The 71857-nt window shown below is 44.9% G+C and overlaps 2 protein-coding genes and 1 long non-coding RNA gene across 3 annotated transcripts; 1 reads left to right on the top strand and 2 right to left on the bottom strand.

Annotated features, from left to right (window-relative positions):
• Positions 1-12743: 12743 nt before the first annotated feature.
• CH25H (cholesterol 25-hydroxylase) lies at positions 12744-16758 on the bottom strand. The gene is made up of 2 exons (XM_008270165.4): positions 16332-16758; positions 12744-15949 (listed from the first exon to the last, which is right to left on the bottom strand). The coding sequence occupies exon 2, from the start codon at positions 15863-15865 to the stop codon at positions 14936-14938; it is 930 nt and encodes a 309-aa protein (XP_008268387.2). The 5' UTR covers positions 15866-15949; positions 16332-16758; the 3' UTR covers positions 12744-14935.
• A 7294-nt stretch (positions 16759-24052) lies between these two features.
• LIPA (lipase A, lysosomal acid type) lies at positions 24053-64682 on the bottom strand. Its single transcript, XM_002718498.5, has 11 exons — positions 64527-64682; positions 61548-61701; positions 61113-61224; positions 58967-59084; positions 41720-41918; positions 40190-40299; positions 38641-38777; positions 32289-32435; positions 31403-31474; positions 26324-26395; positions 24053-25570 (listed from the first exon to the last, which is right to left on the bottom strand). Exons 2-11 carry the CDS (start codon positions 61574-61576, stop codon positions 25337-25339), a joined length of 1230 nt encoding a protein of 409 aa, XP_002718544.3. The 5' UTR covers positions 61577-61701; positions 64527-64682; the 3' UTR covers positions 24053-25336.
• On the top strand, positions 63757-66512 carry LOC127484218 (uncharacterized). The gene is made up of 2 exons (XR_007911043.2): positions 63757-64056; positions 66245-66512. It is a non-coding gene; the product is annotated as an uncharacterized lncRNA (long non-coding RNA).
• The last annotated feature ends 5345 nt before the right edge of the window (positions 66513-71857 follow it).

The following is a 71857-nucleotide window of genomic DNA, read 5'->3' as shown; positions in this document are numbered from 1 at the left end:
TAAAAAGGCCAAGCCCCTGGGGGCCTGGGCCTTCTGCCAAGTGTTCCATCAATGTGCACACAGGCAGTTGGTCACCCACCTCTAAGAATTTATTTTCTCTGAATAAATTCGGTCTGGCTGTAAATTTGTACACTGCCTCCTCTCTATTCTGCAACTCTTTTCCTAACATTTTGGTGCCCTGTGTGAGGCACCAATCTGCAAATTCTCCTAACAGTGGGCATTTGCAAGGTTGTTAAGATGCCACTGAGATGCCTGTAGTCCTTATCAGAGTGTCCAGGTGAGAGTACCCAGCTCAGCTTCCAATGGCAGCTTCCTGCTAATGTGCAGCCTGAGAAGCAACAGGTGATGTCTCAAGTAGTTGAGTCCTGTCAGCCACATGGGAGGACCTGGATTGAGTTCCATGCCCCTGACTTTAGCCTGGCCCAGTCTCAGCTATTGTGAGCATTTGGGGAGTAAACCAGCAGATGAAAGATCTCTCTGTCTTTTTGTGTCCATCTATCTCTCTCTGCTTTTCAAATAAAGTGAAAATAAATAAATAAAACATATATGGGGAGAAAGTCTTCCAGCAAGAACACTCAGGTCCTCATGGCTTCACTTAATGTTTAACAAAGATGTCGTACTAGTTCTACACAAACTCTTCCATAGCATGGAACAGCTGGGACGAATTCATAATAAATCTTTATGAAGCCAGCATTACAATGATATATTATTAGAAAGATACATTACTAGAAAGAGACATTAAAGAAAATTGAAGAATAATATACATCATAACCATATATACAAATCTTAAAAATTCCGTCAATGTAAAACAATGTAATAAAAGGATAATACATTATAGCCAAGTAAGATTTATCCTACTATGCAAAATTGGTTTAACATTTGAAAATCAATTCATTTAATTTACCATAACAGTCAAAAAATTTATATAAACATCTAATAAATGAAAATGCTTTCCAACATTCATTTCTTATTTTTTAAAATATCTCAGAAAACTAGGAATAAAAAGGAATTGTTAAACCTGATGAAGGGCATGTAGCAACAATTCAGAGATATTAAATAATTAATTAATCATACTTAAAGGTGAAAGAATGAATGTTTTTCCAAGATCAGTAACAAAGAAAGGGTATCTGCTGTTATTATTTCTATTTTGTTTTATCCTGGAGGTCAAAGCAAGAATGCAAGACAAAGGAATACAAAGTGTCTAGATTGGAAAGAGGGAAGTAAAATGTTTTGATTTGCATAACACTTTATTTGCATGTCTCTACTCCATTCTAGATCCAAGACTGTCAGAGTCTGACATTATTGTCTTTGTTCTGCTGGCTGGAATCTGGAACAGAATAGAAGCTCTTAAACTCCAGGGGCATGCTGCAAGCAAACTGCAGTGACAAGGCATGTATCACCTTAGAGGATGATCATGTACACCTGGCTAATGACTTTGAACTGGGAAAACCAGAGGTCAGAGAGAAACAGGTAATGGGAAAGAGACCAGAAGTGCAAGAACCAGAAGCAAGAGGGAACTCTTAGCTAAAGCAGTGATACCTAGAGTGGGCCATAACAGGGCATGACTGTCGCTCCCCCATTCGCCGAGGAACAACACCAGACCCCGCGCTGTTCTTTTTGCCCGGCCCTTCCCGGGTTTGCTGCCGGTCCCTCACTCGCGGAGGAACGACGCCGTCCCGGGTTAGCTGCCGTCACCCCCCCCTCCCCCGCCTCTGCGGAGGGGCGGCACCCCCGCCGTTTTCCTTGCTTCCACGGAGGAGCAGCACCCCGTCGGCCGACTCTCTCAGGGGTTGCTCAGATGTTCCTCAGATGTTGCCCAGATGTTGCTAGCGCATGCTGTCTCTCTCCTCCTTTATAGTCCTCTTCCACCAATCCATGCTCTGCTGCCCACACGCTGAGCACGTTGCTCTCCTCCAATCAGGAGCAGGATCACCTCCTGCAGCTTATCAGTCAAATTGGTGAGGCAGCTGTGTAGAAGTTGTTTGCTGTCTCTCAGTGTCATATTGTGGGAGATCAGATGCATAGTGTTAGTCTTAGTTCCAGTAATTTAGTCTAGTCTCGGTTGCTCCCCACACATGACAGGCTGAGCGGACAAATGAGAAGGACATGAGCAACGAGATGAGATAAGTGTGGGTCCCAGCTCTGACTCTGAGAATAGAGCTAGTGGATCTTGAGTTTTTTACTTAAGCTTTCCTTCTAGTCTGTGAAATAGGAAGAAGCCCTGATACACATCACCCAGCTGTCTCCCTCTTATCATATAGGTTTCCTTCCCACATCCCTTATCCACAGGAACCCACCTCCCATCACCTAGGTCACCTTTATCACAATCTAGCTCATTCTTCATAGCACTAACATAATCTAAAATTAATTTGTTCATTTATTTGTTTATTTTCTGGGATCTTTGAGATCAGTTTAAGAAGCTATTATTTAAATAAGTAGACTGTTAGCTATGAGAGATTGTTTCAAGAATAAAAAAGCAATCATGAATGCAAAACATTTACCATAGTGCCTGGGCCAGAGTAAGTAATCATTACATAGTAGCAATTATTATTAATATTATCACCTCCTCCTAAATGCCCATCAACGGTAGACTGGATAAAGAAATTATGGGATATGTATTCTTTAGAGTACTATACCGCAGTAAGAAACAATGAAATCCAGTCATTTGCAACAAAATGGAGGAATCTGGAACACATCATGCTGAGTGAAGTAAGCCAGTCCCAAAGGGACAAATACCATATGTTCTCCCTGATCGGTGACAACTGACTGAACACCAAAGGGGAAACCTCCTGAAGTGAAGTGGACACTATGAGAAATGGTGACTTGATCAGCATAGCCCTGACTGCTGATGGACAACTTAATACATTATCCCTCATAGTATTTTTTTTTTTGTCTGTTCTACTTGATATGACTGGTTTAATTCTGTAATTATCACACAGTTATTCTTGAGTGTTGAAAATTAACTGAAATGTGATCCCTGTTGAACGTAAGAGTGGGAATAAGAGAGGGAAGAGATGTGTAATTTGGGGCATGCTCGGGCTGACTTGCCCCAATTGGTAGAGTTGGAAACATACCAGGGGATTCCAATTCAATCCCATCAAGGTGGCATGTGCCAATGCCATCTCGCTATTCCAGGTGATCAATTTCAGTTCACAATTGATCATAATGAAAGGACTGAGAGTCAAGGGGAGCACATGGGCAAGTCTAGTATCTGCTGACACCAACCGATAGAATGGATAAAGGGGAGAGTGGTCCAGCATGGGAAGTGAGATGCTCAGCAGACTCATAGAATGGCGGATGTCCTAAATAGCACTCTGGCCTCAGAATCAGCCCTGAAGGCACTCGGATCTGGCTGAAAAGCCCATGAGAGTATTTCAGGCATGGAAAGCCAAGACACTCTGGCAAAAAGATCTCTGTGAGTGAGATCCCAGTGGAAAGAACAGGTCTTCAAAGAGGGAGGTGCCTTTCTCTGAAGGGAGGAGAGAACCTCCACTTTGACTATGACCGTGTCTAAACAAGATAAGAGTCGGAGAACTCAGGGGGCTTCCATAGCCTTGGAAACTCATAACTGGTGCATAGGGAGATTACTGATGCCATAAACAGGAGTGTCAATTTGTGAAGTCAACGGCAGGAGTCACTGTGCACTTACTCCTCATGTAGGATTTCTGTCCTTAACGTGCTGTACACTGAGGCTTAATGCTATAACGAGTACTCAAACAGTATATTTCACTTTGTGTTTCTATGGGGGTGCAAACGATTGAAATCTTTACTTAATGTACACTAAACTGATCTTCTGTAAAAAAAAAAAAAAATTATCAATTCCCAACTTGACTCTCACTGGGATTAAACATGACAATAGGTCTGATCTGATTTCATCATCATTTAAAAAAAATCATCTATTATTTTTCACTTTATGTTTCTGTGTGGGAGCAAACTGTTGAAATACTTACTTAAGGTATGCTAGGCTGATCTTCTGTATATTAAGATAATCGAAAATGAATCTTGACGTGAATGGAGGGGGAGAGGGAGTGGGAAGGGGGGGGTTGTGGGTGGGAGGGACGGTACGGGGGGGGGGAAGCCATTGTAACACATGAGTCGTACTTTGGAAATTTATATTCATTAAATAAAAGATTAAAAAAAAATATTATCACTTCCTCATCACTGCTATCATGGTTACTTATCACACTGCACAAGCTCATTCAGGTACCGGCTGAACTGAAGGGCTGGGCATTAGGCTGGGGAGGGGAAACAGAGTAGTCCTAAGTGGTCTGATGTGCTTGGCTGTGTGCTTATAATCCGAGCAGAAAAGCCCCAAACCAGATCCTGCCATTTGGGAGGGTCAACCAGAAAGAAGCCACGACCCTGGGCAAGCAGCAGTCTTACAAGCTAAGCGATGGGGGGCAAGTTCCTGAGCCTCTCAGTGCCATTCAGGGGGTTACTGTGAGGGATCCAATGAATTACTACTTGGAAAATGAGTGGGAGATTCCAGTATATAGTAAGCACTTGATAAACGGCAGCCAAATAGCAAACGAAAAAATCAACAAAAGAGAAATGAACAGCCAGCCAGAGACAGGAGAAGTACCAAGAGGCATCAAGATGTACCAAAGGGCAATCAGCCCCACAGATGCAGTCAGGCTGTGTGGTGGAAAGCTACTAGCATCTGCAAACCCATGGAGAACCTAAGGGAAGAACAGAATTCAGGCAAGGTTTGAGTCTCCACATCAGCTTTGATCCAAAGTCTCTTTGATTGGACATGATAGGTCTTATCAAAAGTATAACAGAAACTCTGCCTCAAATTGTTATAAAACAGCAGCATTTGCCAAGCTTGGGGACTAGAGGGTCAAGATGAAATTTAGTGCCATTAAATAACGTCAGAGTATGCACTTGATGCTTCCCATTGGCCCCTAACAACACACGTGGTCAGTCTGCACCCCACCCCGGCCCCATGGGGCACCACAGCCTATAGCCTGCACTTAAGCTGTAGCTCTTCATTGTCCACTCATGATAGCCAACCATCTCCTCCCAAGCTGGTTGGCACCAAAGGGTTTCCTCCTTCAACACTAACACAATGGATGCTGTAGAGCCTTCGTGTTTTAACCAATGTTTTCTTTGAGTACAAGAACTAGAAAGGCTTGTACCCAGCACAGAACAGGAAGTGGTGGAACCTCAAAGTCGGAAGTGCAGTGGTACAGTGGTCCCTGGGCTTAGCGTCTGGGCCTACTGCACCTCCAGAAACCAAGGCACTGCCTGATCTACTCTTTCCAGAGTTGTGTGTCTGTCAGTTCTCCTCCCTGATAATCTGCTCTTCCTTCTTTTGTTCTGTGGATGATCTTTCCTTGTACAATCATACCTATGGCATGAATGGAGGCCCCCAAACGGCCACCTTTGGTGGGCAATGAATACATTAATTTCCAATCCACGTTCTTGTCTCCAGCAGAGGTGAAAACACCTCGTATCATGTGCACTGGTATTATGCGCAAACAGGAAGAGACTGTTTAACAGCGAGAGAATTCACATACGTACACACACGAGTATGGGCTACGCCACACTGAGAAATATCAGCATGCATGAGCCAGTTTCCTGTAAATGAGAGTGAGGGAAAAAAAAAAAAAAAACAGAAAAGGGTACCTCTAAGAGAGAGGGGGAGACATCTGTCCATGAACCGGGGATGTCCATCGCAGACAGTTCCAAAAGCGCCTTGGAAAGAAAACTTTCTTCCGCTTTCCCCTACTTTTTATTAAGGAAAGGGGTGGTACCTCATAGGATCGAAGGCTGAAAGGGCGTCTGAGCTTGCGCTCTGGTCCTCGATGCCACAGGTGCATCCTGGGAAGGTGGATGTAGCATACCAACAGTTGACGAGACAGTACCACTTTGCCGGGATAAACAGTTTCAGTTCACCTAACATTCAACCAAGTAGCTACACCATATCAACCTTAACCCCGTCATTTACATAGTCTACATTCCAATTTACATATCCTACATTCTTGGGAGATAGTCTAACAGTTCCTAGGTGGATATCATTCTGGACCATGGTACAGAAACCTGTGGCCGCGACAGAGATGGTACAATATACTATGGCACAGGGTCCAAACTAGTATGTATATGTGTGTATGTGTGTGTGCATGTGATGCACAAGCATGCATATGTGTGATATTAGTAAGCTCTGTCATTTTTTTTTTTTGACAGGCAGAGTTAGAGAGAGAGAGACAGAGAGAAAGGTCTTCCCTCCGTTGGTTCACCCCCAAAATGGCCGCTATGGCTGGCTCAATGCGGCCGGTGCAATACGCCGATCTGAAGCCAGGAGCCAGGTGCTTCCCCCTGGTCTCCCATGCAGGTGCAGGGCCCAAGCACTTGGGCCATCCTCCACTGCCTTCCCGGACCACAGCAGAGAGCTGGATTGGAAGAGGAGCAACCGGGACTAGAACTGGCGCCCATATGGGATGCTGGCGCCGCAGGCAGAGGATCAGCCCAGTGAGCCATGGCGCCGGCCTCTGTCATATTTTTTTAAAGATTTATTTTGTTTATTTGAAAGACAGAGTTAACAGAGAGAGGTGGAAACAGAGAGAGAGGCCTTCTATCGACTGGTTCACTCCCCAGATGGCTGCAATGGCCAGAACTGTGCCAATCCAAAGCCAGGAGCCAGGAGCTTCTTCTGGGTCTCCCACGTGGGTGCAGGGGCCCAAGGATTTGGGCCATCTTTTACTGCTTTCCCAGGCCATTGCAGAGAGCTGAATTGGAAGAGGAGCAGCTGGGACTAGAACCGGCGCCCATATGGAATGCCGGTGCTTCAGGCCAGGGCGTTAACCCACTGCGCCACAGCGCTGGCCCCTAAGCTCTGTCATATTTTTAGTTTCAAAGCTAAAACAGTGGCCGGCGCCATGGCTAATTAGGGTAATCCTCCACCTTGCGGCGCCGGCACACCGGGTTCTAGTCCCGGTCGGGGCGCCGGTTCTGTCCCGGTTGCCCCTCTTCCAGGCCAGCCCTCTGCTGTGGCCAGGGAGTGCAGTGGAGGATGGCCCAAGTCCTTGGGCCCTGCACCCCATGGGAGACCAGGGGAAGCACCTGGCTCCTGCCATCGGATAAGCGCGGTGCGCCGGTCGCAGCGCGCTGGCTGCAGCGGCCATTGGAGGGTGAACCAATGGCAAAAGGAAGACCTTTCTCTCTGTCTCTCTCTCTCACTGTCCACTCTGCCTGTCAAAAAAAAAAAAAAAAAAAAAAAAAAAAAAAAAAAAAAAAACAACAGTAAACTACATATACTTAATGTGTACAATTTGATAAATTTTTATATATATATATATATATACACCGATGAAACCATCACCAAAATCAAAACATCATCCCTAAAAGTTTTTTCATGCCCCTTGGAAGTGCATATTTTCTGTACCCTTCCCCTACCTCACACAGTTACTGATCTGCTTTCTGTCACAATGGATTTGTTTGTGTTTCTCAGAGTTTTACTTAAGTGGGAATATATAGTGTATGCTCCTTGTTGTCTGGCTTCTTTTATTCAGCAGAACTATTCTAATTTTCATCCTTATTGCACGTATGAATAGTTCATTCCTCTATTGCTGAGTTGTATCCCATTGTATGAATACTATCTCAAACATTTTTCAAACAGAGTTTTTCAGAGTTCACAAATAAAAAATAACTTAAATTTCTAAAGTTCATTTGAAAGGCAGAAAAACAGGGTGGGGAGTTCAGAGAGACAGAGAGAGATAGCTTCCATCCTCTGATTTATTCTCCAACGGCCTACAACAACTGGGCTGAGCCAGGCCAAAGAAAGGAGCCTGAAACTCAGTCCAGGTCTCCCACATAGGTGGCAAGGACCTAGTTACTTGAACCATTATCTGATGCCTCCTGGGGTTTGCATTAGCAGGAGGCTGATGTGGAGAGTGGATAAGACTCCAATCCAAGCACATAGAATGCAGGGATCCGAGCAGCAGCTTAACCACTGTACCAATCTTCTCCCCTCCCCTTAGTTCACATCAGTTGCTCACATGGTAGGACAGACCTTAAAAAAAATTAGAAGAAACATTTCACTCAGATTCCTGCAAGTCAGCAAAGTTGTTCATATTTTCCTTATGCAAAGGTTAGCAAAAAGTACAGATTACACAATTTATTTTCTTTTTAAGAATATCACCCCACCAATGGATTTTGAAAAGTAATTAATTTGAGAAACACACACATAGAAAGGGAGAGAGAGAGAGAGAGAGAGAGAGAGATCGAGTTCTCTTATCTACAGGTTCATTACTCCAGTGCCCTCAATGGCCAGGTCTGGGCCAAGCTGCAGCCAGGAGCTAGGGACTCAATCCAGGTCACCTGTGTAGATGGCAGGAACCCACTTAACCTGAGTCCCCACTGGTGTCTCTCAGGGTCGGCTGTAGCAAGAAGCTGGAGTCAAGAGCCAGAGCCAGAGTCCAGAATCAAACCCAGACACTCCAATAAAGAATGTGGGCATGTTAGCTGGTAGTATCTTAACCACTAGGCTGAATGCCAACCTCTACAACAGTATCTGCTGGTGACCCATAACAGTACATCTGATACTCACCTAGAGCCAGCCCCCAAAGGCTCTGAGACCCCGAAAGGATGGGGGTGGGCAGCAGAGAGGGTCAGGAAGAGCACAGGTCTTTGGGTTCTGGCACAACTGTGTGATGCAGGCCACATCATGTTCTGTGCCTGAGCCTCAGTTTCCTTATGTATACTCTGGGGAAACCGCAAAGGGGTGCTTCGGCCTTAGCTCTCACAGGCTCTCCGTACTGCAGGATGTCAGCATGGGCGCTGTCTCCTCAGCAGTGCTGGGGCTGAGGCTCATTAAACCCAACACTGGGGGAACTCATGCTGCGAGTGGGATGTGACTTCCAATTAGTGATCATCTCCAGGAGGCTTCTTTCAAAAGCCCTGAGTTGCCAAATTCTGCTTAGGAGTAGGTGGCAGCTCCTGGCATGGAGCCACGCTACGCACAGAGAAGGAACCCTCCCCAGGCAAGCACAGGCAGGTGCCACCCTCCCTTCCGTCCTCCAGCTCTGCCCTTGGGGGTGCCCCACTCCTGACCCTGGCAGGAAGTCCACCCCTAGCTGCTCCTGAGAGATGGCTGGCCGAGGAGAGGAAGCTAAGATGGGGCCGAGAGACGCCAGTAGAGGGAGGAAGGTGGGGCACTGTCATGGCACAGATGGAGGGGCGCTGAGCCCCTTCCTTCCTCCCTTCCGGACGCCTGAGGTCTACCTCGTCACGCTGGGCACGCAGAGCCTGTGCTCATCCACTCAGCACCCTCTGCTCTGTCACACGCCATCTTCCCAGCTGCCTAGGAAGCAGGCAAGGCCAGTTATTGTGACCTCACACTGCACTCATTTCACAGAGGAGAAAAGTGATGTTCAGAGCCAGTCAATGATTTCCTCCCAAAACAGAGGGCATGGGGCCTCAGTCTGAGGTTCATCAGGTGCCAAGGGTAGTGGCTGCACCTCCGAGACATTTATATGTAAGATCCTTGAAAGAATCCCCATCAGGGAAGCTCCCCAGGGAGCTTTGCAGGAAAGGGAAACTTGGCATCTATTCCTGTTTTGCACAGTGATCAGGAAGAATCAAAAGAGAAAAAGAAGAAAAAAGCCACAAATATTTAAAAGGAGAGAATGCCCTGGGGCCTTTATCTAAAGAACTTCTATTCACACTAATTTGCTTAGCTTTTTTCATTTTTTACTTTTAGAAACTGTTTATTTAATGTACACCAGCTAAAGAGGAAGGAGGGAGGAAGGGGTGAGGGAGAGGCTTTTGGTTTGGTATCATAATGGGTGGAGTGATGATATCTGTATTGGAAATCAGTTAATTAAATGTGACTGGAAGTTATTTATTTTTTTTTTACTTTCTCCTGTTCTCTAAGTTTGGAATCTTCCCATGAGCATGCATTACTTTTGTAACAGCAAAATCTATTCCTCTCTATCCCCTCTCTACTTGTCTTGGGACAGTCTCTTTGTCCTTCATCTGTCATCAGCACACTTTTGTCAGAACTGGTAACAGAAGTGTTACTGTTTAGAGGGTGCTTGCTCTATGTGAAACCAAGCTCCCTAACGTTGTCTTATTCCTCAGCACAATTCTAAGGGTCGTTCCTACCAGCCTCTTTGTACAGATGAGGAAATTGAGCCTAGAGAGATGCAATTATTTGCTCAAGGTCACAAAGTTAAGTGGTGGAGCTAGGGTTGGAATTCAAGCAGAATTGGTTCTGGTCTGTTAGCTGCAATCACTATCGCTATTTTCTGCTGCTAGTTTTTTTTCTTAGACCAGATCCAATTACAACACTCCTTCGCTTAAAATTTGCAAAGCACTCTCTTTGCTCTCACCATTGTCAAGTCTGGTTTTTATTTAAAAGACCATCCATCTATTCATTATAAACCAACAAATAATAACAAGTCCTAACATTGGCTTCATAGCAATGTTACATACAGTCTCAAAAATCCTGTTACACAGGCAAGTGAGCAAACAGTTCTATGCAGGCTTAGTGGCTTTTCAAGAGACAAGACGAGAATGCTTATAGCAGGGACCCAAACCAAAGTCTCAGTTCTCTCATTAGGCTTATGCCTTGTGTTTCCTTCTTTGCTCATTTGGTGCTCTGAACTTCCTGCTATGTTTCAAGCATGTCAAACTCTTCCATCCCTGTCTGATTTTGTCAGTGCTATTCGTTCTGCCAAGTATGCTCTAAACCCTGTCTAGTGAATCCCATGCAAATCCCTTATGATGTGACTCAAATGATTCATCTTTCTCTGGACTCCTTAAAAAACCTTTTAATAGCTATGATACGGACCACATTACATTAGCTGCATTTGCTTTCCTGACTCTCTCTCCCAGGAGACTGCACTGTTCTCTAAAACAGAGACCCAGAGACCACAAGCTGTGAGTATGGCCATGGTGGGAAGCTGAGATGGAGAGAGAAGGAGGTTGTAGAGGAAGAAGAGGGAATGGGCAGAGAGAGACACGATGAATGGCAAAGATGTGTTTCTGGTACTTCCAGGACTCATGCAACATTGAACTAATATTTATCAAGAACTGAGCACAGTACTAGAGGCTCAGATAAATAGTAAATGGGACAAAAATGCTACTGTGCATGTGTGTTATATGTCAAGAGAGAGAAAATGAGGGGGATATATAGTGTGTACATTGTAGTGTGCATATAGGTAGCATGTTTGTACTCATATGCATTGTGTTTATACATAAATATGTGTATATGTAGCATGTTGTGTGAATATAGAATGTGTATGTGCAAGGTGCACATACATGTGTGTGCATATATATGTATCACATATACATACACATTATTGTATACACGTACATATCTGTGGTGTGCATACATATTCATATATGTGTGTACTAGAAAGCAATGCAATAGGAGATTTACAGAGTATGTTAGGAGATGGTAAGAGAGCTATTTATTATATACCCTCTATAATTTTTAATTGAAAAGAGAAGCACTTTGAGCTTGCCTTCCTGTTGTGGTGAAAGAGGAGCCACTGAAGAGAGAAACAACAGCTGGAAAATTAGGAAGGAAAAGAAAACTTCACTAAAATCAACAAGAACCACATTCCAACATGAGGCGGTTAACAAAAACAAACACCAAAAGAAAAAAAAAGAAAAACCAAAGAGATGGAAAACCAAGAGGGAAAAATTCTCTGGATTTGATCATGAGGAAGGTAGAAGAGTGGTGAACCCAGAGCAGAAGTTTCAGGAAGAAGTGGGGGTGGGATGACTCAGAGGCAAAGGAAGTAGAAGGAGACAAACACAGACTTCCGTGTCTTTCCACAACATTTGCCTTGAAAGGATGATGAGGCCAGCAGCCTATAATGGAAGGCCTTTTGAGGTTCCCTGTAAGAGGGAAGAGCTGAGGCCTGCGTGTGGACAGACAGCTGTCATCCTGGATGGCAGTCTTGGTCCCCATGTCACACAGCACCAGTCTTAGCACACAAGACTGCAGCCAAGTCTTCCAGCCCATCTAGCCCTTGACACACAGCGACTCTGTTAAAGAGCTGCTGTCATCACCCTCACTTTGTAGATGAGGAAGCTGAGGAACACAGAAGTTAAGTAACTTGTCCAAAGTCACCCAGCTATTCGGTTCCAGAACCCAGGTTCCCAGGTCACCTGACTTTGGCTTTCAGGCCAGGGCAATGAGGGATGCAGAAAATGCATTGGCTGGCCTGCCGGTCACCTTCCCAGGTCCTGCTTACACTGCCCTAGGTCTACCTCCCCTGCTCCCTACCCCACAGAGGCCTAGACTCCAGGCACACCTAAATCTAAGAACTCATCGTGGGCCAGGGATCCTTGTTTGTTAGGGGCAGTGGCCAAAGAGAAACAGTAGGGTGAGCCTATCTGTGTTGCAGGGTTTGTATCTCTGGCAGTTGTGCAAATTACCATAAGCACTATCATAAGAGACGTATAGTACACACTGTGAAACCTAATTTTGGGGTCTAGAATTTTATTACCCAGAAAAGGACACATCACCTGTGCAGCACCAATCTTCCATCCATAACAGGGAAGGAGGATAATAATAATAATTGTTATTATTAGTATTATGCATCCCTTAGGACTATTGCCAAGAGTGAGTGAAACCATGTGTGAATAGTTCATTCCCATAGGAGCAATTTCTTTATTATTATTATTATTATTATTATTATTATTAGGCTCTTATACATCTGAAAAATTGCGTTTGCTCTCTTTTCCTCCGATCCCATTTACCAAGCCATAAAGAACTGCAAGACATCTGATTTTGATACAATTACCTTTAAAAAAGATTTATTTATTTATTTGAAGGCAAAGTTACAGAAAGAAAGAGGGAGAGACAGAGAGATCTTTCATCTACTGACTCATTCCTCAAATGTTCACAGAGCCAGAGCTGGGCCAGGCTGAAGCCAGGAGCTAGGAACTCCATCTGGGTCTCCTACATGGGTGGCAGGGTCCCAAGCACTTGCACCATCACCTGCTGTCTCCCAGGATGCATTACCAAGAAGCTGGATCAGAAGCATAAAGTTAGTGAGACTAGAAACAGCACTCCAATATGGAATGCAGATGTCCCAAGCTGCTGTTTAATCTGCTGGGTCACAACACCCACCCTGAGACAGTGTTTCTATTTCTAAGTCCAGATACTTTCCATGTGTAAAACTTGCCCCAAATCTAACATTCCCTTGGATGGTGGGGCAACATGACACTTTTACAAATTTTACATTCATCATGATAGTAATATAAGAGGGCTTCAAAAAGTTCATGGAGAGTGGAATAAAAGTTGAGTGAAACAATTTTTAAGTCCATGCATACACGATGTCTTCAAAAAATTCATGGAAAATGTCTATTACCAAAAAAAGAACTATGCATGACTTAGAAAAACCTTTTTGCATCAGAACAAAGTTACCTTTTAATTCTGTTTTTCTATGATACTTTGAAGTACCTTCTTATACCACCTCCAGCAGTATTTTCCCCTCACATCTCACTTCCTCTTTCTGTGGATTTCACTTTTTAGGCATCTTTAGTTCCCAGCCTTGTCCTGCTGTGGACAGTAGAGGAGGTAAATTCAGTCTAGCAGCCAAGGAAATGCACATGTTGGGGGGAACATGAAAAAATCTTCCCAGCAGCCACATTCTGGCTACCTCCTGACAATCATGTGGAAGACTTAAGCCCATGTCTCAGAAGTCTCCGAAGCTGGCAGACCATGGAGACCAGGTTTTCCAATGGATTTTTTTCACCTTCCGAAAAAGATTGTTTGGTTCATATATAATGAGCCTAGAATTACAGGCAAAGTTTCTGTTTTTGAAGTGTTTGTATAAATTATCTTGCTTTTTAACTCAGCAAAATATGAATTACATTCCAGAGTTAATACTATAACAGTCGGGCAGCAGCAGATGGGGTGCTTGAAGGGTGACAGGTATGTGGGACACTTACTGTCACAAGTAATCTACAAGAACATCTGGGACACCATCTCCTTTTACAGATGAGAAGCCAGAGATTCAGGGCCAAATTTTGCTTTATCTTTCTTTAAGAAAGGGCTGTGCACTCTTCATGTGTGTTTTAATTAAGGCAACAGAATATACAAAACCTTCAGCTTTTAAAAGCATGGTCATTGTGGTCGTTTGCACTAGCTGAGGATGATTTCATGAAAACGGGGGCTTACTCAAAATCCTTTTCTGTTTCTCTCAGCTACTCTGTGCAAATACTTGACTTCCCAGTTTAGCAAAGCAAGGCACTCCTCCGATTCTATAAATCCCCCAACCACCCCAAACCAAATAATCAAATATTTCCCAGCATTATAGCATTGACCTGTTAAGCAGCAATTGGCAGAAAAGCATTGAGAATAACTGAGTTTGTTCCTCTGTAAAATCTCTAGACTAAACAAACAGACTATTTCTCCTGCTTCCCCTCCTACAAGCAACCCCACACAAAGCAAAACAGCCCACCCCAGACTCCTTTCTGTCCCTGGCCAGGCTGAGGAAACTGCAAAACACCTGCCCTCCAAGTCTCCCCTCCTTTTTCAGTTTCATCAAAATGCCAGTGCATCAGGAGTCACAACTTTTTTTTAAGTACAAATTATATTTCTTTCAACATAAATATACAATTCTATGAACAAATAGAAAAGGTGCTATCATCTTGGTCACTGTCCAGCAGGAATATGAAGTCAGAAGTCGCATCCTTCATAAAAATACACTCAACCAAGTTCTAGGGCACTTTCAACATAGGAAATTCCTCATACTGCAAACAAATCCCCTTAGAGGTGGCTTGAATGGGCCAGGATGGGTGTTCACTTTAGGAATCCACACTATTGAAGTGAGCTAGAATTTGATACAAAGAAAACAACTGTCTTAATATACAAACAGTATATAAATTACTTTGTCAGATAGCAAAAATACATCAGATTTTATCTGTAACAGTTTTTATCAGCTAATAAGTTACTTGCTTTAAAAAAAATAACTCAGGTGTGTTTCTTCCGATTCAAGTGTGGAATGCACAGCTGTCCTGTATCTGAGGGGCACCCACTGCCCTCAGACCATTGCCCTCGGGGGGCTGCAAGACGCAGGGTCCCCAGGATTTTGTCCCAGTGTGTGAAGTAGGGAGCGAAGTTGCAATTAAACTGTGAGTGATGCAGGTCGTGGTGCGCCACGCCACCGTACCAGCCAAAAGGCACCAGTCTGTGGGTCGACCAAGGGAAGTCATAGCCGGAGTGGTCCTCCACCGACAGCCAGATGTTGACCACGTGAAAGATCAACACGGTGAGCGGGTGGCACCCGAGCAGCGTGACATTCGCTATGTCAAAGAAGCCCAAGGAAAACAGCTCCCAGACGCTCATGTACTGCGTGGCCAGCGCGAAGGGGGACGAGTTGCTGTGGTGCACCTTGTGGAAGGTGCGGTACAGCCAGGGCACCTTGTGGTGCAGCACGTGCCACGCGAAAAACTCGGTGTCGAAGAGCAGCAAGCAGAGCACGACGTGACGCACCAGCTGGAGCAGCTCGGGGGGCTCGGGGGGTAGGTGCGCCGGGCTGCGCGCCCAGTGCAGCAGCGACACCGGGAACACGAACACCAAGTGCTGGTAGAGCGTCTGCCCCAGGCAGGGCAGCAGCTGTCGCGGGGACGGCGAGAAGTCGGGGTGGATCTTGTAGCGACGCAGAGCCGGCAGCCAGGGGCACAGGAAGTCCAGCACCACGAAGGGCAGGCAGAAGCCCACGTAGGTGAAGATGGAGAAGATGACTGGGAAGAAGGGCGATTGCAGGACGGCCTCCCAGGTCTTCAGGCGGTCCCAGAGAGGCTGCAGGAACAGCTGCCCGGGGCTGCAGACCACCTGGAGCTCGGAGCTGTTGTAGCCGCTCATGGCGAGGATGTTCCCGCGGCGGCTGATGCGGATCATGTCCCACTCGCTTTTCTGAGGACTTGTGGCCCCGCCCCGAGTGATGTCAGCTGCCTTTTCGCCCACTCTCCCGACTGCGTGGAACTGAAACCAATAACCTGCAGTTGGCACTGAGATGCTACCAACAGGCTTATCTGCAGCCGCATCTACTGGAGGCTGTCCGATATGTGGGTATGCAGTAGCACGTTGTAACGTGCACGATTACTCGCTTTTATTTTTTTAAATCCTCACCCAAAGTACACAAAATGCAATAGGCTACAGGGTAGAGCCGCTATGAGTTTTGACAACTCATTTCGCGTCTCCCAACTAAATGATGTTCGCATCATCACCAGAAAGCACTCCCTTGCCATCAGCGCAAAATAGCTTGTATTTTTACATGCATACATAGAACTGCATCATTGTGTTTTCAGAAACACGCCAGCAGAGCTGCATTTTTTAACAAGAGAAACTCCGTAAAGCGACATACCTTGGGTAGTTCAGGTCTTTGCTGTCTGCGCACCCCACAGAGATCTGAACCGCAGCGGAGGCAAAAAGACCCTTTCCCAGAGGGAACCGCGAGTCCCCGCCGACCGACTTCTTCCGCTGCGGTCGGGGCGCAGGGAATCAGACGCCACGGGTGGCGGGCTGGGAAAACTCCGCGACCTGCCGCGTCCTGGGAAAGAGCGCTCTTGCGTGGCTCGCAGCGAGCTTGGGGACCCAGCGCGCGCAGACTTGTCCCAAGGAGCCTGTGGCCGGCCCCGGGGAGCACCCGCGTCCAGGACAGCGACAGAACCCAAAGGCGGAGCAGTGAAGAGTCTGCCGCCGCCAAGAGGCTTCGCTAGACGCGGGGAGGTGCAGAGTTGACTCTAAAAATTTGCGCAGATCTGGTCTAAAAGCCACGGACTGTTCTGTGTGGGGTGGAAGCCGTGGAATCGAAAAACCGCCTACTCTGTTCCTCAGGGGCATAATCTGCGCGCCCCCTAAGTCTCCCGGGAGCTGTAGGGGCTGGTAGGGGTTTCCCTAGACCAGCCCTACTGAGCAGAACCCTCACCCCCACCCTACTTGCTTCCCACAAACACTCCTGGATCCAGCCAGTCTCCATCCCCTGCATTTCTCTGCCCCCAAACTGGGGTCCAAGGACAGAGCACAGGGAGGACAGAGCTCTGGGGGAGATCGTGGGACCAGCATGAAAACCACATCTGCATTGAACCCAGGAGCACTGCCAAGAGATCTCCAGAGGGTAGAACTCTGGATAATAGCTGGGAAGCCAGGGAACACTGCAGCTTCAGCTGTTGAGTCTCCTATTAGGGTGAGCCCTGAACTCCTTGGCTTCCTACCCCCTCAAAGGGAAATTATAATAGGAGTCAACCTGTGTGAGCCTTAAATAGAGGAACTCCAACTCCAGATAGTGCAAAGTCTGCCTTCCAGGTGTCTGGCATCAGTGAGTGCCTTACTGGAAGTGATGTTATCCAGTCTTTAAAAGAACAGAGGTCCCCTCCTTGCCTGGAAACAGACGTCATGACTGCTGCGGGCTGACAGCACTAGCATCACTGTGCCCAGCAGGCAGTAACCACCCAGATGTAAGAGACATGTGTTTTATATCTGTACTCCACGGCTTCTCCCAAGGAACACCAAATGCAACAGGGCCCGGAGGCCCTGGAATGAGAGGCCCTGGTGGCTTCCTGGAAGGCTTTCGAAGCAGCAACCAGCGATCACCGCTGAGGCCGAGGCCACGGAGCTCTAGGTGGCAAAGACAAGGGCCAGGAGGGGCTCCCTGTCACCGAGCTGGGCCTCCTGGTCAAGGACATGAAGATCAAGTCCCTGGAGATCTGAGTCTTCTCCCCGCCCACCATGGAGGCTGAGATCACTGACTTTTTCCTGGGGGCATCCCTCAAGGATGAGGTCTTGGAAGATTGTGCAGGTGCAAAGTCTTGTGTGGGCCAGCCAGCTGACCAGGTGCAAGGCATTTGTGGCCACATCATCCTGGGTGTGAAGTGCTCCAAGGAGGTAGCCACCACCATCTGAGTGGCCACTATCCTGGTCAAGCTCTCCATTGAGCCAGTGTGAAAAGGCTACTGGGAGAACAAGATTGGGCAAACCTCACAAGGAGACCCCTGAGGCTCTATGCTGGTGCACCTCATCCCCACCCACAGAGGCACTGGTATTGCCTTGGTACCTGAGCCCAAAAATTTGCTGCTGATGGCTGGTTTTGATGATGGCTCCACCGCAACCAGGGGCTGCCCTGCCACCCTGGGTAATTTTACCAAGGCTACTTTTGATGCCATCTCCAAGACCTACAACTAGCTCTCTGACTCCCAATTGCTAGGAAGAGGCTGTGTTCTTCAGGTCTGCCTATCAGGGATTCACTGACCATCTTGTAAAGACCCACACCAGAGTGTTTGTGCAGCAAACCCTGGCCCCAGCTGTGGCTGTGACATATGATTTTTACAAAAGAAAAATAGAGTGAATTAAGCCTTTTAAAAAAGAATCCATGCTTTACATTTTACTAAAGAACAACTGAGACATTTACATTTAAAATATGACTATGTGAAGAGAAATGAAAGATATCAAGGAAGCCATGTTATGAGGAAAGAATACTACAAAAATATGGACCAATATGAGACTTAAGATATGATAATATACATGGCATTTAATAGGCACTTTCTTAATTTGGAACCTCCCAAGATGGACATTCCTTGAATGCCTATCTCTCAGCCAGTTGCCTCTGGTCCTACAGTGGCCTTTTTTGTAAAATCCCAGTCTGCCATAAGAATATCATTGCATTATGTGAGGCTGGTGTTGTGGTGCCTGCATCCCACATAGGAGCACTGGTTGGAGTCCTGTTTGCCCCACGTGGGATCCAGCTCCTTGCTAATGTACTTGGGAAGGCAATAGACAATGGCCCAAGTACATGGGCCATGCTCCCCATGTAAGAGACTAGATTGGAGTTGCTGGCTCCTGGCTTCAGCCTGGCCCAGATCTGGCTGTTGAGGCCATTTGGGGGATGAACCAGTGAATAGAAAATCTCTCTCTCTTTCACTCTCTCAAATACATAAAATAAATATTAAAAATATTATCATATTGTGCTTGCATATTTTCCACTCATGAGATAAATGTTCAGCTTTAAACTTCTCACCAACCAGTGCAAAAAAGGGAAAGATGATAGATTTTAAAATGCTGCTGTGATGTCTACATGGTAGCATAAACAGATGCAATGCAGTCCCCTGGCCTCCCTGCCAGAGGGTTTTCTCCATCCAGACAGCCTCCTCTCTAGGCTCCTTTCCATTCACCTCATTCCTCAGCATTCTTCACACGTCACTTTGGGGAAACCCAGGAACTTTCTTCTTTCTCCCTCCTGGTGGACGTGGCCTTGCCCTTAACACAGTATCTCAGACAGCAGGGTCATTTTTCTGCTTCAGTCTTAGGCCCCTCAGTGCTCCAAAGGCACCATCAGAGCTCATGTTATCAAATAATAAATTATGCTCATAAATATCACTCAAGGTCACCCTTATCAAGTTGCATCAACTTTCAAATTTTTTTTTCAACACACACTGTCCTTCCCTTGGGGCCATTCGCTATGCTTGGATGCTTGCATGTTCTTGTAGAGCTTTCAAGGGAGTGACAAGGGCAGATTGCTTAATTTGGACTTAGTTGTTAGATTTGCTATTGGGCCTGCCTCCTTCAAGGCCCAGCCCACCCACTCTTCCCCTGCTCCACGGCTTCCATCTCCATCACTCCATGAGCTCTTTGTGTCCAGTCCTTGCAGCAAGACCTGGAAGTTGGGGCTTCAGCTTGCTTTGTCCAGGCTAGTCCCATCTCCTTCCCAGTAGAACTAGCTCCTCTACCAGTTCTGCACTTGCATTCTGTTCCCCAGCACAGAGGTTTGCATTTGGTACACAAAAGTTTACGCCTGGTACACATCTCAGGGCTGTCAGTCAGTTACAATCTCAGCTGTCCACTCTATGCCATGGAGGACACTGAAAAAGTAGGCACAGTCTATGTCAGGTCACCCAAGACAGCAAGCCCTCAATGGAGAAAAATAAAAATCCAACCTTCTATAGTGTTGACTGAAGTGCTATCATTGCTTGAATTTGCTTGAATCTGTGTGAGTTTCTATTTGCAGTAATAGCTCACTAGGTAAACAGTTCTTTTAAAGAGTGCAGGATGTATCTTCTAGGACTTTTCTCCACAGTGCAGAGCATTACAGCTTGTAATAATGAGTGTTCCAAATACATGTGTGGACTCAGTGCACATTTTAAGAAGGACTGGCTCTAAATCAAATCTAAAAGATAGAACCGCTTCTTCTGGAGTGCCAGGCGATGTAGTTTGGGTCAACCTACCTCCAGAGATGGTTTTCCAGAGGGATGTTTTCAGATTTTTGACTGTCTGGGGGCTTTGGCCACACCATTCCTGGTTCTTCTTCAGTTGGTTGTGGCTTCCTGTAAGTCATTCTGATCTTGGCATGGTCTCCCTCACAGGGTTTGAGGACAGGAGCCCTTCTTCTCTGGTTATCGCAGGGGGTCAAATCATCTCTCTCAGAGTATGATAATCCAGTGTGTGCATATGCAACACAATCTTTAAACTATTTGGTACCAACTCAGCAAGAGACTTTTTGGATAATGACTCCTCTTAAAAATAGAACATGTGGTTGGCAAAACCTGTTATCAATATCATGATCTCTTTTACTGTTTATTTCTTTATAAAGTTGCATGAGACTGTTTTGGCATCCATCTTACTGAAACAACTATTCCTGGATATCAGAGATGTGCAATGTTGTGTAACAAGTTTGACTCTTACAAGGGGACCTATCTCAAATATCAGAATCGAATCCCACATTTTAGAGGAAAGATTCGGTCTCAGACAATTCAAGACAGCTTGGGTTTGATAGAAGTCACTGTCGCCGGCGCCGCGGCCCAATAGGCTAATCCTCCGCCTAGTGGCGCCGGCACACTGGGTTCTAGCCCCAGTCAGGGCGCTGGATTCTGTCCCGGTTGCCCCTCTTCCAGGCCAGCTCTCTGCTTGGCCCAGGAGTGCAGTGGAGGATGGCCCAAGTGCTTGGGCCCTGCACCCCATGGGAGACAAGGAGAAGCACCTGGCTCCTGGCTTCGGATCAGCACGGTGCGCTGGCCACAGCGCGCAGGCTGCGACGGCCATTGGAGGGTGAACCAACAGCAAAGGAAGACCTTTCTCTCTGTCTCTCTCTCTCTCTCTCACTGTCCACTCTGCCTGTAAAAAAGGAAAAAAAAAAAAAAAAGAAGAAGTCACTGTCAAACCCAAGGCACCACCAGTTAGTGTCCATTCCAACAAAAGTTTCCCTGTAGGAGTTTGGTTTTGGAAGAGGGTATCCCAGATCCTTTTATCTGACACTTTGAAAAAGACTCAGAAAACATTAATAACCAAAACCAATAGGAGATGCTGGCAAAGCTTACCGGGATGTTAACTCCCTGCAGATACTTTCCTGATGCTACTATTAACCCAGATACTGATGCACATTTGGTTTGAAATATTTTGTACTTTGGGGCTGGCGCTGTGGCACAGCGAGTTAATGCCCTGGCCTGAAGCACCAGCATCCCATATGGGCGCTGGTTCAAGGCTCGGCTGCTCCACTTCTGGTCCAGCTCTCTGCTATGGCCTGGGAAAGCAGTAGAAGATGGCCCAAGTCCTTGGGCCCCTGCACCCACATGGGAGACCTGGAAGAAGCTCCTGCCTCTCTCTCTCTCTGCCTCTCCTCTCTCTGTGTATCTCTGACTTTCAAATAAATAAATAAATCTTTAAAAAATATTTTGTACTTTTAATCCATCCATATCACATGTGAGTATCCCTACTGATATTGCTAGAACACTCATCAACTCATCTCAAACACTTAACACATATACAATCATCCCCAAGAAAAGGTATACCATACCGCCTGTTAAGCGGAGAAAACAACACTCACCTCGCCTGACAAAGGAGCTGGCTGTCAACATCAAAGCCTTTTTTTTTTTTTAATTTTTTTTTATTTTTGATAGGCAGAGTGGACAGTGAGAGAGAGAGACAGAGAGAGAAAGGTCTTCCTTTGCCGTTGGTTCACCCTCCAATGGCCGCCGCTGCAGCCGGCGCACCGCGCTGATCCGATGGCAGGAGCCAGGATCCAGGTGCTTTTCCTGGTCTCCCATGGGGTGCAGGGCCCAAGCACCTGGGCCATCCTCCACTGCACTCCCTGGCCACAGCAGAGAGCTGGCCTGGAAGAGGGGCAACCGGGACAGAATCCGGCGCCCCGACCAGGACTAGAACCCGGTGTGCCGGCGCCGCAAGGTGGAGGATTAGCCTATTGAGCCACGGCGCCGGCTAACATCAAAGCCTTTTAAAACCCCAGAAGACATACTGTGAAGCACAAAGTATTATTTTTAGTGATATTAAGACAATGTGACAGAGAACGGGTGCTACTTGCTCAGTGTGGAATCCAGCATTACATCTGCAGCTAGCACAATAAACACTCTTAAAGGAATGACAATTTTTATCAGAAGAATTACTGCCTGATGCTGCCTTTTAGAGGCCACCCAGAGATCAGCGTCTGTTCTGTTTTGAAAATCTATTTGCTAAGAAACAATGGAGCTCAAATTGCAATATATTTTAAATGTTTCACTTAACAAATTAGCACTTTTAATAATCACATAATCTTCACTATTTAGAGATATGTCACAAGTCTAAACTTTGATCTATAGCAAGTCTGAGGCCTGGGTCAAAGCTTTGTCCACTCCCCATCCATGCCCCAGGTGCTGACCACTTGTTTACCTATTAGATAAGTTTTTACTTTCAGGTCACATTTCCCAGACAACTTTTCCTTGAGAACATTTTTCAGATATTTATCCATTAGGCCAGACTAAATCAGAGTTCTGGAGAAGAATGATCCCAGCCATGGCTTGCCTGACTCATCATCCAATTACCAACTGGCTCAGAAAGCAATGAAGTTCTCTACTTTTCCCAGAGGAAGGCACCACCAACACTTGGTGGGGGTGGGGTGGGGGTGGGGGCTGTGGAAATCTGCATCAGAGCCAAGAGTGTCCTCTTGTGGCGAATGAAAGAAATGACTCGTCATTCTCAGTTATGATTCATTTCTCTGCTGTGACAACAGGATCTTAGAGAAGACTAAGACAGTCTGGCAGAACATTACTTTTATTTGCTTAGATGCAGTGCCTGAGTTCAACACTTGATGCCTGCTCCTGACTCCAGCTTCCTGTTAATGCAGACCCTGGGACGCAGTGGCAAAGGCTCAAGTAACTGGGTTCCTGCCATCCATGGGGGAGACCTGGATTGTGTCACAGCTCCTGGCATTCATTGGTCCAGCTCAAGAGTGACCCAGCAAGGTGCTCTCTCTCAATTATTTTTAAAGGCAAATGAACAGTGTAACCCAACTGCAGCAGGAATGACTGAGTCATATCTCCACTTTTAGACTTGTACACCTACTTTTCTTTAGAAAAGCCCCCAGGGAAAAGTTTGGAAAGATGAAAATGGGCAAGGCAAAGTAGACTCCAGGATGTAACCCCTGCTCACTCTTCAGTCTCCTGTCTGATGTGTAAGAATCAGACTGACCACAGTTCTCAAGGGCATCTTTGGAACACCTACACCTCAGCAGTAACCAAAGCTAGAGAAGCTAAGTCATCTATGGTGCTGAAGTCATCCTCTGGGACAAAAATAAGACACTCACCAGGCCTTTCTTTTCATCCTGGCTCAGGTAGTGTTTCTGTACCTGGTTGGCCAAACCACTTTGCTTGGTCACAGGAGAAAGAATGGATCTTTGGGGTCATGAGGCCAGTGAGGAGGGTGACATGCTCCTGGAGATGCACCCTGTGCATCTAGTGCAATGTAACTATTTTTTACGAGAGTCATGAAAAAAACATCACACTGATTCTCCATCAGTACTTAGATGCTCCCAGATGTCAAATGACATTTGTTGAAGCAACAGGCTAGACAGCCCTTGAATCTGTGGGACTACTCAGAGCCTTGTTAACACAGATCCCACAGGATAATCTCCAAAGCCAGTATTTCCAAACCACTGGCTTCCTTAAGCTGGGGACTGTTTTCTCTTCCCTGTGGCAGAGGAACAAATCCATGGACTGAATCAGTGAGGCATTATGGGGAGGAAGGAGAGATGAGAAAGAAAAGCTTACACCTTACCTAAAGAACAAGATAACTATTAAAGCGAAGGAAAATACATCCATAAGACCCTTCAAGCTTATGAGTCTGTGTTTTATTGAAAAGATTAAATAAGATGCTTTAATAATGTTACAAAGTACTAGTATTCTTCTTGCATATGTTAGCTAATACCAAATATTGTTATTGCAGCTTAAGACACTGTTATCAGGAAAATACATCAAACATCGTTTTGTCCACCTGAAGGTTTTCTAAGGAAACAATGCCACAAGCCAAGCATGTGAATGACCTCCATACACACGGATGCAACATAGTTGTGCTAAAAATACAGGCATATGCGCACACAGAACTGAACAGGCAAAATGAATTCCTGAGCTCAGCTTTAACCTGAAAACACGTCCACATCTCACTGGCATGAAAGTGAACTAGGACACTTCTCTTGGGCAGCCACAGAGCTCTGGGCTCATACAGACATTATCTATAGCATCTGGTTCCCATTAATTTCCAGGAAAACAGTGGTACAGTCTCTCCACAGGGCTCCTCTTTCAGACATGTAGAACCAGGACATGTCACCCAATTTAGAGTTCATGTAAACAACTCAGTGTCAATCTTCAAGCTATTTAAAACACTGTTTTTTTTTTATTAAACTGGTACAATTCATTTTGGAGGACACCCACAAACTATTTCATTTTGCCTCAGCAGTTTAAACATTTTTTTAAAATTTAGGTTTGATAAAATTCATGATAGCATCATTTATTGTTGGCACAGCTGTATTATTATGGAGCTTGACTGTGCATCTATTGCATGAAAACATGAGAAAGTGTCACTTGGATCTCTCATACAAGACCATGCGATGGCAGAGTCTGTTAATGGCAGGCGATGAGAACTGGGAATGTTCTACACTGAGCTCAACCCAGTGCCAGATGATTTTACCGACAAACATCACAGGGTAACAATTCCAACATGTGTGTTCCTGTGTGGGAGTCAAAAGGCAACATGATGGACTCTGGTCATAAAGATAAACAGAATGGTTACCACCACCTTCACACAAGTTGGTGATACTGTGACACTCACCATGCCTTTAAAGAGACAAACACAATGGCTGAAACACTAGCTTCACATTCAGACACAGCTAAACAAATAATATCTGGGTTGGGGGGGGAGGTGGTGGTGGTCTCTAATTCTAATGAGAAAATTAGGCATCTTCATAGTCATAAATTTCTTGTATATAAAAATACAGTCTATATTCATGATCACCCTGAGAAAGCAAGACGTATTTTACAGAAATCACACATTTTCACCAACTGGATGGTACAGTTTCACACACCATCGCTGACTAGATCGTAACACTTCTGGCTTTCACTGGTACTTCCTCATTAGATTGACAATTTCATTATACATCCGCCATGGGGCATCCAAGCCCCAGATAAAGTCAAGATGTTCCCATTCAGGTAAGTGCTTGTGATACACCAGATTGGTGATCTGAGTCAGTAAGATGCTAACGTCCTTGACGTCTGCCAGCCAGTCCCGACCTCCACTCCAGACTGCGGTGGGCACGTGCATGTCTTTCACGATGTACGCGGGAGGGTGACTCTGCAACACAAAAGAGCCAAGGAAAGCTGTGCGGATGTTGACCTGATTTCCAAAATCTCAGTAAACACAGTCCCCATTAGACACTCTGAGAATAGGTGTTGAAACCTAGTGAGGAGGGTGATGTTCTCCCCAGCTGTAGATGTGAAAATCAAGAGGAAAAAACAAAACAAAAAAAAGCTGGGAAGGGGCTTCTTCGGAGTCACCCCTCCTACTTTCTCCTTAGGTGTTCAAGTTCAAGTCACAGGAATTCTCTAAGCCTTAGTTTCTCCATCTTTGAAACAGAGACAGCCATGTCTATGTCACAGGGATATTGTCAGAAATTAAGAGAAACATGGGCAAAGTGTCTCTCTTTAGTGGACTCAGTGCACAAAGCACGGTGATTTTATTTGTGCAGGAAGGCTGAGGCTGAAGCAATGCCATCTGGTCAAAGCCCCATCACAGCTGGTGTGTCACTGACCCAGGACTCTCTGTCTCTGAAGTCTGTGCTCAAGATCAGGCTGAAAAAAGTGCATGATAGTGATGGTTCATTCTCCACACCAGGGAAACACCAAGAGAGGAGGTTCAGTCTACAACACCGGCTCAAGGCGTGGTCATTCTAAACTCTAGCGAGAACCAAGGGAAAAGCAACTCAGCCTCAGTCAGCTCTCCCAAGCACTTCCCACAGCACCAAGCCTAGCCCGACCCCTACAACCCACGGGGGTTTCCCTGGTGAGTTTTCAGGGCCCATCAACACAGAAGGAGTAGGAACTATACCTGGTTGTAATGAAGATAGTTCTCGGCACTGCTTCCCCAGTCAAAGGCCTGAAACTTTTGTAATTTAACAGCCTAAAAAAGAAGGTAATTTGGAAGAAAAAGTTACCTGAGACTGAAGTTTTGAGAGAAAATCACAGATTGCTGGAGTTCACCACGTACTCAGAAATCAATTTGATACCAATATCCAGATTTACCTGCCATTTCCAAACCATTATTTCAAATAAAATACAACTGGGGCCGGTGTCGTGGTGCAGTGGGTAAAGCCGCCACCTGCAATGCTGGCATCCTAGCTGTTCTGCTTCCAATCCTTGCTAATGGCCTGGGAAAGCAGTAGAAGATGGCTCAAGTGTTTGGGCCCCTGCCACCCATGTGGGAGACACGGAGGAAGCTCCTGGCTCCTGGCTTTGGCCTGGCCCGGCAGTGTCCATTGTGGCCATCTGGGATGTGAACCAGCTAGAAGATCTTTCTCTGTAGCTTTTCAAAATAAATAAATCTTTAAAATAAAACAAAATTGTTTTGTTTTCCTTTACTAAATGAGTCAATTTCCCAGCGTTTGATTAAAAAGCACATACTATACGAGAAAACAGCTATACACATGTGATTTGAATTATACTAGACCAACAGACGCCCCCATTAAATGAACTTATGGTGATGCCTTCCATTGGAATTTGCACCTTGACTTTCTCAAAGAGTTAACACTTTTACTGTGCATTGCATAGCAACATTTCAGTCAGTGATGGATCCCATACGCAACACTAGGCCCTTAGGATCCTACAGCCTAGTGACACTGTGACTGTCTTAGTTTGTGTCCAACAGTTACATTCTATGAGATTCAAACAAAGAGAAACTTGCCTAATGATGTGTTTCTCATACCATATTGCAGTCATTAGGTGATACATGACCACACAGAAAATGCACAAACTTAAACTGTACATTTTCTATATACCACTCTACCTGTCCAGTTCTGTCAGTTGTTCATATTTTAATGGTTTCATTAGTTAGTTTAACAGGTTTTTTTTTGAGAAGTCTTAGCAGTGTAGCCACCAAATTGTACTTCATGCCATCACAATTTTAACTAGCTGGGGATACTACAGATAACACAATAATGTACATCAAATTTAAATTTATGCATATTTAAAGGCATATGACATAAAACATTAAAAAAATTCAACTATTTATGAAATCTGAACTAATATAAATCCACATCTCTTCTATATCCTCAAATCAAAAACGTGTCAAGAATTAAAACCAAAGAAAATCGATTGGAAACTGCAAGCTTTGGCCACATGGTGGCGTCTGACGAAAAGAAACACTTCAAGATAATTGTCAGATCTGCTTTTGGTTCTTTTGGTTTACGTGAAGTTGCATTTCTTACCAAGTACATACAATTCTACTGTTTGATGTAGAAGAATATAGTGTGATAATAGACTGCCATAGGAGAAATGTTTAGGATCCACTTTTTGCCAATTGCAATGAGAGATACCTGTAGCATATTTAACAAACTAAAATACACATTTATAGCAACTGTTAGTGATCTGGTCCCTATCACCAACTGCCAGCAATGAAAACTGCTCTGCCACTACACACAGACACAAGTTTATCACTTGGTCAAATTGGATTTTTAGCATTCATATAAAGCAATAGGAGTTTCTAATACAAATAAAAGCTTCCTATAACTCAGGAAAAAATTTAATTTTAGTTAATTTTATTTATTTGAAAGGCAGGGAAATGCACACACAGTTCTCCCATCCACTAATTCACTCCCCAAATGCCCAATACTGAGGGCTAGGCCAGGTAAAGTTGGGAACTAGGACATCGATCCAGGTCTCCCACATGGGTGGCAGAGTCTCAAGTACTTGAGCCATCACCTGTTGCCTCCAAGGGTGTACATCAGAAGGAAGCTGGAATGGAAAGTGGAGCCAGGATCTGAACCCAGGCACTCTGACACAGGGATGTGGGCATCCAAATCCGCAGCCTAACTGCTGTGCCAAACCCCTGCCCCTCAGACTGAACCTTTAAGTGTTGGACATGGGCAGGAGGGAGGATGGAGGGAAGTGTCGCTATGTTCCTAAATCTGTATCTATAAAATAGATGAAACTTGGATAACTTTAATAAAATTTTTAAAAAACTTCACTTTTATGCTTAGGGTCACACAGAACTTTGAGTTATCCATTTGAAAGGACATCTCAAAAGGAAAGAAGTGTACAGATTACTTAAGGCAACAAAGCACTGGAAATAAACTAAAATACAATAATAGCTATTTGGTTAAATCTATTATGTTACATCATTATACACAGTATGCCACTGTCATAAGTATAATAAAAAGAAAATAACTTACAAACAATTTTCATAAATAATATTAAGTAAAAAAAGACAAAGTAAAATTGAATGATATTATGGTAATGCTTTTGTGATACCCATATATGGGTAAGATAAGAAGGAGATGCTCAAAGTACTAAGACAGATAGTTTTAAAGTGATATTTTAGAAATTCCTTTTAGAGTGGGGTCATTTAGCCTAGTGGTGAAGACACTTGCCTATCCTCATGCCACTAATGTACCATCTTCAAAAAAAATCTTCCCAATGTATTAGGACAGATCTAGAAAATTACTTATCCCAGGGTAGTTTTCTATTCCAAAAACTATTATAACAAGACAATAAAATTCAAGTACAGGAAAATATGCATTGTCACAGTTATTTACTAAGATTTACTTACAGATCTGCAAAGGTATTACTTACAGATTTATTTTTATATTTATTTATTTATTTGAGAGACAGCACTCTTATATATTAGTTCAGTCTGCAAACACCCAGAACAGCCAAGGGGGCTGAAACTGGAACTGAAAATCAACCCAAGTCTCTCACGTGGATGGCAGGAACACAACTACCTGAGCCATTACCTTGCCTGCGAGGGAACTTAGTAAAAAGGCAGAATCAGGAGTGTGAGCTAGGTTTCTTTTTAATTTTAAAAATAAATTTGGGGCCGGCGCCACGGCTCAATAGGCTACTACTCTGCCTAGCAGCGCCGGCACACTGGGTTCTAGTCCCGGTCGGGGGCTGGATTCTGTCCCGGTTGCCCCTCTTCCAGGCCAGCTCTCTGCTGTGGCCAGGGAGTGCAGTGGAGGATGGCCCAAGTGCTTGGGCCCTGCACCCCATGGGAGACTAGGAGAAGCACCTGGCTCCTGCCTTCGGATCAGCGCGGTGCACCGGCCGCGGCGGCCATTGGAGGGTGAACCAACGGCAAAGGAAGACCTTTCTCTCTGTCTCTCTCTCTCACTGTCTACTCTGCCTGTAAAAAAATAAAAATAAAAAAAAATTTTGGGAAAGAGAGAGAAAAGAGAGGGAACTGTAATCAGCTGGTTCATTTCACACATGTCAGCAAGGTAGGGACGGGAGCTGGGGGCTCAATGCAGGTTTCCCAGGTGAGTGGGAGAACCCAATTATGTGAGCCACCACTGCCTCTCTAGAGTCTGCACTAACATGAGCTGGGAATCAAATGTGGGCACCTTTTGTTGTTGTTGTTAGGAGAGAGAGAGAGAGAGAGAGAGAGAGAGAGAGAGAGAGATCTTCTATCCAGTTGTTCACTCCCCAAATGGTCTTAACAGCCAGGGGCTGGACCAGGCCAAAACCAGGAGCCAGGAGCCTCATCTGGTTCTCCTACATGGGTGCAGGGGCCCAAGGACTTGAGCATCCTCCACAGCTTTTCCAGGTGCACTAGCAGGGAGCTGGATTGGAAGTGGAGCAGCCAGGACTTAAACCAGTGCCCATGTGGGATGCCGGTACTCTTAGAAAAAAAAAAAAAAAAGCTTAAAAGACCCTACCAAATGTATATCTGGGTACAATGGAGGACATCAGAATCATCTGAGGTCCTTATTAAAATGCACATCCCAGGGCCACAGCCTAGGAATCCAGATTCTTCACAGGCTGTGGTTAGGCCCAAATGCTTGTATTTCAAACAGAATTTTAAGTAACTGACCAACTCTTACCCTCAAGAGGGTAAAATAAAGTCTTGGCTCTGGAATCTCTGAAATTCACAGGTGCACAAGGTGTGTATAAGGAAACAGGAAGACAAGCGAGCTAGATTTAACAGTCCAGTGAATAACTGGGTCTTGGAATGGTTAACAAGTGTGTGCTAATTATTTAAATAAAAAGCAAACTTCTAAAGGTACTATGAATACAATGGCCTTTAAGGGCACCCCAAACTCACACCATAGGGATCTTCATACTCCACACCTGAACTGCAGCCCTTGCCTGCCAGCATGGGGCCCTCCCCACCCCCAGCAGAAGCCTCTCCCAGCAGGCACTGGGGCTGCCTCTTTTAGCTGAGCAGTCCAGACCAGAGAGCAGCAGTCCCTGGCCAACTGCACAGAGGGAGAACCAAGGACGAGCCCTACTGAAACAGCTGCATGAAGCAACGATTTTATTGACAGAGGGACAGCAGACAGAGTGAGCAGGTCAAAGGGCAAGGTGGCTTTCTGCAGTAAGCCTGGAGTTTGGAAACATTTGTGGGCATGTTTCAGTGTTGTTGGAACCTACAGCCGCAAGGTCACAGCTGGGCCAGAGAGCAGTCTGCAGCCTTTGATCCTGACCAAGAGCTCAATAACAGGGGCTGAAACAAGAGTGCAAGCGTGGCTTGTGACTAGTCCAACAGCTCTCCTGCAAACCCAATGCTCAGCACGGGCCTGAGCCACCGAGAGGTGAGGAAATACTGCTCAGCAACATCAAGTAGAGCAGTCTTAGGCCACCCTTGATTTCAACACTCCCAAGGGGCTCCCGGAAGCCCAGGTCTGGTGGCCATTGGTACTTGGCTGAGGCGTGCAGAGGAGGGAGAGGAGCTCAGAGCAGTAGTGTATTCAATCACCCTCCCAACACACAGGAATCCCAGGGCAACTGGAAACTGGTGGACCAAGGAAGGCCTCATGTTCCCCTCGGAGGAGGACAAGAGCAGCCACAGCAAGGACTCTGGGGAAGAAAGGCAGATCAGTTCCTGAACAGAGTTTGCAGAGAGGAGCTGCCTAGAATACACAGTCCCTTCGAACGCTGACTCTGTGTGAACCCAGCTGCAACCCTGGGTGCGTACCTGGCTCCAGTGCAACACGTTTTGCACAGAGGTTCCGGCAGGAGAGTGTGATCCATAGACATCAACTCTGGACTGCAAAAGAAATGAGAACAGTGCTACAGTGGCAATGATAACAAACATAACATTTCATACTTCAAACCAGGAAACATTACAGAGCCATAAGCCCCAACACATATGACCAGGGATGGAAAAAATTATCTGACCACAAACACATCCTATAAAAGTCTGTGCCACCTGTGCTCAGAGTCGCTGTGGGGGAGATGCGACCACATAGCAAGTGTGAGACTGTATGGGCTAAGATTACACCTCACTTTTGTTTTCTTCTTCATGCTTTCCTGAATCTTCAAAAATTTTATATAACCATTACACACACCTTGCCTTAATTGTCGGAGAAAAAAAGAAAAATTGCTATCACTTAAAAATGTCCCCCAGAGCCTTCACTGTAGGAATCTGTGAAAATTACAGATAATTCAGGAACACCAGCTTATTGGTGGCTAAGAGTTTATATTTAAATAAATAAATAAACGTGTATGTATGTGTATTATACGTGTGTATGCAAAAATGGCTATTCTAAATTTAAACACACTGATAGTAATTTTTCAAAAGAAACAAATCATTAGAGTAAATATTTATAGATATAATGACTTGAATTATGACAGCCCTCCTCATGCAATAGTCTCCATATGGGTTGGATGTAGGAAGCCAACAACAGTAGGTCTGAGGATATTTTGCTGAAGTGGATTCTTGCTCCATGTAAATCAAAGACCCTTTACTGCTCTGCTAAGGTAGCTCTTGCATCTCCCGCATCACCCAATACAAACAAGCCTGTTCACAGAGAAACGAAGACCAGGGAGTTGAAACCAAGCCTTATGATCAATACACATACCATATTCAAATTTCTCTCATTAAATCCACACAGAATAAAGAAGGTATTTGCACAGAGCTCCTTCAAAATGACGTGGGTGCAAATGTGGACACTCAGCCACTTCAGAATTTCACTCTCGGGAAGAAAGTCTTTGTTTCCAAATAAGTCCTACAAAATGAAAAAGAAGCCATTACACCTCAGCCTTTCCCTCCTCGGTGTGGGCCCCGAGGTCCCCTGAGAAGCACAGAGGTGCAGTGGTGTCTCCATACATGGCCGTGGCAGCAGAACAGCAACCCGCCGACGCTCACGGCAGCACGGCCAGTGTGGCAAGGTGAGACCATTCACACGTGGGCATTTCAAGTCTCAAAAGGAAAGCACAGAGACAAACAAGCGAATCAGTTTTCAGGGAACTCTTACAATGGGAAATGGCCTTCAAGATCATCCATAGGGCCATCCTCAAATGGCTCTCCTCAAACTCTGACGGATTAGGGGTGACTTTCCAGGAAACAGCTGAGGCTATGACGGATCGGCCCCATGGGCAGGGGGTGCTAACACCTAATCTGATTCCACTGGCCAGTGGGCCAGATCCGGCTACTGCCCTTTGGGTTTTCTTTTTCTTTTTTTTTTTTTTTTTTTACAGGCAGAGTGGACAGTGAGAGAGAGACAGAGAGAAAGGTCTTCCTTTTGCCGTTGGTTCACCCTCCAATGGCCGCTGCAACTGGTGCGCTGCGGCCAGCGCACCACGCTGATCCGAAGCCAGGAGCCAGGTACTTCTGGTCTCCCATGGGGTGCAGGGCCCAAGTACTTGGGCCATCCTCCACTGCACTCCCTGGCCACAGCAGAGAACTGGCCTGGAAGAGGGACAACCAGGACAGAATCCGGCGCCCCGACCAGGACTAGAACCCGGTGTGCCGGCGCCGCTAGGTGGAGGATTAGCCTATTGAGCCGTGGCGCCGGCCCTGGGTTTTCTTTTAAACTTTCTTTTTTAGTTGTAGCAGAATCTGCATAACACAAAATTGACCGTCTTAACCACTTCTAGGCTTCAGTTTGGGGGCATTAAGTACACTCACATTGCTGTGCACTCCTCACCACCCTCCATCACCATGGCATGGATCCCAGCTGAAGACTGTACCCAGCAATCCCTCCTGTTCTCCCCTCCCCCAGCCCTGCTGTTGTTCAGCAGAGTCTTACTGGAACCCAGCCACCCTCATCTCTTTATGCATTGTCACTGGCTGCTTTGACGCCACAGCACCAGAGTGAGCACTTGCAACAAAGACCATAAGTTACTCTCTGTGTCTGTAACTCTATCTGCAAAATCAATCAATCTTATTTTAATTTATTTTATTTATTTGAGAGGCAGTGTTACAGAGAGGGAGAGACAGAGAGAGAGGTCTTCCATCTGCTATTCACTCCCCAAATGGCCACAACAGCCAGAGCTGGGCCAATCTAATAAGGCCAGGAGCCAGGAGCTTAATCCAGGTCACCCACATGAGTGCAGGAGCCCAAGCACTGGGCCATCTTTCACTGCTTTCCCAGGTAATTGGCAGGGAGCTGGATCGGAAGCAGAGCAGCTGAGACTCGAACTGGCGCTCATATGGGATGCTGGAACCACAGGCAGAGCCTTAGCCTATTGTGCCACAATGCTAGCCCCAGTAAATAAGTCTTTAAAAAAAAAAAAAAAAAACACTTACAGAAGTGCCTTGTTAAAATTCTCTCTAAGCATTACAGGTGCTTACACCGGTCCACTGGGTTGGTAGAGATGGGAAGGGAAAGGGTTCTAGGCCACAATGATCTTGTTGAGAAGACAGTTTCACATTAGAAACCTTGTTGTATATGTGTGAGTTTTTTTAGGGGCTACTGTGTGGATAGTGGGAAACTGAAGTCCTCACTGGAAACATCTGCTCTCTAGATGTTTAAAAGTAACACCTGTTTAAGTAGTTTCTGTTATTCCATAGGAGTGGCTGCATTTGGGGAATGGCATTAAAGTTGATGTCTTGGAGACAATGCTGATGACACTGGGTGGTGGGCAGCGGTGGTGGTGGTGGTGAGGAAGGGTGTCTTCCTATTAGATTGCTCAGACTGTCCACCCATTGTTCTATAAGTGCATTTTGGTTAATATTGCTGTGTATTTAAGATAAGTAAGGCCTAATGCCCAAAGTTAAAAGTAGAGGTAGTAAAATAATTTCTATGCAAATACCCCTTTTGATAGTTTTTAGGAAGGACTGTCTTCTGGGAGTGACCCTTGCTAAGCCTCCTCTTGGAGGGAGAAGTCACCGTCCTAGGCTTAGTCACTGGAAAGGTAGAAGGGAAGGGCTCGTTACTAGTATCTCCATATCCAGCAGATGGTTTTAGACGAGAGCAGTAGATGTATATATGCATTTTTTGGTAAAGAACCTGTAGACGAAGTTCACTGTTTATAACATCTATGCTTTAAAGATGTCCTCAGGTGGCAATGTATGAAAAAAAAAAAACCACAGAGCTAGTGAGTTAGCTAGTTTGTATGTATCTTTTTCTTAAAATTGATAGAGAAGATGCACCGTAGACCTGAAATTGTTAAACCACCTCTGAGCAGTGTGGATCAGAACTTTCTCACCAGGCTGGCAGCAGAGAGGCAGGAGGAAGGAGGGAGAGGTGCACATAGAACTGTCGTATTTACATTCTGATGACAGTCATCCGTGGATGTGCATTTCTTCTGGCTGTGCTATAGGAACACATTAAGTAAATGAATGCAAACATGTTCTTGCTAATATTTCGGTAATACTTGGCTGGTGCCGCGGCTCACTAGGCTAATCCTCTGCCTAGCGGCGCCAGCACACCGGGTTCTAGTCCCGGTTGGGGCGCCGGATTCTGTCCCGGTTGCCCCTCTTCCAGGCCAGCTCTTTGCTGTGGCCAGGGAGTGCAGTGGAGGATGGCCCAGGTACTTGGGCCCTGCACCCCATGGGAGACCAGGAGAAGCACCTGGCTCCTGCTATCGGATCAGCGCAGTGCGCTGGCCGCAGCGGCCATTGGAGGGTGAACCAACGGCAAAGGAAGACCTTTCTCTCTGTTTCTCTCTCTCATTGTCCACTCTGCCTGTCAAAAAAAATTTTTTTTCAGTAATACCAATCTGATCATGAATTCTCTTAGAAATAATACACTCAGGATGCACCATTGCTGTGTGTGTCACTTTAAATCAGGCAGTAAGGGAATGCAGCATCTTAACTGTAACTCAGCCACAACTTGAATTTAGAGTCCCTTTTCTATTTTTGTCTTTTACAAAAAAACAACAGGACTCTAAATACAAGTTTAAAAAATTTTTTTTAATTTACAAAACTTTAGTTCCCAAGAAAATCAGAATTACATTTTTTCCTAACAGATTGAATTGGTGTAGTATATTCTTGGTTATCAAAATACTCATACAACTTTGGGATTTTGAATTGGTAAATATTCATGAAGTGTGAAAAAGCATGATCCACACAGTCCATATAATCTCAGTCTCAGAGGACCCAGAATGACATATTGAACTCAACTACTTGTGACTGTGGATGATTTTGTTCTTTTGCTTCTTGTGTTTTTAGCTTTGAGAAAATCAAGGTGATTTTAAACCTCCACCCTCCAAAAAGAACTGGCTTTGAGTCTAGTTAGTAATCATATGTGACAACTATACACATTCTTGAGCTTCTCCACTAAAAACAAGCTCACAGGATGATACATCATTGACCTAATCACAACAGACCCAACCTTTCCTTCTGGCTGACACAGGATACGAAGATGACCTTGTACCTTAGAATCACTGCGCAAATACTACTGTGGTAAACGCCACTGATTACATCAATGTAGGACAGTACAAAGAACATTTATCTCAAACATTCACAGAGCTGCTTGTATCAACTGCGGTATCTTCATAATTTATATCTTCATTATAAAAAGGATTAGAAGGAATGCTCTACTTGCAGAAAAGCAATATGAACTTTTCAGAGCACCTAATTCAAAGGTTTTACAGATATGTGTTCATTTTCTTACTCTCTCAGTATAATACAAAGCACCACTGTCTGGAACAGGGGTTCCCAAATACCAGCTCGTTTAGCCTAACGAGCTGACATCATCACAAGCGTGTCATTAGACATCACAAGAGTGTCTCATAAAGACACAGATCCCTGGGCTCATTTCAGATTTTACAAAACACCATCTCAAGGAAGGATGGGGGAAAGGGAGAAGGGTGCAGAAGAGGAGTGAGAGTGTGCATTTTGGCAATGCTGCTAGGTCATGATCTCCAGGGATTAAATTAGATACATTCCTACAAAACAGCATTTTCAATTCTCTGTATCTACTCTGTGATATACCCCTTAATGGGCAAAAAAGATGTGGCAACAACAAACCAGCAACAACTTGAACATGTACCATAGGAGTCTGGCTAACAAATAATGGTTTCTTATAATCAAAAACTAGTACTATGCAACACTTAAAAAGGATGGGGTAGAATATTACACCTTAAAATGACAGCTGAGAGTAAAAAATACAATATATGGTTGGATACAACTGACCTTAAAGCAAAATTATAAAATTTACATCTGTATGTGTGTATTTTCACACACGAGGTTTATAGGCAACGACTCTACACTAAGCACTGTGCTTAATTCTGTGGAAAGCACTAGAAGAAGGTTTAGTACCTGGCAAGTACTTTATTTGTAATTTCTGAATTGTTTATAATGAAAGTAAATGCTTCAATACATTATCCAAAACACTAAAAATTAATGTGGGCAAAGGGGGCTGTATCTTATCTGCATGTTCTGTTCACTGATGCAGTGAATCTCCTCTTATGTCATAGTCAGGTTTTGAGGTCAGAGGGTGGTCCAATTTCTTGTGAGCCTCTGAAATGGTCCATGAGATATATCCTATCTGATTTTAAGTACAGCCACCTGTCACTTAATGACAGAGATGTATTCTGAGAGATGAGCAGTTGGGTGATTCTGTCATTGAGCAGACATCAGAGTGCTCACACAAACGTAGATGGTAGAGGTCAATCACTCCACAAAACCTCCTGATAGAGCTGAGATGTGGTAAATGTGAGATGTTTGAGGCTGCTGCCAGCTAACACAGCCTGCTGTTTTACAGTAAGCTTCTTTCCAAAGTGGAAATAGACTCTAAAATAACCACTAAAAGCATAGTATAGTTAGCACAGAAACCAGTGACATAGTTGCTATTATCATTATGGAGTATTATGTGATGTATGTGCTATGCTTTTTTTTTTTTTTTTTTTTTTTTTTTTACAGGCAGAGTGGACAGTGAGAGAGAGAGACAGAAAGAAAGGTCTTCCTTTTTGCCGTTGTTTCACCCTCCAATGGCCGCTGCACCACGCTGATCTGAAGCCAGGAGCCAGGTGCTTCTCCTGGTCTCCCATGAGGGTGCAGGGCCCAAGGACTTGGGCCATCCTCCACTGCACTCCCGGGCCACAGCAAAGAGCTGGCCTGGAAGAGGGGCAACCAGGACACAATCCGGTGCCCCGACCGGGACTAGAACCCGGTGTGCCAGTGCCGCTAGGCGGAGGATTAGCCTAGTGAGCCACGGCGCCGGCTGTATGTGCTATGCTTTTATACAATCGGCAGTGCAGTATTCTTGTTTATCCCAGCAACACCACAAACACGTGAGCAACATTGTACTGTGACACCACAAGGCAACAGGAATTTTTCAGCTCTATTAGAACCTTAGGGACTGCATCAAATACACAATCTATCATTGACAGAAGTGTTGCTAACAGCACAAGACTGTACATATTTCTATATAAGATCTTGTGTATATGTAAACGCTAACACATAAAACACATATAATATATGCATAACAGACCATGTGGCCTCAGCTGGCATTAAAACTCCTTCTCATATCAGCTGGTTGCTTCTTGAACAGAGCTTGGGGCTGCATATCTTTAGGGATGAACCTGAAGACACTGGCTAGTGTTTAGGGGCCATATTAAAAATATAATCCAAGTTTCTTAAGATCACCTTCACTGTGGCTGAAGACAGGCATACGGGAAAGACATACTTTCTGTCTCTCACTCCCTGAATTCTGCAGTGCACAGGTTCACTTAATAGAATAAACCGCAAAGCACTGTGGATGTAAATTATTTTCTCAGACTGGTGGGCTGTCTTTGTGTGCTGTACTCAGCAGTACTGTCCAATGCTAACCAAGAATGTGCAGGTGCCGTGTACAGTCAGTGATGCACCTGTGCTGACTCACCTGGATTGGAAATAGAGGTGACAACCGGGAGGAGAAAACCCCACTGCTCCACTGCCAGCAAAAGGCAGGGGAAGGCACAGCTTCTCCCTCCACTGGCCAGTTTTTCAGTTCTGAAGAGGAAATTTGTATGGAGGGGTAAAGGGTGGGGTATTCCAAGTACCTTAAGGAGAAGATCTGGAAATTTTCCCAATTTGGTTAGAGGGCTAGTACAGAAATCAACTGAAGCCACAGGAGCCAGGGCAAAAAACATTTTAATCCTTTTGGCCACCTCAGGGATCTGTGAAAATGCTATAAATCCTGTGGGAACAAAAGGAAAAAAAAGCAGATACTCCATCTTCTGGAACTTTCTTCTCAGAAAAGACAAAGGCAGTCATCCCCACACCCTCTAGAAGCAGCCTGAGAACAAAGCAAGCTGCACTGCCCTTGAGAGGCAAATACTTGAAACGGGGACCCCTGAACTGGTGTGCATGCAACACTGAATTGGACTTAGCTAGTGAACCAACTATTTATTAAGTGCATGTTCCAAACCTCAGCCTAAATATGCACTGGATGAAATCCAGGTTGGGAGAACCCAAAGATCTTCCCGTCCACAGCACTGACTTTCTAACAACACAGCACCTTCATCCCCTGCTCTTCCCTCCACCCCTACAAACAATTCACAGATCACTTAAGAAACCACCCATGACTCAAAAGAACTCACACCTGGCTCCAAAATAGCTCTTGGCCCTGTCTCGGGTCACTTCTCCCTACCTGACCCAGAATGTCACTTTAGAACATAGAGGGGCAAAGTGTACAGGCAGACAAGTCATGTAAGAAGGAATATAAATCTGTGCTGAAGTATCTCACAGTACCCCACAAAAACATGCCTAACTGCATGTTCTGAGTGTGAGGCAATGTAACCATATATGTATGTGTGTATGCACATATATATATAAAATACATACATATGCATATACATATAAATTTTATACATGTATAAAATACACATATATGCATTTATGTGTATGTATATATATATATTTAGAATCTTAAAAGCATTCATAGAGTGACTCTCTTTTGAGCAGTGTATTCTATGGAGATCATGTGACATGAACACAAAGGTTGGTCACTGTAAGCACTAAAAGGGAGAATTGAATAAATCATGGGACTGCTCCTTATTCCTTAACTAGACAAACTCTTCCTTGCTAGATTGATGGGCAATTTTGATTTTTTTACACATTGCTAAATTTTCCATTTTTCCTTATAACAAGTACCTATTACTTTCATAATCAGCATAAATAAAAAATGCATATGGCTTGTAAAAACTGTTTGTAAATAAAGTGTAACCTCTCATCTTTGCCCTTAGTTACATCCCAGTTAACTGTGAAAGTTCATGTATTTTCTTGTTTTCTTTTTCTTGGGCCTTAGAAAGCTTGTTTTCCACCCTCTCACACCCCATATTGTATAAATGGGAAAATACCTAGTAGGATGTGGCTTACAATCATACCTTCAATTTCAAGAAAATCATACACCATATTTAGAAATGTATATTGAAATCTCCATTCCCATGAAAGATTACCACCAAAATTCCTTTTCCCATTGACTAGTTCTGCTTGGCATTTAAAAGACTGTATTTGAACTAACTTCCTACAGTATCTCACTCTGAAGAACAAATGCAAATTCTCTAATAAAGACTCCGTACCCAGTTCCAATGTTTATTCCATACGTACCTATTGTGGTGCCTTGAGAATGACCCACATAATACAGTTGTTCTTGGCCAGTTTTATTCAGAATGAAGTTAATTGAAGCTGGTAGGTCATATTTTGCCATCTCATCAAAACTGGAATCCAAACAAGGAACTCGATCATTGAAATAGAAGAGCACACACACCCTAAGCACACATTTGGATGTGTTACAACAAACTGAATGCAGCGGGGTAGGCCAGCACGGAGCTCCGGATTCTGAATGTTACCAGGATCACGGAAGTTCCATGGGCTTTCTCCAGCTGTGCCTCCAAAGGTGGCCATGATCCTAATTTTTCATAACATAAATTAGTTTAACTCATTTTAAAATTTTTCGTTGACTGGTATTGTATAGTATCTATTCTTCCATTCCTGGCTTCACTGACGTGGGTGCACAGAGGAGTAAGTAGGCTGTTCATTCTCATTCTGTTATGTAAATTACCACACTTTGTCCATTGACTACTGGGTGCATTTGAGTAGATTTCAGTATTATAAACAATATTATAATAAACATGTTTTACATGAGTTTTAGTTAACAACTCTCATTCTTGAGTTTCATGTTCTTAGGGTGGCTTTATTACAAATAGAGGCAAGCCTAGAGCTCTAGGTGTCCAAGGTGCTAACCTTCTCTAATACTTGGCACCAAGACAGCCCTGACCCTATGTGTGTGTGTGTGGGGGGGGGCACATGAGTGTGCAGTTTTGACATTCAGGGACAAATGAGCAGCTGATAACAAGCACTTACACTGTGCCTGTTCTTTCACTGTATCCTCTCCTCTAAGACCCCAATGACCTCATGAGATAGGTGTCTGTGATCTGTCCAATGCCACACAAATAGTAATCAGTAGAGGTACAAGTAAGAATGAGAGGAGAATTTCTGGAGAGATGAATTTAGAGTACAGGCTTCTGGAGTACGAGAAACATTGACCCAGCAGCTTCCACACCAGCAAGAATGACAAAATAACCCTTAACTGAACGCAATTTTAATATAATCATTTACTAACTTATTATACTCTTTGCAACTTCTTTTTTTTTTTTTTTTGGGGGGGGGGGACAGGCTGAGTTAGACATTGAGAGAGAGAGAGAGACAGAGAGAAAGGTCTTCCTTCCTTTGGTTCACTCCCCAAATGGCCGCTATAGCCAGCACGCTGCGCCGATCTGAAGCCAGGAGCCAGGTGCTTCCTACTGTTCTCCCATGCGGTGCAGGACCCAAGGACCTGGGCCATCCTCCACTGCCTTCCAGGGCCACAGCAGAGAGCTGGATTGGAAGAGGAGCAACCGGGACAGAATCCGGCGCCCCGACTGGGACTAGAATCTGGGGTACCGGCGCTGCAGGCGGAGGATTAGCCTATTGAGCTGCGGCACTGGCCAACACTCTTTTCAACTTTTAAAACTTTTAAGAGACATCAGTTGCCGTCTCATCCAAGCTCAGCGTTCCCCACCTCTCGGCTTCTCCTGCTGAAAGCCGTATGCCTGCTCTGAGGGGACAAAGGCCCATGACACAATCACTTCGACACACCTGAAAGCCCAGAATTCATCCTGAGTCACTGAGAGAGTCTTGTGTTTCCGAGACCAGGTGTTTCCCCGGCTGTTCCCCATCCACACATCAAAGCCAGCGTCAGCCAGAATGAAGCCCAGACTGCTGTCAGCAGGGTTGGTGACCCAGTTACTAGAATCTGCCAGAAAGCCATGCTGCAGATAGACAACCGGTCTTGGACCTGAAAAACATGCATGGTTTAGGAGGTAGCAGTGCCACACTTCAATACATACTATCTTACTTATCAGATAATCCGTAAGAGATCCCAAAGCAAATAATAATATAGAAGCAAATAAAAATACTGATAGCAATGTACTCCTATATAATGTCAGTAAAAACATGAAAACATTTAAAAATATTGCTGGCAAGGTAGCAGCAAAACAGGATTATTTTTGCATGTCTAGTAACAAAATATACGGACTTCACCAACAAAGGAACATTTTAATATTTTTGTAAGAACTTAGAAGATATTTTTAAAATCTGATTTAATAATTGCATTTTTCACAAAATTCCTAACAAAACAAAGAAACAAAGAAAGATCACACATAATGAGATAACACTATACATTCACTGACAAAATCTATTACTACCAAGGAAATGGACCAGGAACACTTATTCCTTGTGGATAGGCTTACTAAATAGTACAAGCACCTTGGAAGACAGTTTGCTAGTTTCTTACAAAACTGAACATAATTGGGCTGGCACCATAGCTCACTAGGCTAATTCTCCACCTGTGGCGCCGGTACCCCGGGTTCTAGTCCCGGTTGGGGCACTGGATTCTGTCCTGGTTGCTCCTCTTCCAGTCCAGCTCTCTGCTGTGGCCTGGGAAGGCAGTGGAGGATGGCCCATGTCCCTGGGCCCTGCACCTGCATGGGAGACCAGGAGGAAGCACCTGGATCCTGGCTTTGGATTGGCACAGTGCGCCAGCTGTAGTGGCCATTTTGGGGATGAACCAACGGAAGGAAGGAAGACCTTTCTCTGTCTCTCTCTCTCTCACTGTCTAACTCTGCCTTGTCAAAAAAAAAAAAAAAAACTGAACATAATCTTATATAGTCGAGTAATCAATTGTGCTCCTTGATAATTTGCCCACAGGAGTTGGAAATTCAGGTCCACACAAAACCTGCACCTGGCTGTTTATAGCACTTCCACTGACAGTTGCCAAAAGTTGTAAGTAAACAAGATGTCCTTCAGCAAATGAGTGGATAAATTGTGGTGCATCTAGACAATGTAATGTTATTCATCCTTAAAAGGGAATGAGTTATCAAGCCAGGAAAAGTCATGCAGGAAACTTAAATGCACATACTAGAAAAAAAGCCAATCTGAAAAGACTACATTCTGTAGGACACTCTGGAAAAGACAAAACCGGAGACACAATAAAAAGATCAGTGGTTGCCAGGGGTGAGTAGTAGAGTACAGAAGGCAGTGAAACTACTCTGTATGATACTATAATGATGGACACCTGTCATTATCCCCCTCTATAAGCCCACTGAACTTGCAACATTGGTAGTGAACCTGTAGTTCATCAATTGTAACAAATGTATCTTTTTGTTATGGGATGTCAATAATGGGGGAGGTTATGTTTGTGTAGGGACTGGGATATAGGAAATCTCTGTTCCTCCTAATCAATTTTTCTGTGAACCTAAAAAAATTTTTGAGTAAAACATTTAAGTTGAACAAAATGGTTAAATATCACATACACATACAAATTCATAAGTACATATGTATGTGTTATGTGTATGGATTTATTTTCCATTCACTTGTACTAAGACACTGAAATAGCAAGAAAAAAGACTTGTGAACCAAAGAAATCTGACCTCAAGCTACTTACAAGGTTGATACTGTTCAATCATTCATCAAACTTTTATTGAACACCAACTAAGAGCACAAGGGTACTTCAACATATTTGTAGAAAATTGGAATCAAAAACTGTACTTAGGTACAAAAAAATTTTGAAATCAATGCATAGTTTTTTTGTAATATGCATTTCCCATAAACTTTTTAAAAACCCCTCACATGTATCATAAGGGGAATGAGATATGAAATATTGTAGATAAGTTTTTAGCAAAATACCTCACACACAGGAAGAGTTCAATAAATCAGCTCCTATTACGAAGTTGCTTAACCAGTCTGAGTTTCAGTTCCATAAATAATCAAGAAGAATAAATGAGATAAGTATCTAGCATAGTGACTGACATATAGGTCAAAGTGAACAAGTAAGAATTCTTTGTGCCTTCTGCCCATTTTCTATAATAGGGAAACCCAGGAAATAAGTAATTGTCAAGAGGTCAAATAGTGAAGTGAAAGCGCATTGGTGCAATGAAAAGCCATTGACATTGACAAGGACAGTAACAGCACAAAATAAGCTCATTACTTAGTTTTGAAAAGGAAAAAAGTAAAATACAAAATTACAGACTACTCTAGATTACAGGTTGCAAAAATACAGTACACTAATGAGAAGAGTCTAAACCATCAAGGGAAAATAGGAAGAGTAATCTGTTGAGATTATGAGACTGAGAGTGAATTGAAAAAAGTTTTTCAATGTAGTTAGGGTCCTATATCCTTTAAATATTACCATAAGCATCCTTGAATAATCTTTCATAGACAACAATGACAGTGGTGATGTCTACCTCATTAACAAACACACACCCAATACAGTAATTTTGATCAGAGAAGTTACTCCCACAGAAACAACAATGTGGAGACTGGTGTTGTGGCATAGTGGGGTAAGCCACAGTCTGCAGCACCACCATCCCATATGGGCAACAGTTCAGGTCCTGGCTGCTCTACTTCCAATCCAACTCCCTGCTAATGGGCCTGGGAAAGCAGCAGAAGATGGCCCAAGTGCCTGGGCCCCTGCCACCTACATGGGAGACCCACAAGAAGCTCCTGGCTCCTGGCTTCAGCCTGGCCCATATCCAGTCACCATAGCCATTTGGGGAATGAACCAGCAGATTGACGATCTCTCTCTCTCTCTAACTTTGTCTTTCAAATAAATAAATCTTAAAAAAATGTGTTGTTGACAAGAACACATACCTTTGAGCCACACAGAAGTCCATATCTCACAGCCTTGAGGTCTCATGCTGGACCATAGGACATTTTTGACTTCTAAAGACAATTTTGTTTTCCAAGGACATTCAACATTGATCCCATATGAGCAGGAGACCCAAAGATCTAAATAACCTTAATTTCTGCTAATGTCCTAATCCATATGGCATTAGTTTCAGGACCTCCCAAGCATACTAAAATCTGCACATCTCAAGCCCCTTATATTAAATGGCACAGTACGCAAACCCGTGTATAACTCACACACCTCTTCACATCTTCTTTAAATCACCTTCAGATTATTTAGCATATGTAATAAATGTAAATACCATGTAAGTAGTTGCTATATTCTACTGTTTAGGGACTGATAAGAAAAAATAGTCTATTCTATACACATTCAGTGCAAAAACAGTCTTTTTCCTAATATTTTTGATCTGTGGTTGGTTGAATGCATGATATGAACATAAAAGACAGGTTATATTTGGCAATTCATAAATTGCTTTTAAATGACAGCTCCTCTGATGCAAGATAATCTCTACTAGACAACTCCAGGAGGCACTGTTGACATAGCTGAATGGTCCCTGGAGTTGTGAAACATGGGGAGTCCTGCTCTCCTTATCTATTGAAACAGTGGGACCTCCCCACTACAGCCAGAGTACAAAATGACTATGATTCAGAAAAATTACAAAATTGCAAGCTTCTGTAGTGCCAGGGCCACTTGTAGGTGACCCATTACCTGTAGGGAGACAACAGAAAGCAAATAGGCCAAGACTGGCGCTGCTCTGTGTATATTGATTTGCCTTCCAATAATCATCTTATTGCTACCTGAACAAGACTAAATTTACTGTGAAAGTTATAGGTAAAAAGCACTGGGGTAGATAGAGCCTTTTATGAGTAGACTCTGGATTTCAATGAAGAAGAGCATAATCAACTGGCAAAATATGAAAAATAATTTTTAAAAATCTTGAAATTATAAATAGGTCTAATTGACAATAAGAATCATGAAAATTAATTCACTGTTCAATTGTAGTTGCCTCAAGAAGAGCAGGGGGAAAGGGCTAATTTTTTGGCCCAGAGAGGACAAATGACTTTATCATAGTCACATACGTTGTTAGCCCAGAGCTGCCACAGAGGAGCAGCTTAGAGACAGCCCTGCAATACGCTGCCTCCCTGATAAGGACCAAGCAAGGGAGGAGGGTAGAGGGGGTGACTCATTGAGCCCACAGCTACCCTGGAGGAACATGACCCAGTGGGTGGAAGAGTTCCTGTTGCTAAAGAGGCACTGGACACTAGTCCAGCTGGAACTCCTCCACACTCAAAAGACAGTTGTGAGAAACCAGCTGAGATCTTGGGCAGAACTGAAATGAAGAACAAAGAGGAGGTAAAGATGAGGTCATTTGGGGTGCGTATTTTACACAGAGCTTAGGACACCTACATCGTGGCTCCACTCCTGATAATAGCTCCCTGCTAATGTGCATCCTGGGAGTTAGCAGGTGATAGCTGAAGTACTTAGGTCCCTACCACCCATGTGGGAGACCCAGATGGAGTTCCTGGTTCCTTGCTTTGGCCTAGCTCAGCCCTAGCTGTTTCAGACATTTGAGGAGTAAACGAGCTGATGGAAAAAAATCTCTCTATGGGGCCGCTGCTGTGGCACAGCAGGTTAAAACCTCTGTCTGAAGCACCGGCATCCCATATGGGTGCTGGTTCTAGTTCCGGCTGCTCCTCTTCTGATCCAGCTCTCTGCTATGGCCTGGGAAAGCAGCAGAAGATGGCCCAAGTCCTTGGGCCCCTGCACCCACACGGGAGACCCGGAAGAAGCTCCTGGCTCCTGGCTTCAGATTGGTGCAGCTCTGGCCGTTGCGGCCATCTGGGGAGTGAACCAGTGGATGGAAGGCCTCTCTCTCTGCTCTACCTCTCTCTGTAACTCTGTCTTTAAAAAAGAAAAAAGAAATCTCTCTCTCTCTCTCTCTCTCTCTCTCTCTCTCTCTCTTTCTCTCTCTTTCAAATACATTCTAAACAAATAAATACAAAGACACTCAAAGGCATTTGCATGAGACAGACCTCGGTTCTTATTAGCTAGGGAACCTTGTTGGATTTACTCAACCTGTCTGAACTACAGGTGTACTTTCCTAAAGTTATGAGGATGACGTGGCGATTGATAGATAGCAAAGCTCAATAAATAATATTCCCTGGAAACAAATACACAAATGTAGTAAAACCTTAGAACACAAGCACTGTGAAGAAAGATAAAATGAACTAGTATTCTTTTGCATAGGTAATCTAACCAAACTCCCAGCAAAAGCACACTAAGCATTGATTTTGTGGTAGTACTATGCTAAGTTCCTTCCACACATCATCTTAGACCAGTCACCAACAATTCTGAGTTGTTGCATGTGGGACAATGGCTCCCCAGACACGCATATCCTAATTCCCAAGACCTGTGAATATGTTACCCTCTCTGGCAAAAGGAACTTCTTAGATGTGATTAGGGAACTTGAGACAGGGACAGCATCTAAGATTATTCAAGTAGTATCACATAGTCTCAAGGTTCCTCATGAAGGGGAGGTGGAAAGGATCTGAGTGACAGAGAAAAGGGAAGACGTACACCATTGGTTCAAGACGGAGGAAGAGCCAAGGAGTGCAGGCAACCTCTGGGAGCTAACAACAGCAAGAAAACTCATCCTCCCTTAGGACCAACGGCAGGTGCACAGCCCTGCCAAGATCTCAGTTTTAAGACTCTGAACTCTGGAACTCTAAGACAAATCTATGCAGATTCCAATCACTATATCCACAGTAGTTGGTTATATAGCCACAGGACACTAATATAATCAGGGACTTGAACACATTTTTCTGATGAGGAGTCTGAGGCACAAGGTGGCTAAGGAACCACGCCATCATTTTATATGCATTAATGGTAGACACAGTGTTCAGAAGTAGGCACTGTCTCCTGGGCCCAGCACCTACCACCCACTGTCTAGCCTTACTAAGGAACAGAAAGCCGGGAAACCACAGGGTAGCAGGGCCCCACGAGTGTCCTCTGAGCTTCGCTTCTAGTCTGAGTTCTTAAATTTTGATATAACCCTCCATGGGCTTCAAGGATTTCATAAACCCCTTTATGAAATATCTGTTGTATTTTGTGTACTGAGCACTTACTCAGAGTCTATCCAGTGGCTCCTAAATCTGGCTGTTCATTAGACTTCCAGGGGATCTTGTTAAACATTTGGCTTCTTGGGATCCATCCTTAGGAGCTCTCAGGTCAGGCCTCAATTTCTGCCTTTGAATACTAACTCCTTGGATGATCAATGCATGAGGTTCTGTGCCATGTCCAGGACCTACAAGGCTCTCCCTAGCCTGTTGGCCCAGGCTTACTGGCTTGTTTCATTCTGAAGGGAGACACAGGCTTCTGGCTGGATCTGAGGAGGCTGCATAATCCCAAACCTTCCAGGACAGTTTAGAACAGGTGCTGCAAGTCCTGGAAGGGACCCTTCTCCTCTTGCAATGTCAGGTTCTAGACTCAATAGCAACAAGGACCTTGCATATGGCAAACACATTTCCATGACTTGGTACTCAGCGATACAAAGTGAGAATCCCCCCTCCATTGATGCCTCCCTGAATGGTGGACAGATGAGACAGTTCAGAGAAGTTCAACACCCAGCATAGAAGGTCCCCCATTCTAGACTAGACAAACCCCCAGTACAAGGACTGTCACAATAATCCCTAAGATAGGCTTCGGAACCCCAAAGGCCTTGGGGTCAAGAGGCTTCCTGCACTTGCTTCACCTACCAAAGGAGAACCCTGCAACCATTCTGGCATTCTCTCACTGTCTAACTCTATCTGTCAAATAAAAAAAAAAAAACTAAAGTGGACACAAATATCTGGCTTATACTTGCCCATTTCATAACCAACTAAGCAGCATTTCCCCAAAGTGGCTAAACAGTGAAGTCACCTGGGTGGGAGTGGTGGGGTGCTTATAAAACACACACATTCCTGACCTAGGCCCTGGCCTTGACAGGAAATCAGGAACTCCAAGGACAGAGCTTGGAGATGTTTGTCTGCGGCTAGCTCCCTTGGCTACTCTGAATCCCATGGGTGAGATCACACTGAGATTCTCTGAAGTGGGGTGCGGCCAGCTCTCAGCTCTACCAAGTTGGCTCAGAGAAGAGTGTACTGCATGCAATGTCCATGCAGAGGCCACTCTCACATGGACACCACTGGTGAGCCTCTAGCAGGCTCTTAAAGACAGTTCTAGGGCCTCCTTTCAAAGATTATTAAGAGACTTTCACTGCTGCAAAACACAGGGCTATTGAGTGAACTATTACAGTGTAATTTTAGTCTGAAGAGTTGGCTTCAGAAAAAAGCCCCCAAAACTATTGTCTTCATCTGCTTTGTGTTGCTAAGTAATGACAGAATACTTGAAATCTGGTCATTACTTTTTTTTTTTTTTTTTTTGACAGGCAGAGTTAGACAGTGAGAGAGAGAGAGAGAGACAGAGAAAGGTCTTCCTTCCGCTGGTTCACCCCCCAAATGGCTGCTACAGCTGGCGTGCTGCGCCAATCCGAAGCCAGGAGCCAGGTGCTTCCTCCTAGTCTCCCATGCAGGTGCAGGGCCCAAGCACTTGGGCCATCCTCCACTGCCTTCCCAGGCCACAGCAGAGAGCTGGACTGGAAGAGGAGCAACTGGGACAGAATCCGGTGCCCCAACTGGCACTAGAACCCGGGGTGCCGGCACCGCAGGCAGAGGATTAGCCTAGTGAGCCGTGGCTCCAGCTGGTCATTTACTTTTTTAAGATTTATTTATTTATTTGAAAGTCAGAGTTGCAGACAGGGAGGGAGAGACATAGGTCTTCCGTCGGCTGGTCCACTCTCCAGGTGGCTGTAGTGGCCATGGCTGAGCCAGGCTGAAGCCAGGAATCAGGAGCTTTATCAGAGTCTCACACATATATGACAGGTGCCTAAGCACTTAGACCATCTTCTAATGCTTTTCCCAGGGAGCTGGACTAGAAGTGGAGTAGCCAGGATTCAATCCATCACCCATGTGGGATGCCATTGCAGATGGCGGCTTTACCTGCTACGCCATAATGCCTGCCCCAAGATTTGTTAATTTCTAAGGAACCAAGATTTGTTTTCAAGTTCTAGAAGAAGCCAAATCTAAGGGCAAGAAGCCCACTTCTTGGTTGGCGCCGTGGCTCAATAGGCTAATCCTCTGCCTGCGGCGCCGGCACACCAGGTTCTAGTCCCAGTCGGGGCGCCAGATTCTGTCCCGGTTGCCCCTCTTCCAAGCCAGCCCTCTACTATGGCCCAGGAGGGCAGCGGAGGATGGCCCAAGTCCTTGGGCCCTGCACCCACATGGGAGACCAGGAGAAGCACCTGGCTCCTGGCTTCGGATCAGCGCAACGCGCTGGCCGCAGCGCGCCGGCTGCGGCGGCCATCAGAGGGTGAACCAACGGCAAAAGGAAGACCTTTCTCTGTCTCTTTCTCTCACTGTCCACTCTGTCTGTCAAAAAAAAAAAAAAAAAAGAAAAGAAAAAAAGAAAAGAAGCCCACTTCTGGTGAAGGCCTTCTGACGCCTCACCCCATGGGAGAAGGTGGGAAACCAGGAAAGCACAGGCCAGAGGAGACAGGGGAAGGGAGTGAGATTCATCCTCTTATCAGAAACCCATTCCTACAATAATGGAATTCATGCATCCATTAATGCACTTATTCATGGCTTAATCATCTCTTAAAGGTTCCATCTCCCAATGCTGTCATGTTGGGGATGAACTTCATAGGACACAGTCAAACCACAGCTACTATCAGCAAATAACTTTAGTAAAAAGCCTTGGTCATAGTGCCTGTTATTTCCTGGAGTACCAGGGAAGATGTTTATGAAACAAATTATGCATGGACTTTAAATATTTTTACAGTAAAATAAACATGTTTTAATTCCTTTTCTCAGGGGCTGGCGCCGTGGTTCACTTGGCTAATCCTCTGCCTGCAACGCCAGCATCCCATATGGACGCCGGTTCTAGTCCCAGCTGCTCCTCTTCCAGTCCAGCTCTCTGCTGTGGCCCAGGAGGGCGGTGGAGGATGCACCTGCATGGGAGACCAGGAGGAAGCACCTGGCTCCTGGCTTCGGATTGGCATAACTCTGGCTGTAGCGGCCATTTGGGGAGTGAACCAACGGAAGGAAGACCTTTCTCTCTGTCTCTGTCTCTCTCTCTCACTGTCTAACTCTATCTGTCAAATAAGAAAAAAAAATAATAATAATTCCTTTTCTCTGTGAACTTTGCTAAGTCTTCTTATAAATAAGGAGAGGCTTATCTCCAAAGCATTCACCCCAGGAACTTATATGCAACAGAAGCAGACTAGCAGGTTCTCTTATAAATCACTTTTCTGACTTTGTTAGGGAGGTCACTGTGGTCACAGACCTGACAGAGTGGGGGAGGAATTGAATTACAAGCTGATCACTCCTGTCTTTACTACCAACCAGCTGTTGTAACTCAGACAAGTTAATTGACCCTATGAACCTTGTCTCTCATGGGTAAAACAGGATGAGAGATTTTTTTTTTTGTAAAAATTAATTAATTTGAAAGGCAAAGTGACAGAGAGGGAGGGAGAGACAGAGAGACATCTTTAATCTGCTGGTTCACTTCCCCAAATGTCCACAACAGCAAGGACTGGCTCAGGAAAAAGCCAGGAACCGGAAACTCCATCCTGGTCTTCCACATGGGCGGCAGGGGCCAAAGCAGGTGGGCCATCATCCACTGCTCTCCTAGACACATTAGCAGGAAGCTGGACTGGAAGCAGAGCCGTCGGGACTCAAACCAGCATTTTGACATGAGACACTGGTGTAGCATGGGTTGCAAGCAGCAGCTTAACACACTGCACCACAACAATTTCCCCAAGAGTTCTCATATCTCTGTAGTTCGTGAGAATTCATTCAATGACTCACAGGAGACACAGGGCACAGCACTTGGTCTCTACTGAATACGTTCAGAAAGATATGTGCCCACACTGCCCAAACCCCTGCGCTTCCACTTCACAGTCCCCCTGTTAAAAGGGGTGACCTGCTGGAGTGAACCAGCATCACAGAACAAGGAGGAAAGCCCTCTCACCCCTCAAAAAGCTGTTCTCCCCACTGTTGGCCACTGAGCCTCTACGGTCAGCGGGCCACACGGAGGCAGTGGTCTGGTCTGTTTTGTCACAGGCACTTCCTCATGCTAAGTCCAGCACGCAAAGGTAGTAATGCCCTGATGATAAATGAAGCAATGAAGGAGAACAAAATGACATATTCACATGCACGCACACGCAGAGGCCAGCTGTGCTCTCCAGGGCGTTGCCTTAATCAGAGTGAACTCAGGATGCCCAGGGTGACGCTGCACCATGGACAGCGTTCTACTGAGGGGATTCTGAGTCTTAGGAAAAATCATTTGCCCCTGGGGTAAACACAATTAGCATATGGCGGAGCTGGGAAGCAAACCCAGGTCATGTGACACCAAAGTGCCAGTCACCTCCCTGCCAAACTGCCCTCCTGCCTTCCGCTGCCCCTCAACGCCACCACAGCCTAGCCTCAGACAGCTTCGTGTTAGGACAACTCCGGTTCACGGGGCTTCATCGTTGGCTGGATGTGCAAATCGTATAGCTCTGGAAGAAGCAAAGAGGTCCAGAGAGTGAAGCTCTTATGGGCAACACCTGGCCAGAGACGATGGTGCTTATTGCCTGACCCCAGGCACAGTCCTGCTGAAGACATTTCTTGGGTCAACACCTTCTACTTGTAAACAGATCCTGACATATGTAGCTCTCTGTTTAGAACACACTCCTTGTCGGGGCAGGCTGGAATCTGAGACAGCAGATACCAGAGACCACCAGAAAATCCATCACAACATATGAAACTACAGCTCCTATCTGAACTAGGTAGATACTCCATGGGCCTATTTCATCTGAATTTCATTAATAACCTAAAAGTAGTGACTATTATTCTGCTAGTGTAAGAGATAACAAAATTAATACTTAGGTTAAATAAATCCCCAAGCTCACATAGCTAAAGCAGTAGAGCTGGAACTTAACACATAGGCTGGCAGCTGCTACCATGCTCACAGTTAACTCCCAGGCAACCCAACCTCCACGGCCTACCACAGGAAGACCTCAATCTGTGTTTGTGGGCACCTTTGACACCAGAGGCAGGGAATCCTTAAGCTGATGTGGCCTTGAGCAAAGAACGCTATGAAGTTGTAACACTTATCATCCCAGATGCAGGAAGGCTGCAGGGGAAGTCCTGGGTAGGCAGAAACCTTGGGCGATTACCAAACAAACGAGTCAGAAAAGCCTTAGGCCTCCACATAATTTAAGGTCCAGTGAGAAAGCCAGAGCTCACACACTCACACTGCCCACAGTTCTTACTCACTGTCTTAACTGTTGTGAAATAAATACACAGAAAACTTTGAGAACATGTAGCCAGGGGCCTGGCCTGATGTGAGTGGCTAAGGAAATCTGCCCTGAAGAAGTGACTTTTGAATTGTAGGCAGAGGAAGAACCAGAGCACTAAGTGCTGGGAGAAGGAGCGAGCGCTGGGGCAGAGGAAGGGGCAGGACAGAGCACACTCTTTGCTCCCAGCGGCCCCTGTCCCTTTGCTCTAGCCACAATGTGGGTCTGCGAGACAAAGTGCCTGGTGACACTAACTCAAGTTGCTCAGTTAGGCAAAGGATCTGAGGCAGTTCCCTCCCAGTCACCGAGCTCAGGCGTGGATTAATGAATCCACATTTGTTTAGAACTATGGGGGAAGGGAATGTGTGGTGGGTGGTGGAACCCTACATGAAGCTTCCTAAAGTGCACTGAATTTACTCATAAAATGGTATCTATAAAAGGGAAGAGTTTCTGGAAAGGAAAAAAAAATTCAGAAACCAGACAAACTCCTAAAAGAAACAGCAAGAGGCAGGCATTGTGATTCGGCAGGTTAAGCCACTGTCTGCAGAGTCAGCATCCCATATGGGCGCTGGTTCATCCCAGATGCTCCACTTCTGATCCAGCTCCCTGCTAATGTGCCTGGGGAAGCGGCAAGTGATGGCAAAGTCCTTGGACCCCTGCATCCACATGGAGGACCCGGGGGAAGCTCCTAGCTCCTGGCTTTGGCCTGGCTTAGTCCCAGCTGTTGTGGCTATTTGGGGAGCGAACTAGCGGATAGAAGACCTTTCTGTAACTCTGCCTCTCAAATAAAATAAAATAAAAATCTTAAAAAAAAAAACAGAAGAAGAAGAAAAAGAAACAAAGCAAAATGCAGGTCGATAATCTATCCTTCCAAAACGGAACCAGCAAGCCATGTTGTGAGTGTCTACTTGTGACTCAAAATGCTCACTGGACAACCATGGAGAGTCTCTGCCAACAGCACAGTTGGGCTGCCTTCTGGTGGCTGCCAGCCTGGAAGGGCATTGTTCCCACTGGGCCATCAGGAGTAACTTCCTAGCCATCAAAGTGCCACTATGGTGTTTTTTGACCACTGGCCAATTTCCCAGTTAGGCCAAGAGTAAATCTGTCCTGTACATTATTGCTATTTGTGTGTTTCATGTATTTCTCTCTCTTTACCCAATAAAAATATGACTATCATGGGATCAACTTGCTTAATACTTATTAGGTAACACCACGCTCTCTAGCTCAAAGCACACTGAAATCAGTAGAGTGACTGGCTGGGCCATTACCCTTCAACCTGAGGCAAGTATCTTTTCCTTCTTGAAAAGGCTCTCTCTCCCAGTAAAATGAGGAACTTGGTTTACAACACAGCTTCCAAGTCCTAAGAGGTTTTTTTTTTTTTTTTTTAAACTTAGAACTCACCAGGGGAGTTTACCCAGGCAAGAAGCTGAGGTTCTTCCAGTGCTAAAATCTCATGACTTTTTGAAATAAGGCTGAGCAGATGAAAATAGAACCACTTCCCTATGAGTGATTAATTTCTGAATTTCAGTTCCCTTAAGGAGCTAGCAAAATGCAAGCCCAGCTCAATACAACAAGTGGGAAAGGTCACACATACACTCCAGAGGTAGCCAGAAACTGCTACTGTATGGAATAGGGGTCAAAGTTACACACAGCAGCAAGGACAAAATGTGTATTCATTACATCCCTGAGGATGACTTGATGGCAAAAAACATGTACCTGCATCTGGGCTTTAGAAAACTTCATGTGGCAAAACCACACAGGACAGATGAGAACTGGAGGCTGGCGGAGCTTCTAAGAAGCCAGTGACACAGGAACCAAATGGCTCAACCCCGTGCTCATGAAGAACCTCCGATTATCTCCAAGGGAGCCTATATGCATAGTCACAGGGGCCCACTGCAATGGGACCAAAATATGCTATCACTCAGGGGCAAGTCGGGTTCCACAAGGAGTGTGCTGGCAATGAATGGTTAACATGTTAAGATGTCCTGTAACTGCCTGTACATAGTACAGGTGGGGGCCCGTGTTGAGGTGCAGTGAGTTAAGCTGCACTGATATTACATATAAAAGCATCGGTTCCGGTCCAACCTGCTCTACTTTCAACCCAGCTCCCTGCTAATGTGCCTGGGAAAGCAGCAGCAGATGACCCCTGCCCTCAGTGTGGACAAGGCCCAGATGAAGTTCCTGGCTCCTGGTGTCAGCTGGACCAGTGCTGGTCATCGTGAACATCTGAAATGAACCAGCAGATGGAAAGATGGAAAATCTCTGTCTCCTTCTATCATTATGCCTTTCAAGTTAAAAAAATAATCTTAAAAACATACAAACCAGTATAGGTACATGGCATTATTTGGGGGATATATTAAAAGTACTAATTTCTTAAATTTTAAGCAGACTCAATTTCCTCTTCTGTAATTCTCTTTTTTACTGTACAAGGAGTCTTGAAATGGCAGTGGCGTGAGGCTCTGTGTTTCTGAGCTTATTTTATATGGTGACAGCAGCCTAAGGGAGGGTGGAGGTCAGGGAAAGCAAAGCAAAGGATAAGCTGAAGCAGCCTAACCTGGCTTGCCTACAGAGAACCTGACAGTGCTCAGGGTGGGAGCCCAGGCCACGTCACTGGGAGAATGACCGTGCTATTAATAGAGGAGGAAGACTGGAGGGGAAGTGGCAGGCCTGGGAGAGTTCCTCTTGATGACTGAAGGACTTTGCTTATTTATTTATTATTTATCAGTCTGACTTTAAAGGAACCAAAGTCACACCACTCACGTCATTGCTCTTGAGCTGGGATAAAGGTCAGCAAGGGCCTCTGTCCCAGGCTCTTCCTTGGACCAAGGAACTGCAACCTGTCAGAAGAGCACCTAGGCAGTTCTTAGGAAAACTCAAAATTCCCTTCCAGAACCGAGTGACTCGTCATGGATTTCCTGGAAAGCTCCCCTCTGCAGTTAGCTCGAAGCCGGAGTTCTACGGCCTCTTCCCTGATCCCCTATGGGGGTGGCAGGAACAGAGAAGATGGTGGCTAATACCACGGCCAGATTTACCGCAGAGTACGTTCCATCTGTGTTCCCCCTGCTGAAGACCAACAGCATCCACTTTCCCACCCTCCAACACCTCTGCCAGAAAGAGAAGAAATCTAACCACAGAACCAGAGTGAGAATGACTAAGTGAGACGGTTTTCTCAGAGGAAGAGCCTGAGACCCCCAGGCGTGAGAGCACACAGGCAGGCAGGGCAGACCCAGGTCTGCCCTGAGATCCTCTAAGCTGCTTTCTGCCACGCGGGAGCCGATCAAGACTCCTGCACACCTTCCTCCTGTTCCAGGGCACCGTGCCTTCCCCTGCAACGGGACATGTAGACTAGACGGTTCCACGTGCTTTAACTGCACACAGAAAATAAAGAATCCTGCAGGGTAAAGAGCAGGGGCATTCTCTCAGAATGCTTTTCCTGGAATTCTTAGTGCCTTTTAACAAGGACTCACACTGTTAATTTTATTAGCCAAAAATTCCTTTTAAGAGAAGTAATACCAATGCATATTTTTCTTTCAAAAGTTTCTTTATTTGCGAGACAGAGCCAGAGAAAGAGAAAAGTCCTATCTGCTGCTTCACCCTCAAATGCCTGCAACAGCCAGGACTGGGCCAGGCTGAAGCCGGGAGCTGGGAACTCAATCCAGGTCATCACCACTGCCTCTCAGGGTATGCACTGGCAGGAAGCCAGGGTCAGGATGGAGAGCTGGGAATCGGCACAGATACTCTATGGAACATGTGTGCCTCGACCACCAGGCTAAATATCAACTCCCATATTTTACTTGCTTTACAGTCTGAAATCTATATACAGGGTCGTTCTCTTAGATTCTCACTCTGGAAAAACCACAATAGATAAAAAGCAGATAATGATATAAAGCCCATACTGATACTGGAGGTTTTTAAGTTTGCTTTGAGGCAAAAAAAAAAAAAAAAAAAAAAGAGAGAGAGAGAGTGTCGCTCCCCCTCTTCGTGGAGGAGCAACACAGGACCCTGCGTTGTTCTTTCGTCTGCTCGGCCCTCCCCGGGTTTGCTGCTGGTTCTTCCCGGGTTGGCTACTATCCCTTCCACCTCCGTGGAAGGGCAGTTCCCCCTGGCCGCATTCCCCACTTCCGCAGGGGAGCGGCACACCGCCGGCCGGCGCTCTCAGGGGTTCCTCAGATGTTCCCTCAGCTAGATGTTCCCCATAGATGTTCCTGGTGCATGCCGTCTCTCTCCTCCTTTATAGCCCTCCTCCGCCAATCCCAACTCGGCTGAGTACGCTGCTCTCCAATCAGGAGCAAGTCCTACAGTTAATTGGTTGAACTGGAGGCAGCTGTGCGGAAGCTGTTTACTTCTCTCCCAGCGCCATATTGTGGGAGAGCAGATGCATAGAATAAGTCCTAATTCGAGCAACTCAGTCTAGTCCGGATTGCTCCCCACAAGAGAGAGAGAGAAGAAAAGGGAGAGGGGCTATTCTTTCCATGTAAAACTTTAATTAAGGAAGAGATATCAAAATACCTTAATCTAAACCTGAATTTCCCAGGTAAAATTTCCAGAAAGAAAAGATGCTAAGAAATAAGCTACATCTGGAGAGATGACTGAGTAAGGATCTCTTATTCTGATATTTGTTTTAATAATTTCAAGTAGTCTTTCTAGAAATTCCTTCCCTGCACTGAAATCTGTAGTTTTGCTTGAGTTATAAAATAAGTGACAGAAAAAATTATATACATGAACATATGTTTATATCTCTTATATTTTTTAGCCAGAGATACAATAACTTTGATATATTCCTAGCAAAAGTAGCTTTCAGAACAAGTGCATGTGGAAGGCAATTCACCCTTGCCTATTAAAATCAGATGTTTACATGTATTCCGACCAAAAAATTCTATTTCTGGGAATATATCCTATAAATGAACTTGCACATATATTCACAGCAGTAATATTCATTGGCATAAGATTATAAATAGCATCAATACTCATTAATGAAAGGCTTGTTTAATTATGATATATCTATATAGATGAATTTGATGTATCTGTGGGATAAATGCACTATATATTGTATGGGAAGATTTCCAAGTTATTAAGGAAAAAATTCAAAGAATAAAACAGTGTACATTATATGCCACCTTTTATATGAGGGCATTTCAAAGAGATTGTGGAAAAAAATGGAATTAAAAGATAAGATTATTTTGGTGCCCAAAAAACTTCGGAATCCACACATAGTTTTTCATGATTTACATTTCATACAAGGTTTCTGAAGACCTCTTAACTTGAAAAGGAGGCAAAAGAAAAACAAGGATCTATGTTTGTGTTTCTAAGAAGATTTTTGGAGATAAAGAGGCTAAAAATGAAGAGGTTTTAGAAGGATGGGAAGTTAAGAATGAGAATTCTCAGAAGTATTTTGCTCTGTATCTTTTGGTTTTCCTTGATTTTTAGACCATGTGACATCAGTTATTCAAAAATTTAAATAATTTTCAAATAGCAAAAGCCATCCACATAGTGATGAATACATTTCATTAAACCAGATGCTTCCTCATCAAAGAAAACTGAGATTTTAGCATAGTCTCAAATACATCTGACCTTGAACCTTTAGGCAAAATACGAAATTAGATGATTGTCCTTATTTCTTTAAAAGAAAAAGGTATTTCTCCATGCCTTGTATAAATGCAACACACTTAATACTTCAATATAAAAATAATCCTATTTCAATGTTTTCAAGTTAAAACTGAACTTGGTTAATGACGTAAAAGCTGTCCAAACTCCAGCAATGCTCTCAACACAGAAAACTCCCAACCTTTGTCGGAGTGGTTCTTCCTGCCATGAGGGATGTGGTGAAGGCACAGAATGTACCCATCTTCTGTCTCCACGTAGTGCTCCAAGGCCGGGTATCCCCAGTGACTGATGATTTCACTCTGGAGACAGAAAACAGGACAGACTCTGAAGTAACTGTGCACACACGGACAGGCAAAGGAGAGCAGAATGCTGATGGTATTTTCTGGGCTTTACTTAAGACATCCATTGTTACTAAATGTTTAATCTGTTCCATCTAGATGCCAACATTGCATAACAAGAGAAAAGTCTACCTATTCACAGGTTGGTTAAATGTTGGTTCCACCATTTTAGGGTGTTCTGTATCAAGTACTTCTAACTTTACCATAGCTTTGGGCCTCATGGCTTCCATTTTGCCTACCAGGAATAGATAAACTCTCTTTTTTCAAAGTACGCCAGATAGTCCTGTCAAAGTATAAAACATTTTCCTTTTTTAAGAAGCTCCATCCTGGGAAATAAAGTATAAAAAATTCATTTGTTTTTAGTCAGTAACTAAAAACTTTACATTAGAATGCCAAGGTAAAAGTGAAGAAAAGCTGAAAAAGCAAGGAATTATGATCAGATACACTTTCCTATAGGGAACAATCCACAGGGCAATCATGAATCAGGAGTTCAGTGGGATATGAAAGATTAATTTAATTATGCAAAAGATCTATGTAGCTAAATGTCCACCTATCATAAATACTTGAAAAGATAATGTTTTTGTTCTTAAAGGAAGAAATTTTTTTAAAGGGGGAAGGTAATAGAAAAGCTCTGGGGCCGGCGCCGCAGCTCACTAGGCTAATCCTCCGCCTAGCGACGCCAGCACACCGGGTTCTAGTCCCGGTTGGGGCGCCGGATTCTGTCCCAGTTGCCCCTCTTCCAGGCCAGCTCTCTGCTGTGGCCAGGGAGTGCAGTGGAGGATGGCCCAAGTGCTTGGGCCCTGCACCCCATGGGAGACCAGGAAAAGCACCTGGCTCCTGGCTCCTGCCATCGGATCAGCGCGGTGCGCCAGCCGCAGCGCGCTGGCCGCGCCGGCCATTGGAGGGTGAACCAATGGCAAAAAGGAAGACCTTTCTCTCTGTCTCTCTCTCTCACTGTCCACTCTGCCTGTCAAAAAAAAAAAAAAAAAAAGAAAAAAAAAGAAAAAGAAAAGAAAAGCTTTGGGATAAGAAGTGGAAGTTTACCTTGAGTACCTTGTTGTCAGCTCACACCCTCTTGGCTCACTAAGAAATCTCTTGATTCTTCAAGAGATAGCATCAGCATTTAAAGATGTTGCTTTCTTTAATATTTTGTATTTTTCCAATGTTTTATGCCTAAATGAGGTATTTAAACATTCTTTTTGTCTACTTAGGATTAATAACTTTGGGGTGCTTCAATTAATCAATAACTTATTTTTCTTTCTTCGTCCTAACAAACTTTTTTCAGATACTTTAATTTCGTATTGAAGGATTTTCCTGGGACATCCTTTATCAGAATCTTGGTTCAATGAATTCTAAAACCAGCACTCAATATGTAATGTCAATGAAGTTTTGCCACATTCTTATTGGTCTTTAAACTCAGTGAGACTTAAAAATGAAATGAATTAATAAAAATATCTTATTAAGAAACGTAGGGGCAGGTGCTGTGGCGTAGCGCATAAAGCTGCCGCCTGCAGTGCAGGCATCCCATATGGGTGCCGGTTTGAGACCTGGCTGCTCTGCTTCCAATCCAGCAGTAGAAGATGGCCCAAGTGCTTGGGCCCCTCCATCAGCATGGGAGACCAAGAGCTCCTGGCTCCTGGCTCCAGATCAGCCCACTCCGGCCCTTGAGGCCACTTGGGGAGTGAACCAGCAGATGGAAGACCTCTCTCTCTCTCTGCCTCTGCCTCTGCATAACTCTGCCTTTCAAATAAATAAATAAATCTTTAAAAAAAAAAAAGAAATGTATAGTTTTAACAGCAAGATGAGGTTTGTTAAATATTACTTGGTGGGAAAAGTCTAGCAAAAACAATCTAAGATTCGGAGAAAGTGAAAAACATAATGAAGTATAAACAGATTAGAATTCTGGCTTTGGGTACCCATATAACTGGATTAAGATAGCAACATCTGTCACAAAGGCATTTTTATAGCTCATGACTCTGATGTACTCACCACATTCATGTAGACTTCAGGATCCACAGATGTGGGCTTTATACTAGATCCCTCAGAATGCCACGTCCCAAGGACCAAGCAGGCCACCAACACCAAGAGCTGCATTTTCATTCTGTATGAAATAGTCCTTTGTTAAATGGCCAAATCTTACTAAACTGAAATATGTTGGCAGATTACGCTCCCAGAAATGTTCTGAGCCAGATGTAGGGCAAGTGAAAATTAAACAAAGGGAAAATATGAAACAAATGTCTCCAGCCATATTTGGAAGCAGAAAATGAAGAATTCTTATTTACTGAGACCTTCCCCACCTACGACCCCCAAATAACATGTGACCATTGGAAAAGAAAAGCATTTTCCTCCTAACCAGAGAAATAACAAAAAGACAGGACTTAAAAATGGGACAGGCTGAGAAACAAGAGTCACAAAATTACCCACCTCTTCTCCTCCTTTTGCAATGGAAGCATCTTTAACTTCAGCCAAGGTTAACTGTTATCTCCTCCTACCATGTATTCACTTCTGCTCTTGCCCAAAATTATGTCAGCATTCCAATGTGTCAATCAAGGGCGGAGAAAGAGAAATGAAAGAAAACCTACAAGAGAACAGAAAAGAAGAAGTCTACCCCCGCCCCCTTCTGAAACTCTTCAATCATCGACAAAGATCATCTTAGCTTCTGGAAGTAATGTCTCAAAATCACCGCACAGCAAAAATCTCAGAAATTAAAGGTGTTTTGCCTTCCCTAAACACACCCAGATGGTTCAAGGAAAAGCTGAGGCTCCTGACCAGGCCTCCCACATGTTAAAGATAAATAAAATAACTTAAATAGAGGCATGCATTTATGCTTCCATAATGACTGGTCTGAGGGTACTTCAAGTTCAGGTAAAATGAGATTAAAAGTTTATTTGTGCAAAAGTAATTTTGAAGTCCATGCATATGAAGAGTGTTCAAAAAGTTTATGGAAAATGCAGATTACAAAAAAATTATGCATGGATTTCCAATTTTCTGCAACAAATAAACTTCTCTTTTTTTAAAAAAAACATTTATTTAGTAATTTGAAAGGCAGAGTTACAGAGAAGCAGAGGCAGAAAGAGAGAGGTCCTCCACTCACTGGTTTACTCTCCAAATGGTTCCAATGACCAGAGCTGAAAGGATCCCAGACCAGGAGCCAAGAGCTTCTTCGTGGTCTCCCACACAGGTGCAGGGGCCCAAGCACTTGGGCCATCTTCTACTGCTTTCCCAGGCTAGCAGAGAGCTGGATCCAAAGTGGAGTAACTGGCACCCAAATGGGATGCCAGCGCTGCAGGTTTACCTCCTATGCCACAGCTGCAGCCCCAACTTTTCTTTTAATTTCGTCTTTCTATGAACTTCTTGAAGTTCCTTCATATAAAAGCAATTATATGTGTAACAGCTCAAAACTGGAAAAACCCACATGCTTGACTGGACACATTGTGATACATACATACTATTCAATAATATAGATAAACCTCAAAATAATTACTCTGAGTGAAACCAGAAGTTGGTGCTTTGGCTTACCAAGCTAAGCCTCTGCCTACAGCGCCGGTATCCCAAATGGGGACCAGTTCATGTCCTGGCTGCTCCACTTCCAATCCAGCTCCCTGCAAATGGCCTGCAAAAGCAGTAGAAGATGGCCCAAGTGCTTGGGCCCCTGTACCTGTTGGGGAGACCTGGAAGAAGCTCTTGGCTCCTGGGCTCCTGGCTTTGTACTGGCCCAGTTCCGGCTGTTGTGGCAATTTGGGGAGTGAACCAGCAGATGGAGGACCTTTCTCTCTCTCTCCCTCTGGCTGTAACTTTAATTCTCCAATAAACAAATAAAACATTTAAAAAAAATCTGAAGACCAAAAAAGTATGATCCTATTTATAAAAAAAAAAGAAAGAAAACAATAGAAAATGCAACTTAATCTATATTGACAGAAAGCAGAGCCATGGTTGCCTGGAGAGAAAGAGGAAAAGATTACAAAGGGGCAACCACAAGACATCTTTTGGGTGTGATGTACAGGTTCACACTATTGAACGAACTGATGGTTTCACACCTGTTTGCACACAGCAGAACTCATGCAGCAAATTGTATAAATGAAATATGCCCAGTAATACTTCTATACTGCTGGGCTTATTTATTTTTTTTTTGACTTGCACTTAAACTAAGTATTCCACACGTCTTAAGAAGTTCATTCTCAGGAAATTGCAAAGTGAACTGATGGCCTTCTGTTGATGAGATTCCTCTTGGTGTTATTTTCTCAAAATTCTAGACAAGAGCAAACGTTACGGTGAGTCTGCTTTGGCAAAGCAAGCCCATTATTTTTACTTACAAGTTCATATTTCTCAAGGGTAGTTGTGTAGGTCTGTTCAGCACGGGGCTACTTGTTCCTGCAACTACTAACACCCCAAAAGTCCATTACCAGTAGAGAAGAAGGAGCGGACTTAAAAGGGAGAGATTAAAAGGTGAGCAATAATTGCTTTCTAGGAAGCGCCACAGCCAGGGAACCTGGACCAGCTGCCTGGTAGAACTAACAGCTCAACCTACACAGCTGGACATGCTTTTCAAACAACACTTAGTTTCTCTACCTTCTCTACCGTTTAGTCAAGTCATGGTATGAGTCACTCAAAGGAGGAAAAAACCCTCTAAGCTGAAGAGTGTGTGTGTGTGTGTGTGTGTGTGTGTGTGTGTGTGTGTTCTGGCTTCCTCGCAATTCAACCAATGTCTGCTCCGTTCACCCCAGTCCCAGGGTAGAGTCTGAACCATTTGCCAGAACCTATGAGATGCACGTGCGAGAGCTCCAAAACTGGGAGGGGGCGGCCCAACATTTCAGCGGCAGAAGAAAAGGGCTTTCTAGGAATAACAAGAATTATGGCTCCTGTGGAAGCTCCGGCGCCGGACACCGCAAGCAGCACTGCTGCTGTCCACGACTCCTCCACCCATCCCAAGGCGGTAGGTACCATTAAGTCCGGTTCTTGGGACCCGAGGTTTTCCCAAGGTAAGTACCGGGAGCAAAGTGTCAGCGGATCAAAGAGCGGGATCGCGGGTACTTTAACCAGGACAGAAGCCTGACGCGGTCTGGAGGGCAGGCTGTCCCGAGGGGATAACGGGACCGCAGGACCGCGCGCAAGCAGGGCAGCTGGCAAGGTGGCGCCGCGGCAGTCCCCGAGGTCAAGGGGCTCGGCGCAGCCCCACCGGCCCCAGCGCGCCCCAGCTGTCTCCCGAGTGCCCGGGAGACGACCCCGGCCTCAGGCCGCCGGCCGCAGGAAACACCCGCAGCCACCAGGGCAACAGGCGCCCGGGTCCTGGTGCAGAGACGCTGGGCGCGAGGGCTGCACCCCGAGCCGGGTGCGGCTCTACCAACGGAACCGCGGGCTGCAGGCCGGGCCCGCACCCCGCGGCGCAGCGGGGCCCGCACTCACCTGGGGCCGTCGTCCCTGGCCACAGTCCCGAGCCGCACTGACCGCCTGCGGAGCGTCGGTGCAGGGCGGAGCTGGAGTGGACCAAGGCGTCCCCAGCGAGTGGGCGGGCAGCCGCCACTCGAGTCGAGCTATTAGCGCCTCCAACCAGAGAGCCGCTCAGCACGGGAAGTGCCGCGGAGACTCCGCCCCGCACCCACCCGGCGCCACCGCGGTCAGGCTCGCCCGGGAGCAAGGCACCGGCGGAGCGGGCGCCACCGTGGAAGGGCCCGGGAGGTTGGGGGCTTAGACCCCAGGCCTACCGGCGGGGCCCAACCCACAATGCTATCCGCAGCCCGCTTGCTCAGGGTGTTCTCTTAAGGGCTGCCTCCTGCTCTGCCCAGGAGCTCCTGCTGAGCTTGGGCCTTCTGGGCCTGCCGTAGAGAACATGAACTCTTATCAATGAAAATAAGTTTACAAGCCGCAAATATCACGCTTAGCGTGGTTCCTGACGCAGAGCAATCCAGCTGCACATTTTAGATTTATTGTTACAATTTTGTTAAAAGTGGAAGAAATAATTTCCAACATGCAATATTCTATACTAATCACTTCACTCAACAAGCATGTTATTAAGCACTTATTAAATGCCAGGCATTATTAAAAGATGGGGTACAGCAGCTCCCATGAAATCCCTGTTCCTAATATCTTGCAGTGGGAAGAGACACCCTGTGCATGAACAACTATGTAATACATGAGGTGGTGTTAAATGCTATGGAAACAAACAGGGTAAAAAGGGTAATGAGGTAGGAGACTATGTTACAAATGGGGGGATCTTCAGAAAGTTCATAAAGGTGCATGTTATGAAAATGTGCATGGGCTTTAAAATTTCTGCACCAAAATAAGCATCTTCTAATTCCATTTTTCCACAATTTGTTTAAGTGCCCTGTTACAGGTGATCAGAAAAGGACTCTGATAAAGAGACATCTGAGCACAGAGGGGAAGGAGATGGTTGAGAATCATGTGAATACTGGGAGGGAAAACATGGGGATAGGCAGAAGGAGCAAGTGCAAAGACCCAGAAGCAGGAATATTCCAGAAGTGTTGTATCAAGGGTCACAGGCAGAAAGCAGTGGAACGTGGAAACCCTGAGGTAGCTCAGTGCCCTGGGGCCCAGTTGTCAAGAGTTTACCTCATCTTCCAAGCAAGATGAAAGCCAATGGAGAGTTTTTAGTAGAAGGGCGACATACTCTGGTTTACAATTTAGAGAGGGCACTCTGGCTGCTGAGCTTAACTGTGGAGCAGAATGCTACTGCAATAATCCAAGGGGGAATTAATCATGGATTGGACAAGATGGGGAGAGCAGTGGAGGTGGGGAAAAGTAGTCAACCCTAGGTGTTAGGAAGTCAGATATGAGCTTATGTGGGTGTGACAAAGGCCTAAAGAAAAGACATCTATGTCCAGCATATGCATCTGCATCTCAAAGTCATCCCAATAACGGTTCAGGGGCAGCCCAGTATTAGCATCCTGCCCTGCCCCCTCCTACCCGATTACCTGCCGGGTAGGGGTCCCCACCCCTTCTGCCTGACAATCTTCCAGAATCTTGCAGATGCAGCCCAGTATCTGCATTTCAAACACCCTGCTCCAGATCCTGGGTTAGGACAGCTTCCTCCTGTCTGATACCTTCAGGGGAAAACCCAGATAGAAGCTTCTTAATATTTACATCCATAAAATCCTTTGTTTCAGGAAGAGATGTGTGAAGACAAAGACCCATCTCCTTAAAAACCCCTGGCCTCAACTGGACTGCGTGCTCAGCCCTCTGCCTCTATGCTGAGCTGCTCACCTGGCCTGGCCTGGCCTGCCCAGGTGTACTCTCTCCACTCAACCACGTAACCCCACTCTCCCCCAGTCTGAGCGACTGGGCACTCTCTCTCAGGTTCTGTCTGGAGAGGTGCCCATCTGTTCTTACTGATGTCACTTCTCTAATAAACCTTGCTATTTTACCTTCCACTACTCTCTGTCTCATGCTTGAATTCTTTCTTGTGCGAAGACAAGAACCCTGTCATTCACCAGTAACACAGGTATATTCATGAAATTGAGCCAACAGGATTCGCTGGTGGATTGGACAGAGGTATGAGAGAAGTAGTATCGAGGTCGCACTCATTGCTTTAGTAAAATGGGGTTGCCATGAAGTGAAGTGGAGAAAGTATCAGGAGGAGCAGCATGAGAGGGAAAGCCAGAGTTTGTTCTAGATGTGTTGGTTCTAAGATGCCTATTAGAGAGCTCAATGAGCTAAGGCTACACCAGGAAAACAGAAACCACTGTACATATTACAAACAGAGGAAATGGTTACACAGGTTGGGAAGTCAAACAGGGTGGTAGGCAGGTAACTCAGAGATGATTAACAACAGGAAGGGCTGGGGCATTATTGGGAGAAGACAGAACCAGCAGAGACCAGAGGGTGAACAGCCGCCCCTGCTAAAGACACTGCCTGAGGCCAAAAGAGGGAACTAGAAACTGTGGCTTCCCCTTCATTCTGCCCTTCTGTGGCTCATCGAATCCTTCCTGTGGGTCAAACGCAGCCTGAATCTGCTGAAAATGGACCTAAGAAATGCACTCTGCCAGGAGCAGACCCCTATGTCGTCCAAGACAGAGCAGAGCAGGACAAGGAGAAGGAATGGAAAAGGCAAAGGTGAGCAAAGCATCCACTTGGAGTTGTTGAATAGGCACTAGGATGAGTGGATCTAGCAGCCAAAGTCAAGCCCTAGGCGTGAGATACATTTTGGGAACCACCGGTATTCAGAGCTATGAGATTAGATAATGTCTGTAAAGCCAGCATAAGTAGCAAAGAATATATGTAGAGACTCAGAAGAATAGAAGCCGAGAAGACACTGGGGGAACAACTGAGAGTGTTGTACTTAATATCAAGTGTTGTACCTAATATATCTTTTTAAGAAAGAGGAAGTGATCACTTTAGTGCCAGGGATAGCTTGAGTGAAAGGAGTCCTGAGAAATAGCGTCAGTTTTAGCAACATTTCTGTGTGTTGGTTGCTCTGCCCTTCATGTAGAGTAAACCCTCAACAGAAGCTCCATGTTCCCACTCAGTATATGAGAAAACTGAGGCTTGGAAAGGTTAAAAATATGGCCCTGAATCACAAAGGCAGGAAAGGATGCAGTCCAACATCCAACCCAGGCAAACTAAATACAGATCGTCATCTAAGAATGAATGAACAAATGAAAATACAACCAAAAAGTTGCTTGACCCAGATAAGGGGAATTTTCTTCCCGTTCCGATTTGCGCAATTATAATCCACAATGACTGGTGAATGACCCACACTTTTACCAAAAGAGGAAGTTTTACATAATACAAGAGGCAACAAGTGGTAGCAATGGTGATGGTATTGGTATAGGATGACCACTTTTTATTATAAGCCAGACTGGTATAGTAAAGAGTGAAATAGGGGCTGGCATTGTGGTATAGTAGGTTAAACCTCTGCCTGCAGTGCCAGCATCTGGTTCAAGTCCCGGCTGCTCCACTTTCGATATAGCTCCCTGCCGATGGCCTGGGAAAAGCAATGGAGAATAGCTCAAGTCCTTGGAACCCACCACCCACATGAGAGACCCGGAGAGGCTCCTGGCTTGGGCCTGGCCCAGCCCCAGCCATTGCTGCCATGTGGGGAGTGAACCAGTAGATGGAAGACCTCTTCTTTTTTTTTTCTTTTTTTTCTTTCTTTTCTTTTCTTTTCCTTTCTTTCTTTCTTTCTTTCTTTCTTTCTCTCTTTTTTTTTTTTTTGACAGGCAGAGTTAGTGAGAGAGAGACAGAGAGAAAGGTCTTCCCTCCGTTGGTTCACTCCCCAAATGGCCACCATCCGAAGCCAGGAGCCAGGAACTTCTTCCTGGTGGATGCAGAGCCTAAGCACTTGGGCCATCCTCCACTGCCTTCCTGGGCCACAGCAGACAGCTGGACTGGAAGAGGAGCAACCAGGACAGAACCAGTGCCCCAACTGGGACTAGAACCTGGAGTACTGGTGCCACAGGCGGAGAATTAGCCTAGTGAGCTGTGGTGCTGGCTGGAAGACCTCTTCTATCCGTGTCTGTTTCTTCCTCTCTGTGTAACTCTGACTTTCAAATAAACAATCTTAGGGGGAAAAAAGAGTGAAATAAAATACTATTAATGGCTAATCCTCCACCTGCGGCGCCGGCACACCGGGTTCTAGTCCCAATCGGGGCACCGGATTCTGTCCCGGTTGCCCCTCTTCCAGGCCAGCTCTCTACTATGGCCCGGGAGTGCAGTGGAGGATGGCCCAAGTGCTTGGGCCCTGCACCCCATGGGAGACCAGGATAAGCACCTGGCTCCTGGCTTTGGATCAGTGTGATGTGCCGGCCACAGCGCGCCGGCCACGGCAGCCATTGGAGGGTGAACCAACGGCAAAAGGAAGACCTTTCTCTCTGTCTCTCTCTCACTGTCCACTCTGCCTGTCAAAAAAAAAAAAAAAATACTGTTAGCAGTTCTGCTTCCAACCGCGATGAAATATGAATGACCAATTTTACTCTCGTGCTTTAAACAATTAGAAACAAAAAGTGTGAAACAATGGGGTTAGAAATTGGACAAAACACAGTGCAGGAGAGTAATCCCTGAGAAAAGGAAAAAGAATTAAACGAGCCCTGAAATGTCCTTGGTCTGGGGAGAATTTCCAGGCTGCAGTTCAGGGGGACAATCCAAGCAAACTCCAGCATTTTCTCTGAATGTAGGAGACAGAGGAGAATTGAAGAGAGTGAAGGCAGTAGAACTGCAGGACAGAGTACTGGAGTGAAGAAAGTGTTCGGTAGGAAGTCAGAAATGAGCTTATGTGTGTGTGACAAGGGTCTAAGGAATTGACATCTACAGCAGTCCAGCACCCGCATCTCAAAGTCACCCCAATAACCTTCCAGGTGCAGCCCAGTATCTGCACCTCAAAGTCCTGCCCAGATCCTGATGACCTTCCAGGGGGTCCTGCCCCTTCTACCCGATAACCATCCTTCCTCTTAGGCAGGCGATGCCAGCCAGGCTTCCCCCGTCTGATAATTTCAGGGGGAAAACTCAGAAAGGAATTTTTTTGTATTTACATCCAACAAGTCCTTTTTTCAGGAGGAGAAGAAGGAAAGGGTGAGGGAAGGCAAGACCCATCCCCTTAAAAACCCCAGCCTAAATACAAACTGCGTATTCTCTCTCAGGTCCTGTCTGGAGAGGTGCTCATCCATTATTATGGATGTCCCTACCCCAATAAACTTTGCTATTTTGCTTTCCACTACTCTCTGTCTCATGCCTGAATTTTCTCTTGCGCAAAGACAAGGACCCTTTGCTTCTCCAGTAACAAAAGCTGAAGAGAGAAAGGGAGCCCTGGCCAGCTGCAGAGGGATCCCCTCAAGTCATCCACTGAGTGTGTTTGGGACATTGCAAGTGAAGAAACTACACTGCACTGGCAAAAGGAGCATTTTCCTTGGCAAAAATCCCCAGGGAATTATTATTTCAGGTTATAACCAGCTACAGTGAGGAGACCTTGTCCTGTACAAGACACTAGGTAGAAGATTCATGAGTCTGGATTGGAGCAAAATTAGTCCTAGGTTAAATTCCTTAAAAACAAGAATCAGGAAATAGACCCCCCAATTAATTTTTCACCAAGGAGTAAGAAAGTCCCACAGGAAAAGGATAATCTTTGTGACAGTTCAATAGTTACATGAAAACCAGTGAACCTAGACCTTTATCCCATGGCTTAGAGAAAAATTAACTTAGGACCACACACATGAATTTGAGAGGTAATACTATGGAGCCTCCAAGGGGAAAAAAAAAAAACCTCATTAGGAAAAAAAAAATCGTAAACCAAAACCCATAAAGAAAAAAAAGATCAACACTTTGGACTTCTTCAGAATGAGAAACATTAGCTCTTCAAAGACACTTTATAATCACAATGAGATAACTCTTGGTGCCCAACTAGGATGGCTATAATAAAAAGATACAGTAACCAGTGCTGGTAAGGATGTGGGGAAATTTGAACCCTCACACACAGCCAGTGGTCACTTTGGAAAATGATCTCACAGTTCCTCAAAAGACTAAACAGAGTTGTTATATGATTCAGAAATTTTACTCCTTGTTACATAGTCAAGAGAAATGAAACTTAGGTCCACATAAAAACTTTTACACAAATGTTCATGGGAGCATTACTCACAATGATCAAAAAAGTGTAAACAACCCAATGTCTACCAATTGAGAAACTGATGGATATAATGTATTATGTGTATACAATGGAATATTATTTTATAATTTTACTAATACAAGCTGCAAGATGGATGAACCTTAAAAACCATACGCTAAGTGAAAAAAAGCCAGTATAAAAGGCCATTCCATTTAAATGAAATGTCCAGAATGGGAAAATCAACAGAGACAAAAAGTGGATTAGTGGTCACCTGGTGCTGGGGGAGCAAAGGGGGAGAAAGTGGATTATCGACTACACGGTGGGTGGAAGGTTTATTTTTAGGGTGATGAAAATGTTCTAAAATAACTATGGCGAGGTTTGCACAACTCTGCAAATATACTGAACACTATTGTTCACTTTAAATGGGTGAATTGTATGGTTTATGGATAATATCTCAACGGGCTGTTTTTAAAATTTTTACCAAATTATAAAGTATACTCTTTACAATTTAATAAGATTAAAACCCTAAACAAAAATGGGAAGACTATTTGAATGGGTACTTCACAAAAGAAGATAGTGTGGTGAATGATAAACATGTAGAAGAGGCTCAATCTGATTAATCATCATGGAAATGCAATGAGAACCATGATAAGATACCGCCATTCTACCACCACAATGGCTAAGTTAGAAAGACTTGGCGACTTGGCGAGGAGCAGGCAGTCACCCTAGCAGTTAAGACTCCCACATGTGAGAACCTGGTTTGTTTCCTGCCTCTGGTTCCTGATGCCAGCTATTTGTTAATGCAAGAATCTGAGAGGCAGTGATGACAACTCAAGTAATTATTTCCTGTCCCTCATGTGGGAGACCTAGATTGAGTTCTTGGCTCCTGGCTCTGGTTGCAACCCAGCCCTGGCCAGTTGTGGGCATTTGGGAGTAAACAGCTGATGGGAGCTCTGTCTGTCAAATAAAAACACAAAAATTGTTTCAAAATGAAAGGACTGTTGAAGATATGAAGTGGCTGGAAATCTCACACATGCTAGTGGGAGTGTAAAATAGTATAACCTCTTTGGTAAAAAGGATATAAACTTTGATATGGCCACCTATTCTACTCTTAAATATTTACTAGAGATATATGAAAGCATTTGTACACAAATGATCATAAAATTTTATTTGCATTAACCAAAAA

Source organism: Oryctolagus cuniculus, chromosome 15 (assembly GCF_964237555.1).
Source record: "Oryctolagus cuniculus chromosome 15, mOryCun1.1, whole genome shotgun sequence".
Lineage (NCBI taxonomy): Eukaryota > Metazoa > Chordata > Mammalia > Lagomorpha > Leporidae > Oryctolagus > Oryctolagus cuniculus.
The sequence above is the reverse complement of the archived record's forward strand: the minus strand, read 5'-3'. Positions and strand labels throughout refer to the sequence as shown.

Bases quoted from the DNA above. Each gene is read 5' to 3' on its own strand.
- CH25H (XM_008270165.4), bottom strand. From the start codon at position 15,865: ATGATCCGCATCAGCCGCCGCGGGAACATCCTCGCCATGAGCGGCTAC.
- LIPA (XM_002718498.5), bottom strand. From the start codon at position 61,576: ATGCTTCCATTGCAAAAGGAGGAGAAGAG. The intron at 41,919-58,966 runs GTTGGGAGTTTT...CATGTTTTTCAG, and splicing joins GAAGAACCACTCCGACAAAG to GTCCAAGACCGGTTGTCTAT. The intron at 25,571-26,323 runs GTATAGTTCCTA...TTTGTGTTGCAG, and splicing joins ACTATCTTCATTACAACCAG to AGTCACCCTCCCGCGTACAT.